Source organism: Periplaneta americana, chromosome 2 (genome assembly GCF_040183065.1).
Source record: "Periplaneta americana isolate PAMFEO1 chromosome 2, P.americana_PAMFEO1_priV1, whole genome shotgun sequence".
NCBI classification, from domain to species: domain Eukaryota; kingdom Metazoa; phylum Arthropoda; class Insecta; order Blattodea; family Blattidae; genus Periplaneta; species Periplaneta americana.
The window spans coordinates 35,373,034-35,438,268 of NC_091118.1; the positions used below are offsets into that span (position 1 = coordinate 35,373,034).

At 34.6% G+C, this 65,235-nt stretch overlaps 1 protein-coding gene across 1 annotated transcript; it reads right to left on the reverse strand.

Annotated features, from left to right (window-relative positions):
* Positions 1-5,142: 5,142 nt before the first annotated feature.
* On the reverse strand, positions 5,143-27,521 carry LOC138695358 (uncharacterized). The gene is made up of 6 exons (XM_069819779.1): positions 27,515-27,521; positions 24,823-24,938; positions 16,546-16,667; positions 11,308-11,414; positions 6,767-6,862; positions 5,143-5,323 (listed from the first exon to the last, which is right to left on the reverse strand). Exons 1-6 carry the CDS (start codon positions 27,519-27,521, stop codon positions 5,187-5,189), a joined length of 585 nt encoding a protein of 194 aa, XP_069675880.1. The 3' UTR covers positions 5,143-5,186.
* Positions 27,522-65,235: the final 37,714 nt, after the last annotated feature.

Below are 65,235 nucleotides of genomic sequence, written 5' to 3' on the forward strand. Positions count from 1 at the left end.
ATTGGGTTGAGGGAAAACCCCGGAAAAAACCTGAACCAGGTAACTTGCCCCGACCGGGATTCGAACCCGGGCCAGCTGGTTTCGCAGCCAGACGCGCTGACCGTTACTCCACAGGTGTGGACTTGATATCCAATACTGTCGCAGAAGGTTATGTTACTGTTAGCGTTAATTGTAAATAGTATTCAAATAAATTCAATTTGTCATCTCGTTTTTCAATGTCTAATTTAATTTCAATGTTATCTCTGTAGGTTCTTATGGCCTAGCAAGGTCAATGTGGATATCTGTTCCTCGGAAAAAATCAATACTTTCGCGTCTGCGCACATCTCACAACATACGGAACATTGCTGAAGGTCAGATACAATTAAAATTAATAATATCAAGTTAGAAATATGGTCGAGCATAAAAAGTCGTATGAAACTCGCCTATAATGACAATTAAGAAGCTCGTATGAAAATTATGAAACTCGCTTGCGCTCGTTTCATAAATATCCATACTCACTTCTTAATTACCTTCATTATAGGCTCGTTGCATAATGCACTACTCTAGATAACATTATAACAGCGACTGAAAGCATGGAATAGCTTATTCGGAAGATATCCTCCGGATAAAACACTATTCCGAGTTCGTACAACACATTTCTCGCGTAACCATGGAATTAATTTTAACAGGACTTTATTCCGTGTTCGTACAACTGGGCCTTAGTGAATAAATATTCACTTAGCATTTGATAAGTTATCTACATAATATTAATATTATACTGAACTAGATCCATTACAGTACACTTATTGTTACTTCGTTACCATTACAGTGAAGTTTTACGAAGGCTTTGGAATAATATTGCTCTAAATTTTAAATGCAAAATATATTGTATTTGCAATTTTAAATATATTATCCTGCAAAAAATATGTTGTACAATAATTACACGTTTGTAAAATTCATTACAGAACTCGGAAATTAAAAACTCGCTCTGCTCGTTTTTCAAACTTTTCCTCGATTTTGTAAAAAGCAATACCAACTTGTATCGTAATACTATTACATGTATAGACACGTACAGAAAAAATAACTTTGTAGAATTACGAAAGAGCGAGACATATCCGGCATTACATGCGAAATATGTAGGTTATGTTAGGTTGTGACGCAGGTTCTAGTTGCTTGAAATGCAGCATTATATCCTAAAGAAAGCCCGACTACTTTAGACAGTAATATCAATTACGTGAGAATGGATTTGTGTTGACTAAAGTCCTGCGTTTGGTTACCGATACCTAAAATCTCTAAGCGACCCGCAGTAGCATAAGTATGTGTGGAGTATAGATCGGCGGCACTCGACCCTACTACACAGTTCAGGTCTGCTGCTCAGTGAACATGCGTAAATAAAACAAATTTGGGCTCTCCGAGATCAGTGCCAGCACTTCATTAGGAAAAAAGAACGTGTATTTTATCAGAAATAAGGAGAAAATTTTCATCTGGAACACTTAAAATGTTTACATTCATTGATTGTAATGTGTAGAGACTCGTAAAGGATGCACTCATAATTTTTGTTTTGTTTTATTGTGCTTCCTCAAATTAGAGGCTGCCATTAGACAAAGCATACAAAACAATGTAAATGATGAAAGATAACAGAGTAAGAAAAAAAAGTAAACAAGTATACAAACAAACAATGACAATTTACAGAATAAAAAAAGTTACAAGTAAACAAGCAATAAAAGCTAATAAGAGAAAGAAAAAAGATAATGTTGCGTTAGTTTTTCAGTACACTGAATGAGAGTCCATATAGGTGGTTGCGTAAGAGTTTGACTGACTCTAATTATGAGGAGGGCCAGTTCATTCAGAAAAGATTTGTGCAATCCTAGGGTCTTACAGAATTGAGAAGAGAAGTTATCGTTCCTCTTGCTCCAAACATCAATCCCGTGACACTGATATCGCGAAGTTGGTATTTATCTTTATAATACGGGATGGTTGGTACGTAGATTGCTCGTTTCTTCTCGTGTACGTCTTCAGGCTATACGTTTCAAACCTGATGGTGGGATCGATTAGCATACCCTGAGACAGGGATTCGCTAATGGCGATTATGTCAGTTCGTCTGTTACTGCCATTGTCGGCAGTTCCGTGGACTTCTTCATAGACGGTGTATTTTAGTTTTCTAAGGGCATCAGCCAGTTTTTGAGTAATTTTCTTTTCTGTAATTCAGTATAGACTATTTTCCATAATGGCAATTCTTATGAACGCGCGTATATAATGTTTACTCCTTCAGTTCTCTTCACCTGACTGCACCGCAATACAGACATGTTCTTCTGTTAGCAATACAAGTGGCGCTCTTGGCTGCAGGCGATCCGAATTCATTGAAAAATCCATAGTGACACTTGTGGTGGACAAGGTCGCAGTTGGGATTTTTCTTGGGGCTCTTCCTTCCGTTTTCCCCCATATTAGTCATCTACATCATTCCGTCAATACTTTGAACACTACATACAAAATGTTTATACAGCCAGTGCTGACATACTGCGGAGAAATTTTAATTACTTCACCTTTCATAAACGACATAGAATATGTTCAAAACCAAGCTCTCAGACTCATTACTGGCGGAATCAAAACAACTCCAATAGATTCTATGAGATTCCTCACTAATATTAACAGCATCAAAATGACAATAGAAGAAAAAGCACTGATTCAATATGAAAAACTTATCAGATTACCAGGAAACAATTGGCATTCATACAGTCCTCTCTGTAGATTGAAAACTCAAAAAAGTTTCATATCCATTGTTCAAGAATTAAAACAGAAAATCAATATCCCGAACTTAAAAGAAAACTTACAAATTAAACCAAACCCTTTAACTCTATTAAATATAGAATATAATTTAAATTTAACAGAAAAAATACTGAAATCAGAAGTAAACACTGAAATAATGAAACAATTGTCTTTAGAGACAATTAATATTAGGTACCCTCCACAAAACTGGCTTCATTTATACACTGACGGATCCCTGATCTCCAGAGAACAAGGTGCCGGTGCAGGTGTTACGTGCTGTCTCTTCTCACTTTATAGATCTCTTGGCTATGGAACAACAAGTTTTGATGGTGAAATCATTGCAATAAGTGAATGTCTCAGGAATCTTCTATGCCACATCAATAAATTTAAGAATGCAGTTATATTGTCAGACTCCAAAGCAGCTATTCTATCAATCGTCTCTAAACACACACCTTCATCTCAAACAGCAGAAATAACTAAAATGCTCTCTGAATTAATAACACTCAATAAAAGAATTGTATTCCAATGGATACCATCCCATTGTGGAATCCTGGGAAACGAGAATGCGGATGCTTTAGCAAAGAAGGGCAGCACTGCTACTTACAGACCTGTTAGTAAATCTACGTATTACTCTGTGAAGAGATTTATTAAATCTACATACTTAGACTTCAACAAACAAAATTTGATATCTCAGTCCCAAGGGAAAAAATGGAACTCTCTGCATCAAAATCCACAGTTAATTCCCGATTTGCCACGAAAATCGTCTGTAGCTGCATTTAGATTGGCAACAGGCCATGATTGTTTGGCTAAACACCTGCATAGAATTGGAATACAGGGACATCACTTTATTTTTACTAACATTTTTAACATTAACCTGGCTATACTCGGAAACACTGTTACCCTCCCCTTCCATTACAGGAGTTTGGAGTTGCTAGTGCAATATGTAAACAAATCATTTTACTAGCTATAGGAGGAGAGAAAAGTAGTGTATCCATTTATGTTACAGGGAAATATAGTATTACGATTTTCAGTTTGGTCATTACTTTACAGTATTTTATCAAAAAATAGTAGAATAGTAACATTTTTTTTTTCACAAACTCAAGTGTTCAGGCGGTTATATACGTTATGTAATGTCCACTTTATTCAGCATATTACTAACCTAATTTATTCCTAAGAATTTTGTGAGCACTTCCGTAAGAAACCCCAATTCTACAGCTAACTTCTTGACCGACTTATTAGGACCTCGCTGCATCCTTTTTCTAGCAACTTCTACAGCATCTTCTGTCACTTTTGTTGGCTATCTTACACTTTTCTTCCTTTCTGTACACTCCGTTGCTCTAAATTTATCTACCAGATTAATGCCATTTCTACGAAAATATTCCGTAATGATATAATCAGGAAATTGTGAAAAAAAAAAAAAAACTGTTGTTCACATTCGGTTACATTGTAATTCCATTTGCCATCATCATCCTTCATACCTACAAACAGTAAAACAAAACTCTTGTTTAAATAATGCTGTTAATTACCGCACCATATTGTAGGATATCGTACTTTCGGTAACTCTAATCTTCACTTGTGCTCAGTCTACACAGATAAATTCAGTTATGCTACACACCATATTTGTGTGAAAATAAACTTCAATAATATAAGTTACAAGCTTTTTCTTCTATAGAAAACGCAACATATTTCTGAAACACACTGTACTTTGTACTGTTTATTTCACTGCTAGCAACAGTGCCGTGAGTTTTTGTGACTGACGTTAGCAAGTACATTCGTGAAAGGGGTGGGATTCAAGTACATTTAGAAACGCAGGTACAATAAAAATTGAAGTAAAAATAAAATGATGTCCCTGTATATCAGTCCCCTAACTGCCCATTGTGCAACTCAAACCAAGAAATGGATTCGGAACACCTCAAAATCTGTGCTTCAGTGGCTGGCCATGGCAATATCTTTGAGAAATATTGGAGTGCAAGAGGTCAAATGACTTTATTGTCAAACGCCTGGCATTAGAAAACAACAACAACATTTGTCCATTCCCCCATCATTCCGTAGCATTCCCCGATCGCCGGCTGGCGACACACGGAGGGGGCTAGCCTAGGAAGGATTGGGGTTTTCTGCTCTAAACCTGAATACGCAGCGAACCTTAGTGTAGTCAGGCGGTATGGGTTTGGGAATGCGCCTAGCTTGAGGGTCAGTGCAATAGATCGTAACAGGTCGCAGTGCTGGGCCGTAGTGCTCCCTCCCGTAAATTCCATTCCATACCTTCAGCTTTGGAAGCAGAGAGAACTGAACAGGAACGGTCGGAGCCTATTCAAGGATGTTTTAATTGAGATAGGATTAAACAACGAAAATTAAATTAAAACGATATTCCAGTCGTACACATTGTTTTATTTCAGAACGCGTCTTTATTATAAGTTATAACATCTCTTATTTCACCTATATTAAAAAGACGTACAGCCCGTGGAGTTGGTAGACTTGAATTTACTTTCGTCGAATCCCAGACTCTTGAGATCGGATCTAATTATTTCTTCAGTTACATCACTCAACCATCTCTCACGAGTCAGAACTCTAATAAAAGCTGAAAAGTTAACAAGAATATATAACATACAGAGTGACGCACGAAATGTCATATCATTTATTTTACACAAAACACAGTCCCTAGATACCAAAACAAAACATACAAGCACAAAGCGAATTTCTGAATTTAAAACTCTTAACAAAAAGTTTTAATTTAATTAATTACGGACTAGTTAATCACCAATTAGGAACAGGATTCTTTGTACATAAAAGAATAAAATCAGCAGTAAAAAAGGTCGAATTTATCAGTGACAGGTTATCGTATTTAGTACTTCAGCGTAGATGGTGCGATATCGTAGTTATAAATGTTCTAGAATATGCCATTAGGAAAGTTCAGGATAACACAGAGGTTTTGGAGTTGAATGGGTTACATCAGCTTCTTGTCTATGCGGATGACATGAATATGCTAGGACAAAATCCACAAACGATTAGGGAAAACGCAGAAATTCTAGTTGAAGCAAGTAAAGCGATAGGGTTGGAAGTAAATCCCGAAAAGACTAAGTATATGATCATGTCTCGTGACCAGAATATTGTACGAAATGGAACTATAAAAATTGGAGATTTATCTTTCCAATAGGTGGAAAAATTCAAATATCTTGGAGCAACAGTAACAAATATAAATGACACTCGGGAGGAAATTAAACGCAGAATAAATATGGGAATTGCGTGTTATTATTCGGTTGAGAAGCTTTTGTCATCTAGTCTTCTGTCAAAAAATCTGAAAGTTAGAATTTATAAAACAGTTATATTACCGGTTGTTCTATATGGTTGTGAAACTTGGACTCTCACTTTGAGAGAGGAACAGAGATTAAGGGTGTTTGAGAATAAGGTTCTTAGGAAAATATTTAGGGCTAAGAGGGATGAAGTTACAGGAGAATGGAGAAAGTTACACAACGCAGAGCTGCACGCATTGTATTCTTCACCTGACATAATTAGGAACTTAAAATCCAGACGTTTGAGATGGTCAGGGCATGTAGCACATATGGGCGAATCCAGAAATGCATATAGAGTGTTAGTTGGGAGGCCGGAGGGAAAAGGACCTTTGGGGAGGCCGAGACGTAGGTGGGAAGATAATATTAAAATGGATTTGAGGGAGGTGGGATATGATGGTAGAGACTGGATTAATCTTGCTCAGGATAGGGACCAATGGCGGGCTTATGTGAGGGCGGCAATGAACCTCCGGGTTCCCTAACAGCCAGTAAGTAAGTAAGTAAGTAACTACGGACTAGTGTGCCACAAAATAATGCATGAATCTTTGGCGAAATTTCAGGTTTAAATCTCGGCCACTTGCACCATCTGGCCAGAGGCCCTCGACGGCAATCCCCCGTAGCTCTCGCTATAAACATCTTCATTCCCCCCTTGATAAATAAAGTACTATTTATCTCATGTTATCCCTTAAAAGTTTATTCATGCACATTTTTTTAATTGTGTTTCATTTACTCACGTTTTTCGAAGCTTTCAAGGCAGGCACCCAGTACGAAATAGGATAAATAATCCGTTGCTAGTACAGTGTAGTTACCACTCAAGACTGTAAAAATTTCTGAAATCAAGATAAAATAGGCAAATTACTGTACTTATCATTCGTTGGGTGTATAGACCTAGTCATTAACCCCCAAACAGTTGACTACTTGCTTCCGTATTAATTCAACTACATACGAATTTAACAAAGTGATATAGCCTATAGGGAAAACGGATTTCTAGATGCTAACACAGAGATTTAGGACTTCATAAAATCCAATTTAAGAATTTTAGGAGTTTATATAAAATTAATAAATATTTCATTTTAAGTTTAATTTATGTACAAAGAACTGGTGCTGACAACGAGTGCTACTAACAGAAGACTCAAATTATATCAGTGAAAGAAACTGATTGCTGATTGGTCAATTTCATTTTGCATACCGGGAGTACATTGACGCGAAAACTAATTTGTAAACAATTGCCTAACTGAACAGCCTACCAGCCTTTTTTATGCTAGGATGGACTTTTTCAAACGAATTTCGTTCCAGGAAATAAGATAAATCTACTTGTCTTTGCTTTTAAGACCAATTAATTAAAAGAAAGACATTTTTATAGTATTTCTGGGCATTTTTTGCATTTACGTACCGGTATTTTTATTCTAAACATTAGGCAAAAACTTAGTCTTTAGGCATTTATAGGAGTTCGTGGTTCATTCGGACGTTTTAGGTCCTATAGAATTTTAACAGGGGGATCTTGTGTACATGAAACATAGAGATATCTGAATAACATAGTCTAGGACGTATCAAACAGAATAGATACGGAATCAGAAATCCATTCTCTAGTAATATAACAAATACATTTTACAATTATATCAGTTCCTTTCCCACTGCCTGCTTTCAATTAATCTAAAATATTTCAATCGTGTTATACAGAATGTCCAAAAATTCGCTTACAAAAACATTAGCTCCCAATTTCGAAAGAAAACTTTAACTGAAAATCATGTACTTTGGGAATATCGAAGGTCCAGGTATTCTTTTCACATTCCAAGATGGATTATATATAGTATTGATTTTTCAATTTTGACAATCTTAAGTTTAATTGAATTTAAAATTTAAAATATAAATCAGATAAGGTGCCTGAAGGTAATTTGAATTAATCTTTTCATGGCTGTGGTATTCCCTAAATAAAGAGTGTGTTTGCATGAACTTCGATTCTTTATGCATACATAAAAATAATCCAAGACTTTTCTTTAAATCAGAATGGTTTGTTTTTACATCGTGTAGGTAATATGCCTATATGAAGGTAATATGGCAACAAGAAAGAAAATTCATTATTTTGAAATGAAAAATATTTATTAGTGATTAATGAATTTTGGATTAAAAATAATGGTTCTTGGCTTCAAAAAAATATCCCCAAAAATAACTTGTGAATTGGTCTGTGAAACAATACAATTTAAAAAAAAAATTATGAGAAAGTTAACAAACACAAAAATAAAAGAAAAAAAATCAGTGGTTATATGAGTGACAAATAAATAAATCTTTTGTGAGTTCAACACATTCCTCATGCATGTACGTATACATAAAAAAATTGCACATAGTGTGGCCATATTACCTGCATTCAGCATCTCTCGAAAAATCTGATATTTTTCAGTTCAATATAAAAGCATTTTAAATAAGCATTGTATGTCTGTAACGAGCATTGAACAAGATATAAAATGTTATATAGAAACTATAATTACCAATTGCTTGGAAGGAAATACAAGACAAACTCACCAAGAGCAATATTATAACACCATATTAATCCGTTGCCAAAATCAAATAAAGAAGGCTGTGGAAGCAGTTTTGCTAATATCCACTAATCTCGCTGATTATATACACTTCCTAACACGTGGTTCAACATACTGGCACTAACGTATAGTTAGCATATCAGTTAGCTGTAGAACAGTAATGTGGCCATATTTGCATCACATACCTTATTAGGGCCTACTTACTTTAAAACAGATCTGGCATTATAAATCACTGGAGTGTAATATAAAATTTAGTCAAAGTTTCGATGATATTTATTGTAAGAATGAGGGGACAAATTTGTTAAAGAAAATTGTGGAAAATTGAGTTTACATTTTCTACTACATTTGCATACCATACATTTAAGAAACCTCATTCTTAACAAATCTAAAACTCAAATTCGATTATATCCTTCCTCATATCGACAGAGGACATATAAAAAAGCAAATGTAATATTAAACACTGCCCATAATTCGATTTTTAAGTCCAGAATGTCCATTTATTTGCACTACGTAGCACACTGCATTATTCAAATATATGTTGCTCTGTGATCTAGCTCAAACTATCCGTAGCTATCGCGCTTTAAAACTAAACATTCAGGGTTCAAATCACCTCCCTGTATTTTTTATATTTTCTATATGTATTTTTTTTAATTCTTTCTGTAACGTGCGGTTTATTTCTGTGTTGCATTTTACTTGTTCAAAAATTCATAATGTATTACTGTTTACAAATTTCTTGTCATTTAATTGGGTTTTAGTTAAAGTGAGAGACTTGGTAAACATTAAGGCCCACTTTAGAGTGGACTACTAAGAAGTTCATTGTTCAGTGTTGCTAAATTGTGCAATTGAAAATCGTTCGCTCGAAATTTTGTCGCCAATATTTTCATCTCCATTTTCATCCAGCGCGTCAACCACATCTGTCGTTTTCGTTCCATAATGTTACTGGTGACGAAAAATGGTGCGTTTACACTAACATCAAGAACTGAAAGGTGGGCCATAACCAAAAGATTTTCCGTGCAAAAGCCGGTGAGACAGTGTCCATCCACGTAAGATAATGTTGTGTATCTAGTGACAGAAAAGTCTTCGTCTATAATGAACTACTTCTGAGGAATTTAACCATCACTGCTGAGATTTATTGCTAAAACTCAGTCGCTTAGAGACCGCAATTCAAGAAAAATGACCGGGAAGACGCATCAAGTGATTTTTGCAGCATGATAATACCCGTCCGCGTGCTGCTAACATTACAAAAGCTCGGTTTGCAGCTTATTCTACATCCACTCTATTCTCCTGATCTTCCATCTTTTCCGATCTCTGTCCAACAATCTCCGAAAATTCTCCTTTAATGACGAAGAAGTTCTTTAAAATTGACTTGACGATTTCAACTCTCGGCAACTGGATTTCTTCAGGCGTGGAATCGAAGAACTATCAGAATATTAACAATGCAGAACAATATATTTTTGGGCGAGATCGTGCGTATTTGCTTGTTTTCCGCACAGAACCAATACGCGGTAAGTGTGAAATACCACATTCAGTATTCCCAACGTAACACATATAACAATTTCCCTCTTCTTACCGCTTAAGCGCGACATTCATTTTACTGCTTTAGGCTTTTAATATATTATTTTTAGAGACGTTTAACATAGTAATAATTATAAATTGGAAACTTACCACTGCAATTTCACCTAAATTGCAATGTTAATTATTGTTTTTAAATATTTGCAAAAATTAAGTAAAGTCTACTACTCCACGAAACTTATTGCATTCCTGATACAAGTAACATTAAGTAAGACGTGAAAAAATCAACGAGATTCCAGATGCCGATGTTATTACTGCAATATGTTATATAAATAATATTGTTAAAATATTAAAATGAAAAATAAATCATTACATAACCTTACCGTTTGTTTTAAGTTCGCATTTATAGACTGGGGGAAAAAAGACAGACGTATATCACGGCCTGCTGGAGTATAGTAAACACAGAAAACATTTTACAGCAACAATGTTGAAGAAAGATATTTTGGTGTTCCGAAGTTGGCGTCATTAAACAGAAACCAACATGGAGATTTCATTGCAACTAATTAGAAATTCGTCTTTCAGGTATGTAATAAACGATCTTCGCACAAAATAATGTACGATACACGAGCGGTATGTTTGTTTTCATGTTCTCGGAAATTAAAAAAGCTCAACTACGTTTCGCTTTTTCAATCTTTTCCTCGACCATGAAAACGTCAACATACCGCTCTTGTAACGTATAATACTATTGTCCACCGCTGTGGAGTGTAGGTTAGTATTCATTACGTGAAACGAGCGGGATCGGGTTCAAATCCTGGTTGGGACAAGTTACCTGATTGATGTTTTTCTGGGTGTTCTCGCTCAAGCCATTAAGAGAAAATGTTGGGTAACTTTCGGCGCTGGTGGACCCTGGACTCATTTCACCGGCATTATCTCTTTCATCTCATTCTGACGGTAGATGACATTAGCAGTTGTTAAAGTAACGTGAATTAACCAATTAAAAATGTATATTGTTAGTTCATTTATTCAGTTTATGTAAAATAATTAATAATTTCAGATGTAGCAGGAACGCTACGAATTTATACATCAACGTAAACGTAATACTTGTGCTTTATTTACTTCCTACTACTAATGATGATGATGATGATGATACACGATTCCGAATGGAAAACTGAGGAAGCTGAATTAACATTTTCTTTATACTTGGGTTCGTAATAATTTGACATACTTACTTGTAGCTTTCTGAGGCAAGTAATCCATACTGAGTTTACCATTCTTATAGTTTGTAACTCTGGGTGCCGTTCCCGCTGATTGACTCTGTTTTTCGCCGAAGCTATTCCTGAACAAACATAAAACCATTGAAACATTCAATCATACACTTCTGAGAAATACTTGTATTCATACAAAAAAGTCAAGAAAAACTCAAAATTTGTTTCTTTCAAGATAACTCGTATTTTAGTCAATAGTTTACATCACAGATAAGTGGACCTATACGTGATTTCCTCCCTTTCTACAACGCTGCGACGTAACCACTAAGTCAGTATTAGTAATTAATAATAATATTGAAATATTAATAATTACAGTTATTATTGTTGTTTTAGTTGATAAAGAAAATATTTCATTTGATGCCAGTCTTGTTACGTAAAGTATTCCTCATAGAAAAATTACATTAGATAGCATGTCTGAGTAATTTTATCTTTTCTGATCGGGCAGAAGTGAAGATTTAATTTACAGTACGTAAGGTACTTTTTTATAGAGAAGGTACAGAATTATTTCAACATGAGTTACTGATACGAAATACGAACCTGGTAATTGGAATTACGTAAAATAGTCTATAGTGCGATAATATGCACATTAGAACTGAAGCCTGTATCGAAATGAACGGCCACCATTTTCAAAAATATGTTTAAATATCCATATTATGATTATTTTTCAATTTAACTTCATTCTCTACATTGTACGCTAATGTGCTGTAGACAGTATAATATACACTGCATAATGAATACGTCCGCATGGAAAACTCAGTTCGTGAGTAAAAATACTCATTGTTAATACTGTACCGTATTTTGATTAAACAAAAACCTTATGAAAATCATCAAACTCAAAATCGCGATATTTCTCAGTTTACGTAAATGGATGGACTACTTTTCTTCCCTCCTATACCTAGTAAAGTTATTTGTTTGTACTTTACGTCAGTATCAACGAATTCCAGTCATGGAAGGGGGTATCAAACGTGTTTCCGGTTCTTAATCGATGATCCAAAGGTATAGCCAGGTTAATATTAGAAATGTTAGTAAAAATAAAATGATGTCCCTGTACAAAATATTAAATTATCACGTAGATTTAATAAGACACTAAATATTTATTTAAAGCTACTTATGGTCAACAGAAGATTGTTCTCACAATAAGTGAAACACGTCTAATTCTACACATACATACATACATACATACATACATACATACATACATACATACATACATACATACATACATACATACATACCGGTACATGGTGTTCTGCCAAAAGGCAGATTTTTCTATATACGGGTAATTCGAGGTGTCCTCCCCCGGTTTATGGAAGTGATTCCTGAGGTTATTTGGTACAAAAAATGTAAATAGATTATTGTGATAACACTGATAACATTCATAACTACTGAGTTACAACACATTTTCGAAACTCGTCTTAGTGAATGGATCGCTAGGGACGGAATCAACAATAAGCATAACTTGCGTGTGTGAGGTGACGATTATCCTATGCCACGTTAGAATGTAATTTTCGACGCCTATTCAGGATAGGCAGGACATATAGCACGTATGGGCGAATCCAGAAATGCATATAGAGTGTTAGTTGGGAGGCCGGAGGGAAAAAGACCTTTGGGGAGGCCGAGACGTAGGTGGGAAGATAATATTAAAATGGATTTGAGGGAGGTGGGATATGGTGGTAGAAACTGGATTAATCTTGCTCGGGATAGGGACCAATGGCGGGCTTATGTGAGGGCGGCAATGAACCTCCGGGTTCCTTAAAAGTCAGTAAGTAAGTATTCAGTCTCAATGTGTGGTGTGATATGCTGGATGACCAGCTGCTGAGGCCGTTCATTTTCCTTGGACACTTAAACTCGTTGAGATGCATCTTCACTTTTTATAAGAACATTTACCACACCCTCTTGAAGATGTTCCTCTGGCAAGAAGACGCTCAATGTACTTCCAGCATGAAGGATCACCTGCTCACTTCTACCGCGCAGTAACAGCTCATTGGGATCAGTAATTACCCACAAGCGATGGGTTGGTCGCGGAGGCCCTGTTACCTGCCTCCCAGATTCCCAGATTTAACACCCTTAGATTAAAGACATCAGGAGTTGCATGAAAGATAGTCCTGTATCGCAGTAGCGTCAGAGTTGTAAGCTCCAAAACCGGTTATGGTGCTAGATCGGAGCGTGAACTTGCTTATGTCTGTGGAAACACCGGAGCACGCAACCAGTCTAGTGGAGCGCTCCGCTCCGTTTAGTCTCTGTCTGACAACGCTGCTGTAACGGGTAAAGGTACAAACACGCGAATTACTTCAACGCATTCGAGATGCCACGGTGACAATAAGGAACAAACGTATGAAGCTGCGAAATGCTATACTTGCAGTTCATACCCGTGCGGACCGTTGCCTTGAGATTCAGGGAGGCATTTTAGAAAATGTGATTTAAATCCATTCTAAATGAAAGAGACTGATATATAAACATTCAGTTCTTTAGATTATAATCATTTTTTGCATTCTTGTTAATGAAATCCTGAAATTAAAGTTTTCTCTACCGTTTTCAAATTACAGTACGTAACTCCGTAATTATGAATGTGATTCCATTAATTTATTTACATTTTTCGTTCCAAATAACCTCAGGAATCACCTCAATAAACCGGGGGAGAACTTTGTGAATCACACTGTAGGTCTATTTTTATTTCACAATATATTTTTCATCAAAAAAGTAAAAACCAATACCCATTGTTTATCTCATATTTATAGAGTTTTGAACATTTAAATTGCACTTTTTAAAATAAATCATATTTTATTAAAGTGAAAATAACATGAAAAATTATTGAAAAGATGTACCTTCACAATTGATTATTCAAATTGAAAATGAGTTAATATTGAAATATATACAATATATTTCGGCCCTGATGTTTCAACTTTTGTTAATTTCGAAATGTTTATAGGTTTTCTTTGCCTCCATGTATTACCGTCTCTATTGCTAGATTGTAAAAAAATTATTATGAATACTTGTTTTACATGTTTAGGTTGTAACAGGACAGGGCCTATGTGTTTACATGTCTATAAATAACTATAGTCACGACGCTGTTATTCCCGGCGTGATCCTCCTCTTTGCTTACTCTTAGGAAGTCAAGGCTCTATAAAGTCTAGGTAGGTAGTATTGTTCGCCATTTTTGTTCTTTCTTTGCCGAGCTATCAGACAAGGGATATATTTTTCATACCGTTAAACATGATCATGTCGTAGCTCCTATGATAATAAATCAAACGCACTGTAATTCAGCAAATAATTGAGCGGCAAATAACGTCCTCGTGTGCTTTCTGCGAACGCCAACGAAAGAGCCAAAATGGCGGGCGATTATATTTTAAGTATTTATCCAGCCTTAAGAAATGCTTTACATCTTCATCAGCGAATCACAAGACGCACACGTTTAAATGTAGCCGACCTGCAACGTGATTGGCTGCCGGAAATTAGAGCGACGGGACTATAAGTACATAAATGAATGGTGAAAATTATAATAATAAAATAAATCACAGTAAAAAGAAAATTGTCCACATCTGTGGAGTAACGGTTAGCGCGTCTGGCTGCGAAACCAGGTGGCCCGGGTTCGGTTCCCGGTCGGGGCAAGTTACCGGTTCCCGGTCGGTGCAAGTTACCTGGTTGAGGTTTTCCCTCAACCCAATATGAGCAAATGCTGGGTAACTTTCGGATGTGGGCTGCGGATTCATTTCACCGGCATTATCACCCTCATCCCATTCAGACTCTAAATAACCTAAGATGTTGATACAGCGTCGTAAAATAACCTACTAAAACAAATAAATAAAAATTATTTACACCGACTACTTGCTTCACACATTACAACGAGAGACTGTAAACATTTTAAGTGTTTCAAATGAAAAATTCCTCCTCCTTTCTGATAAAATACATTTCTTCTTCTTTCCTAATGACGTACTCGCTACCAAACCCTTCTATTTCAGCAATGATCTTCAACCATCTAGCTTTGTTTTGTTTTAGCATGTTCGCTGAATAGCAGATCTGAAGTTTATACGCTGCACTACTCCATACATACGTACACTGTTGCGGATTACGTGGAGCTTCTAAGTAATCAAACGCAGGAATCTATACTAATAATAAATCTGCAACCGAAATTTTTCTGGTAATTTTCGATTTTCCAAAAATAATTGGTCCTAACATATATAATTAACCGCCCTGAAGCCGAAAATAGCTTTTTTGAAATTTTTGTTTCTATGTCTGTCTGTCTGTCTGTATGTTTGTTACCTTTTCACGTGATAATGGCTGAATCGATTTATATGAAAATTGGAATATAAATTAAGTTCGTTGTAACTTAGATTTTAGGCTATATGGCATTCAAAATACATTATTTAAAAGGGGGGTTATAAGGAGGTCTTATTTAAATAAATCGAAATATCTCGCTTATTATTGATTTTTGTGAAAAATTTTACATAACAAACATTTCTTTAAAAATCATTTCCGATCAGTTTTATTCTTTGAAAAATTTTGATAGGACTGATATTTAATGAGATAAATGAGTTTTAAAATTAGAATAACTGCCATCTTAGGCGGTGTAATGAAATAAACAAATGAATTCGTCTATAAGAGGCCTTGGTCAACAAAAATCGAAAGCTATGAATCATAGCCTACAGAGAATGTTTCTGTGTTTGTATGAAGTAATATCGGAAGCTAAATTAACCGATTTGTATAATTAATTATTATTTCACCATTGGAAAGTGCAGTTTCTCTATATGGACATAATGCTATAATGATATTACAGTAACTTCTGAGTAAATCGAGGACAGGTAAGATTAAAATAGCTTCTTATGCACAGAAAATTTGATAGGGTATTCTGTACAATCGTTTTATGTATTTCTTAAAATAATATTTATGTACACACTCATTTTAATCTCAGAGAAATAACACAGAGTGTATTGATTTAGTATGCAGTAATAGTACGTTAGCTTAGCAATCCATTATTTTATAATTCAAATTTTAACTATGCTCAATTGAATCGTGTTAAAATACATACGATTTATCCTTCTAACAAACACGGATGTTCTCTGGATCAAACGTCCTATTTTAATTATGTAATTACTTTATATTTATTTCTAACAGGTGCAGCGGAGCGCACGGGTACGGCTAGTCTAGTAATAAGAGTTGGATATGAAGTGATTTGTTCTGCTTATCACTGTATAATTGACTTACGGTCGTGAAACAGCATCATAAGTAGAATAAATGAAACTTTCACCCAGCAAGCAGATACTGTCGGTGAATATTTTCGAGTTTGTCAACGAAGTGTAGTAATACGAGTCTACGCCGACCTGCAACTGAAGAATAATGTAGATATTAATCACACAATGTTATACTACTTGAATGCAATCACAATATTAAAATTAAAAAGTTGTTGCAGTATTATGTACTAAATTACGCTGCATCATACGCACCGTAAATGTATTATGTTAAGTTCGTAACTCCACACTGTTTTCAAGATTAATTTATTTATCTTTGGTGCAGTTGATATTAGACCTACATTATGATATTGTCGCTTGAGGCAATGTTTCCAAATCCAAAAGAAAGGTGCTGGAATTACTACAGAGAGAATAATCAAAATATGTCTAAAATCTGTTGATTATCATACTAAATTTTTCTATTAGGAATTTAATGGTTTATGTTGGCACAGATATACTAAAAATTCAACATTAACGTTTTTCATGAAAACAAGAAAATTTCAACACTTTTAGAAATTTTTGTTTGTCTGTTTGGGTATTTGTTGCCTTTTCACGTGATAGTGGCTGAACCGATTTATATGAAAATTGGAATATAAATTAAGTTCGTTGTAACTTAGATTTTAGGCTATAATATATGGCATATTATGTCATTCAAAATAAGTTATTTAAAAAGGGGGTTATAAGGGGGCCTGAATTAAATAAATCGAAATATGTCACATTGATTTCCATGAAAAATGTTAAAAAATAAATATTTCTTTAAAAATGATTTCCGATAAGTTTTATTCAATGCAAAATATTGATGGGACTGATATTTAATGAGATAAATGAGTTTTAAAATAACAATGGTTTTTGTCATTGTCCCCTAGATTATACGAGCAATAAAGATAAAACAAATGATTGCATTTATTTAAAGCGGCCTTGGACAACAATCAGATTGAGACCACCTCTGTAGTGTAGGGGTCAGCATGCTGGTCTCTTACGCAGAGGGCCCGGGTTCGATTCCCGATCGGGTTGAATTTCCTGGTTGAGGTTTTTCAGGGTTTTTCCTCAACCGTAAGGCAAATATCAGGAAATTCGGCCAACAACATCCCTGAAAATCACCGGCCTCATTCATCATTACCGAAATCATATTCATAACAAATCAGTAACATATATACAGTCGTCGACCTGGTTGGCAAGTTGGTATAGCGCTGGCCTTCTATGCCCAAGGTTGCGGGTTCGATCCCGGGCCAGGTCGATGGCATTTAAGTGTGCTTAAATGCGACAGGCTCATGTCAGTAGATTTACTGGCATGTAAAAGAACTCCTGCGGGACAAAATTCCGGCACATCCGGCGACGCTGATATAACCTCTGTAGTTGCGAGCGTCGTTAAATAAAACATAACATTATATACAGTCGCCATCTAGTTCACAACAATAGAACCAGTCTCAACAATAGTACACAAACCTTCGGATTTTAACCAAAGATTAACTCGCGATATGACCAAAGATGTTAAAGCGAGTATAAATAACAGCGAAGAAAAAAAAACAATCAGATTAATATTCATTTATCATACTGATGATATTCATGAGTTTTTAATATACAAAATATTAATATAAAGAGAGAGTGTTTGTATGAGGCAATGTTAGGAAACTATTTAATCGATTTGGATAGTTCTTTCATCATTGGAAAGTGTATTTCCTTCAGATGGACATAGACTTTGTCACTACAGAAGCCCCAGAATGAATCGAGGACTAGGCACAAATGCTTAAAGGTATGATTAAAACTGATAACTTGATATACTGTCGAAACTAACTATGAATGAGTGATATGTAGTTAAATTTAATGCTATTAGAAGGTAATAACATTTTATGTCTGATTTGCGTTGCGTTTATTTATGAACCAATGATAGTCAGGGATGGAATAATTGGTTACAAATATATTGTACACGCGACACATAGGCTAAATATTAAGTATTAATTATTCAGTAAGATAACGGTACATATTTTTATTGCTTAATTGAATATTTGGGTGAGCTACGGTAATGTATATTTAAACTTTATTAGGTCCACGTAAAATATTACTTTTTAATACATTTTATTTTTTTTTGTCCAGTCGTATTTTTACGAATGGTGCCGTAAAAGGAAAGTAGACCTATTTCATCTAGATCAAAAATAAAAAAGAAATAGAGTAAAATTAGTATTTTACCTTGGAGCTCACTGGAGCTGTTAATTTTCTAGATTATCGGAGTCATTTTATAAACTACCATGAAATGGCGTTCTCTTCCTCATCATGTACCCACATTTATTTCCTGTGGTTCTTAAAATGATATGTATGTAGCATGTTAACTTTAATGTGTTTTTTATTTACGTAAAGAAAGATGTGCAATGAGACCAACAAAAATTACCTTCGTACACAATCCATGCTATAGTCATATTGGTTTGGAATGATTTATTAAGGAATGTATTCAAGACTAATTTAGAAAAATGTTAAACGATTTATTCTTGCACCAAAAACGGATGCTCCCTGGACCAAATAGTGGTATTTCAATTATGTAATTACTTCTTAGTTCCATCTGGTATTGTATGACGTTATGACTGAGATAGGCCTACCTATTGTTAATTATTTTTACTCATAAAATTAGGCCATAACAAACAGAATATATAAGATCTCGCGCGCAGAGGGTTGGACTTCGAGGTTTGAGGTGGCCTACACACTACAAATCGTGCAGAAGATGTTTTTTGTTATTATTATTCATTATGAAGTGTTGTGCACTATACAGAACTTTTATCTATTAAGTATATAACCTTCTCAGTGATCACATCGTGTCTGCAGAGTAGTGTGTTATAATACTGAGGTTATTTTCATTGATTTAAGTACGCCTTAGTGTGAGAGGATATCGAAGTTTCATCTTGTTTTGTTATGTAGGTTGGATATTAATAAATAATGTGTCCCATTTTGTAGATTCTATGTACTAGACAGCATTTGCCTACATAATGTAGATCGACCGGGCGACGCGCGAGCGGCACGAATGCCATGCAACACGCGGCAAACCGTCTCGCGTTCGCTCGCAGTTTTATTATTACTGAACTTACCTGCAATATAAGAGGTGTTGGAAATGATGACCTTCTGCTGTGACATATCTCTGATATCTTTTAAGGATTTAAGAATTTTAATGGCTTCATATGCTGTGATTTTACAGACACCAATCTTCTGCGCGAGATGACGCAGATATTCTTGTGAGGTGTGTCCCAATCTTTCTCATATTTCATCCAGTTTTTCCTCAGTAAGTACACAACGTGGTCTCTTGCTATTTTTATTCAATACTGAGCCAGTTTCTCTAAATGTTTAACAAGGTTGCGTATAGTGTTGACATGTGGAACAGTAACATTAGAAAATCTTTTTGCAAATCGTCTTTTTACCTTTCCTCAATCATTCTTTTCCGATAAGTCTCTGCCATGAAAATCCTTTGTTTTAACGTAAATTTTAAATTTCTGTGGTGCTTTGTGAACGAGCTAATCTAAACACTTCACTAACACCTTTCGTCTCGTTTCTCTTATCTATACTCTAACCACGACATAAATACCAGATCACTTATCTGTGGCACGCTAAGTATACCTCTTCATAGAACATCTTGTTATTCATCATCTTTTACAATATCCACCTCACGTCAAGGAATTCCTTGTCACAAAGTATTAGGGGCTGCAAGACAACAAACACCTTTAAGAACAGCTTAAAAGATAACCTTATTAGCATTTCACTCCAATCATACTGATTTAAACTATCACTGACTACATTGTTACTTTTTTCTTTAGACATCATCCTGATTGTGCTGTATTTTCAAAATTGTCTCATAATAATCTATTTCTGTTATCTAATATTATTTGAAATATATTAACATTCTATGTATTTTAGTTTAATTCTGCTACACAGTTTATTTCAGTGTTTAATTAATAGTTCATAGTATTTTGTTGTTTAATTCGTAAATAACTCTTGTATACATGTAACTCTTATCTAAATCAAATTGTTGAATTCTTTGTAAGTTCATGTATATGTATATACACTTTTTGCTGGTTGAGTGGAAGAGAAGGCCTTAACTCTGCCAGCTAAAATAAATCATTATTATTATTATTATTATTATTATTATTATTATTATTATTATTATTATTAATAACACACTCAGAAGAATAACACGCAATCTAATGTCAACACAGCCACTCTAACAGATTTACTGATATGGACTGTTGAGCGTTCGGAAGATGGTTTGCCGCGGGTTGCTAGGCCTTCGTGCCGGTCGACCTATATTATGTAAACGGACGCTTTGTGGATGACACCACGCGATTGTGTCTTGCTCTACCGAGAATCATAGTAGACAACACTCAGGCTCCACTGCCTGCTAGAGGAGCAGTAGTGCATTTGTTGTTTTGAATTCGATTTCTGTTTCGTTCATTTAATGGATAAGTATAAGTTGGACATTAATAATGTCGAGTAGTGTTCTGTGAGAAAAGATTTTATACGTTAACATTAGCAGGCAGGCCTGTGCTGTTTGAAAATGTCAAACAAATGTTTCAGTTATGTCGAAACATTTCTGCCTCAAGACAAAACAAAAATTTGGAGGAAGAACGGGAGTATCGTTTTTTAAATAACTATGCAAAAATTTCAGTGGTTCGCGCAAGAGAAACTAGCATCGAACGCTTTGATTGACATGCCAATAAGAGAGTTCGAACTTACCAGGGACGAAAAAGAGAAAACCGCGCTGAACGTTCTCAGAGAATTAACAAACAACGAGCGCGTATTGCTAGAACTGGACAGCGTAGTCGAGATTTAATACGCATGTTAATACATATGTTAGTATTCCATTACGATCTAAATATCAATTATGCTCATTTAATGATATTCAAAGAGGTAAAGCAGATAAAATGAAACGCATAATGGGGTAAAGGACCAAACGGATTATGTTGTGCTGCTGGAAGTGTTATTTCCGAGACTCAAGATCCCCCACAACCATTTAAAAACTTATAGTAGTACATCCGTTATCAACACGTTTTAAATAATATAAGACAGTGCAACACCTCATTCCAAGTGATGCCGTTTGGTGACTAAGCCTTCTTCCAGTTGAGAGAACAATCCTCTGTTCTTACAAATATATTCTGTTTCAGACGCTGTTAGGTCGTAATACCAAGCTTAAAACTTAAAAGTAGAATTAATTGAACAACTTCAGAGTGTATTGCATGGTAATAACAGTTTCATTCATACTTCTAAACATAACTTTGAAAATAATTCAGGAACAATCGATTTATAACTAATAATAAATTAATCTGTATGTACTGTATTTATTCACACTGCAAATGGGTATATGCACGGTGGCAGTGGCGACTATTTACACTCAATAATGACAATTAATAATAAGCAAAATTAATAAAAATGCAATTAATAATAAATTAATAATACTAATAATAATTAATAATAATAACAAGAGGGATTAGGCCTATTCATTAATAATAACAAAACTGTATTTGGAAATATAACAGATTTAAGTCAATGATATTTATGTGTGTGTATCTAATGCTCTGGATTTAACAATAAAGTCATCATCCTTCTTGCTTCCCAATATTTTGATGGAAGGTCCTAAGAGTTTCACAATTAGCCAGGTGCTCCATCTCCAGCAATGATATTTATTTATAACAAGATATACAGCGAAGCGCACGGGTGCAGCTAGTATGTAATATAAGCATTCATAATATGGTCGCTATGCTATGGTTTAGCACTCATAAATAATCACTTATAAGCTCTATATCGCCTGCACTGTTTGGTCAGGACGATTCTGTCTATATTATTATGAATACTATTACTACATAAGCGTAAAGCAGTTAAGAAATGATGGGCTATTAGACGTTTACGCGTAATATTTTTCATCAGGTTCACTTTATAAAAAAAGAAATGTTGGCAGATATAAGTGTATTCAAAGATTGCCAGCGTCTTATTTGCGAAATTACGTAAGTTAGGAGACTTGTCATTAGGTAATAATTCATACAATTTCTTGTCGGTTTTACTCAACGAGCTAGATACTATAGAGAGGCTAAAGACCTCTGAAAGTTGAAGACAATTGAACATTGGCCCGCCATATTTTGGTTAGTCAAAACAAAGAGGCGTGGCTCGGATGTTGTAGGAAATGACTGCGATGAAGTTAGTATTATTGTGAATGGAGTTACATATTAAGACTATGTTAATAAGTAAAAAGTAAAATACACACAAAACTTTACGTTTTATTACAGCTGTAAGCCTATGTTTTATTAATTTCACTAAATATAGCCCAGATATTAAATGACAAGCTATACTCAATGCAACCAAAGCAAAGCATCCAAAGACGGATGAATGTATTCGGCAGAAGAAAAATAAACCTAACTCGTTGGTTTTACCTGACATTTGAAAGACTGTGTTGTTCTTTACGACTCGATTATGTGTTTGAAATACGATAAATTGATCGGACTGCGTTTTCAACTGGTAGTGATTGTGGGTTGGCTTTTCCATTAATAAATTATTCTTGTATATTGAAAACTTTCTCACTATTTCAACTAGCACAACAAATTATATTAAAATAGCACATCGCTTTATCGCATGTAACAACTATTTTATTACTATAGGCTAAACCATTTTTAACAATCCTGTTCAAACTCTTCGTATAAGTTTATGTTCGCCAAAATCCTTCTTATGTTCAAGATCGAAGCGTCGTCGGATATGTTTTATATGTGTAGGCTATAAATCTCAACTGAACAGTAGAGTTACAGTAACTTTATTCACAATAAAAAAAATATATACAGGGAGTAGGCCTATTTCACTCCCACACCTTCTACTAGTAAACTTCCAACTGTTCTCCACACAGATCAAAGCCACATATGCAGTGAAAGTCGCCTTACGGTCATGGTACTGAGTTAGTAAGTATAGTACGTTCCTGAAATATGTTCGCGTTTTCCAGTGACGAAAGAGCTTTCAATATTGAATCATATTTTCGCACAGGTACTGTCGTCCGTTTGCCTACGACGCATCCCGATTTCCCACACCCGCTTATGCTCGCCCCTCTACTAGTGGCAGGGCTGTCTTTGCTCTTTTCTGAAAACATTAATTTCTGTTAATAATGGGACGTCTACGTAATATTATACAACTGTTTAAAATAACTTAAATAAAAAGACCTCGTTAAGTAATTAACTGTCGCGTAATTTCCCCCCTTTCTATGACTCTGCGACAAAACCACTTGAACGGACAGTAGACAGCATGTCTGAGTAATTTTATCTTTTCGGATCGGGCAGAAGTGAAGATTGAATTTACAGTATGTAAGGTACTCTTTTATAGAGTAGGTACAGAATTATTTCAACATGAGTTACTAGTACGAAGGACGAAACTGGTAATTGGAATTAGGTACAAGAGTCTATAGTGCCATAATATGCACAAAAGAACTGAAGCCTGTATCGAAATGAACGGCCACCATTTTCAAAAATATGTTTAAATATCCATATTATGATTATTTTTCAATTTAACTTCATTCTTTATATTGTACGCTAATGTGCTGTAGACAGTATAATATATACTGCATAGTGAATACGTCCGAATGGATAACTCAATTTCGTGAGTAAAAATACTTATTGTTAATACTGTACTGTATTTTGATCAAGTAAAAACCTAATGAAAATTATCAAACTCAAAATCGCAATATTTCCTAGTTTACGTAAATGGATGAACTACTTTTCTTCCCTCCCATACCCTTGTATTTTACGCTAGTATCATCGAACACCAGTCGTGAAAGGAGGTAGCAAACGGTGTTTCCGGTTCTCAACCGTTAATCTAAAGGTATAGCCAGGTTAATATTAGAAATATTAGTAAAAATAAATTGAAGTCCCTGTACTTGTTTCCATGTTTCTTGGAAATTATAACGAAACCTACAATTATTCGCCATTTTCCACCACTTTACACACCCTTGATTAGAACGCTATAGTACCGAGTTCAACCTCTGCTTACTGTATGTTAACGCAGACACGTAGAATATTTGTGGAGGGAGAAATGTAGGGATGATGTATATATTGCCCGCGCGGGGACATTGTGTCCATCCTTACTCTAATCCAATATGGAGTACGGCATATGCGTATGATATGGCGGCAATGGGAAGATGACGCAGTAAGAATAAAATGAAGACGAAGCAAAATTCATCAAGCTACCTGAGTTAAGGATACTTTTAAAACTGTTTGTTTCAAGTTCATTAAATGATATGTTAATTACATACAATTGAGAGAGAGAAGTCTTTCTTGGGAGGGGCTCCAATGTCACATTTCACATCTGTTGTTTCCAAATCTTGATAGAAACTGGACAAGGACAAAATCAGGAATGATACTCTCGCACCTGTAAAGAAATTTCAGTATAGTGTAAGTGTTCATACGGTGTATAACCTCGATGCATATCGATATGTAGTTAATGAATGTGAACAAATTCAACCCAGTAGTTCAGGAGACATCGCTGTCCACAGACAGAAGGCACAGTCAATGTCAATTTTTTCAGTATATCATCAATGAGAAAGTAAAAACATTCACTTTCTTAAAAACATTGACTATTTTGCCCAAGTACCATGTCACCAATGGCGTACAGGAAACCGTTGATTTTCAGCCAACCAGAGCCATTTTCGAGTTCAAATTACCAATTGTGTATTGTCGCTGGTGATTCGTAATTGCTCCCACAAATCATTGAGGAACATCAGCAATCATAAATTTAAAAAAAAAAATATGATAAACTTCAATTTTCTCAGGATAGAGTACGCCAAATAAATTCACTTCCTATGGAATGATAATTCCATAATAGTACATTTAACCACATTTCTAACTTTTAAAATGTTGTGTTTATAATAAAAATTAAATTTTCCATTACTTTGTTCTAGTTAGACTAGTTAACGATACATGTCTGTAGTCGCTTTTGTGAATAAATGTTTTAAATAATAATAATAATAATAATAATAATAATAATAATAATACTTTAAAATCTATTAATTTAAGTCTTGTAACACTGTATTTGGACTACATCTGTGGAGTAACGGTTAGCGCGTCTGGCCGCGAAACCAGGTGGCCCGGATTCTATTCCCGGTTGGGGTAAGTTATCTGATTGAGTTTTTTTTCCGGAGTTTTCCTCAACTCAATATGAGCAAATAATGGGTAACTATCGGTGTTGAACCCCGGACTCATTTCACCGGCATTACCAGCTTCATCTCATTCAGACGCTAAGTAACCTAAGATGTTGATAAAGCGTCCTAAAATAAACTACTAAAAAGCACCACTGTGTTAACTATTCCAGATGAAGAATGTACTCTACGTTTGTAACTAGTGCAGACGTGGTTTCCGCCATTATCAATTTATATATTTATTTATTTACTGGTTCATTTAGCCATTCATTCATTTATTTATACTGGCTGAGTTAAGTTCATAGGGACTTCTCTTAAACTCCACAAGATTACAAAATGCACAAGCAGTGCAGTTTAACAAAACGTGAAAAGAAAATAAGTTACTAACATATTAAAATAATAACAAAATTGATACAATACAAAATGAAAACAATAAAAGAAAGTGAAGTGCAGATCTATAGATTGGAATTCAACGGTTTAGGCGTTACCACCATTTTTGTTTAGCTTACATAACTGCTATGCTGAAACTGTGACCCCAACAGTTGATTACTTCAAAGCAAAATACCAGCTTGAAAACATTGAATTGATTGGTCTTCTTATTGGAGCTCGTGGTGTGATTCCCAAGTTCTTTGAAAGCTTCAGGACGACTTTTGAACTACCACAGACACTTACTACTGACATCATAACTTCAGTTTTGAAAAGCTCTTGTCAAATTCTGAGTCATCATATTCACTCTATTTACTTTCTTTTTCTTCACTTTATAATATGTTTATTTTAATTTTCTGTCAAGAAATTTATGTAAACATTTAATATTGTAAAATTCATGTAGGAGAGTATACTGAGTCCTTCTGGGATACCTCCAATGGGAGGCAGTTAACAATTTAAATTTAATTAACAGCTACAAACATGTATCGCACATACTTTAAAATGTCTACCGGAAGCAGTCACGTAGTATGGACTGTACGAGACTTTACAGAAAAAGAAAACGTTAAGAGGATGATAATTTCCAATCCAATAATAATGTACCCAGATGCAAGATGTTTTAACTTTTCTACGAGAAGAGGTTATGAGGACATGCCAGTCATATTTGCGGGTGACATTAACGTGAATGTGAAAGACATTGCGTAACTTGTTCAGATTATGAAAGGTACCTTTGAACTTACGTCCTTTCTTATCTCGCCTAAGGAACAACTAGATCTAATTCTTGCATAGACATGGTATTTGGACGCAATATGGACAACTTATTGTTTTGTTTCATTCCTCAACTACCATAGGTCAATTTATTGAGTTATTTTACGACGCTGTATCAACAGCTAGGTTATTTAGCGTCTGAATGATATGAAGGTGATAATGCCGGTGAAATGAATCCGGGGTCCAACACCGAAAGTTACCGAAAGTTCGTATTGGGTTGAGGGAAAAGCCCGGAAAAAAACCTCAACTAGGTAACTTGCCCCGACCGGGATTCGAACCCGGGCCACCTGGTTTCGCGGCCAGACGCACCATAGGTCAATGTTAAGTACAACATTTAGCATACTCCTCCTCAACTTACAGATGTAACTCATGGAAAACATAAATACTGTGGGCGATATAAATAAATAATATACATATAGGATTGTTTTGTTAAATGTAAAGTTTAATGCCAAGGTAAAGTTGTTTAAACAGTTAACATTATTTAACGTTAATACTGCAACCATGATCCTCTATTCATTTTTTTTTATCTTTGATGTTCTACATATCTTTACTGATTGCAAAAAGTTGTATAACTTATTAGGAATATTTGAATTCAGAAGCTGAAATCAATTTGTCTTACCAAACATGACGTATAGCAGTCTACTACTGAGCTATAGATCTTGTAGAGAACTTTTAGTTGACATGATCCACACGGTATTTTATACAAATCTGGGACTATGTTACAGTCAGGTTATTGCGTCATATAGCAGATAATGTGAGTAGGTCTTTGTCCTTACACTGGTTTATGTCTTTAAAAAAATTATAATAATTATCTCTGTCAGCTGTGTGAAAATTAATAAAGGAGGGTAATCAGAACATGATACTTTCATACATTACCATAATTATTCAAGATATCTGGGTACTTTAAAATGTGTCTTTTTTGAAAATGCACATTTGGGTGTGACGACCTCATTTAATTCTTAGCCACTAGATAGATAAACTCAACTTGCAAAATTCCACTTTCCATGTTGGTTTACCAGTCAGATATTATTTATTTATGTATATATTGATTTATTTACTTATTTATTGTTTATATTTATTTATTTACCCAAACCCTGCGCTACACTTGTTACAAATAAATATAATTTACTTAAATATATTTTATTTTCAAATTGAACTTTGTTGTTACTTAGCGAAAAATTATCGTATTATAATTTGTAATTAGTTTGCTCGTGAATTGTTTTCAAAACTGCATTTAAGACTATGAATGTAACTGTTAATATCATGCAGTACTTTCTGGAGTTCAATCAATTCTACTTTTAAGCTTGGTACTATATTGTAAGCCACTCTTTATGCGATCTGGCATTCTAACTGTGCCTTCTATGTATGTGTTGGCTTGCTTCCTGTATGTTAGGCATAATATTCCAAATTTTCCTGTAAATTTGAGCATACATAGTTATTCTACCCATAATTCAAACGTGTATATGAGTAAATGTAATTAGACTACAGTTCAACTGAAAACAGTTTCCAGTATATGTCCATTAAATTATTTAATAGTCTACCGAATGGCATTAAAAGTTTTCCGATTCCAACATTCAGGAGAGGATCAGGACTGTTAGATCACATGCCTCTCTTTATAAAATTAATGAATTTCATGACTTAATCTGGTAATGTGTACCATCTGACGATATCATACATATTATGATGTGTGAACGACATGAATAAGCTATGTCTGTCTGTCTGTCACCTAACAGACAGTTGGCCAACGTCTGAAACAAAATGTATTTGTAAGAACTGAGAGCTGGAAGAGGACTTCCAATTAAGTCATAAGTCTGTCCTTGAACTTTAAATATTGGCATAAAATTGCCTTTTGCACCAAACGATGCCATTTGGAATAAAGCGTTGGACTGTCTTAGTATGGCGGCCGCGTAGCTCAGTTATTAGAGCAGCTGGCTACGGACTGGAAGGTCCGGGGATCGATCCCAGGTGGTGGCAAGATTTTTTCTCGTTGCCAAACTTTCAGAACGGCCCCGAGGTTCACTCAGCCTCCTATAAAATTGAGTACCGGGTCTTTCCCGGGGGTAAAAGGCGGTCAGAGCGTGGTGCCGACCACACCACCTCATTCTAGTGCCGAGGTCATGGAAAGCATGGCGCTCTACCTCCATGCCCCCCAAGTGCCTTCATGGCATGTTACGGGGATACCTTTACCTTTTACCTTTTTACTGTCTTACTATATTATTTTAAATGTGTGTTGATAACGGATGTACTCCTATAAGTAAGTTTTTATTGGTTGTGATGGCTCTTGAATCTCAGGAAAAAATTTTCCAGCAGCGCAACATAATCCGTTCGGCTCATTAGTCCATTGTTTTTATTGCATTTATTGTATTATCCTTCTTGTCTGTTTGAATACCATTGGAATGAGCATAATCAATATTAACTGTATCGTAATGGAATGCTAATATTGGTATTATTACTGCGTACTCATTTTCGACTATGCTCTCTAGTTCTAGTAATACACTGTAGTTCGTTAATCCTCTGAGAAAATTAATCGCTGTTTTCTCTTTCTCGACCCAGGCAAGCTCGAACTCAGGTATCGGGAAGTCGCTCAAAGTGTCCGATGCTAGTTTCTCTTCACCGAGTCACTGAAATGTTTGCATTATTAATTCGTAAACGATTGTCCTTTACTTTCTCACTCTTATTAAGTCTCCGAGTTTTGTTTTGTTTTGAGGCAGAAATCTTTCGAGATAACTGAGAATTTTGTTTAATTGACATTTTGAAGTATGTGAAAAGTAATACTTAACTTTAACATAAAATTATTAATGTCGAACTTATACTTTTCCGCTAAAATGAACGAAACACAAATCAAATTCAAAGTCCCATACGTACTACCGCTCCTTGAGCAGGCAGCGGAGCCTGGATGCTGTCTGCTATGGTTCTCTGTAGAGCAAGGCACAAGCGCGCAGTGGCAACTGCATAATATATAGAACCTACAAGAATGGGACTTATTATTTATTACTCCCCAACAACATAAGGTGAAACTTGATATTCCTTCACAACAGAAAAGGGAAAAACGTACTTGAATAATTGAAAATAACCTGAAAATTATAACAAACCACACCAGAGACACGATATAATCAATGAGAAGTTTATATACTTAATAGGTAAGAATTCTATGTAGTGCACGTCACTCCATATTGAATAATTTGCAAAGCAAAATCTTACGCACGATTTGTAGCTTGTAGGCCATCATCCCAATGCCTGTTATTAGTCGGTTGAGAAGCTTTTGTCATCTAGTCTGCTGTCAATAAATCTGAAAGTTAGAATTTATAAAACAGCTATATTACCGGTTGTTCTATATGGTTGTGAAGCTTGGACTCTCACTTTGAGATAGGAACAGAGATTAAGGGTGTTTGAGAATAAGGTTCTTAGGAAAATATTTGGGGCTAAGAGGGATGAAGTTACAGGAGAATGGAGAAAGTTACACAACGCAGAGCTGCACGCAATGTATTCTTCACCTGACATAATTAGGAGCATTAAATCCAGACGCTTGAGATGGGCAGGGTATGTAGCACGTATGGGCGAATCCAGAAATGTATATAGAGAGTTAGTTGGAGAATGGAGGGAAAAAGACCTTTGGGGAGGCCGAGACATAGATGGGAAGATAATATTAAAATGGATTTGAGGGAGGTGGGATATGATGGTAGAGACTAGATTAATCTTGCTCAGGATGGGGATCAATGGCGGGCTTATGTGAGGGCGGCAATGAACCTCCGGGTTCCTTAAAAGCCAATAAGTAAGTAAGGCCATCATCCCAAACCCAACCTCTACCCTTATGAACGCGACTCCTTATTTATTCAGTCATTAATGGCCTAACGTTATAAATAAAAACATTTGACATTAGATAACTCAGTTGCAACAACCTCATACAATCCTATATGATACAATGGCATAATTACATAATTAAAATACAATTATTTTGTTCATGGAACATTCTTTTTTGGTATAAAGAAAAACTTTAACATATTTATTATTAGAAATTATATTTCAATAATTAAAATATAATCATTTTGGTCCAGGGAGCATACATTTGATGCAAGGATAATTCCTTTAACATCTTTCTTAATTGCTATTGTATCAACATAATTACTGAAATACTATAATTTGGTTCAGAGAACATCAGTTTTTGTGCAAGGATAATTCATTTAATAGATTTCTCAATTAGTCTTGAATACATCCTTTAATTAAAACACACCCCAAACCAATGTCAACATAGCATGGATTGCGTACAAATATTTTTGTGTTGGCCCCATTGTGCACCGTTGCTTACGTAAGTAAAATCAAATGAAAATATTATTTTAAGAAAAAAAGGGAACAAATATTGGGAAATAATAATCGCAGGAAATCTTTTTCGTTCACTTTGCACTTTGTAAAATGACTCGCATAACTTAGACAATGGAAATGAAAAACTCTCGTAAGCTTCACGGTAAAATACTAATTTTTAGTCCTTTTTTATTTTATTTTTGGTCCAGCAAAAATAGTCGTCTTTACGAAATCACTCTTAAAATACAGTTATGAAACTTTGATATCCTCCCACACCACACACGAGACTGATTTCTGATTTGCGTTGCTTTATTTCATGATAAAGTGAGAGATGAAATAATTTTACAAATATACAGCGGCACATATTAAATATTTCGTACAGTACACATTTTCATTACTTAATTACATTTTTGAGTGATCCACGGTAATTTGTTTGGTCCACATAGAATATTAATTTTATTGTCACTACATTTTAATTTTTGGTGAAACTTCTATATACTCCCAGACTAGACCTGCAGAACTGTAGCTCCTCAGAACGACTGCCTTACTACCCCTTCTACCCCACCTACCTTTTCTACCAGTGCGGTAATAGCGTTCTAGTTACGCTCAGCTGCATCAACATTCATTCTCGCGGCGGCAGGTATACATTACGCTATCAAGAATTACAAATAAACAGATAATAAAATCCTTAGGAACATACCTTTAGAAAGTAAGGGAAAAATGAATGAGGGAAATAATTAAGTTAAAAGACATGTAAAATAAATTTTAACATGTATGTGTGCATATAATGTAAGAAGGCCTATCGTCCTATTACTAGTAAAACCGATTAAGTCCACTTTTTGTGTAAAACAAGTTAAGTACAGTCTCCGACTTGTCTTTCCGTGCTCTGTATTCTACTAAAGTGGAATAAGTCCGTAATGTTGCATGCAGGCAACAAACCAATTACTTTATTTGAAGAATTTATTATGATTTTTCGTGCATTAATAAAGTTTTAATTCCTGTTTTTTTATAAAACTTGCATTACTGGTCTTAATTCGTTTTACTAGTTATAGGACGATAAATAAATTGTACGTTGCTAAGTGAGTGAGAGCTATATGACCGGATGTCAATGCTGTCATTCAACATTGCAACGCACTCCAGCCAAATAAATTAATATATAAATAAATAAATACACAATACCGCGTACTGTAGTTTAAAGAGAAATGGAATATGGCAAAATCCAAATCCGTGAAAAAATACTACTTCCAAAGGAAATGGGAGTATGATTATGTTGTTGTTGTTGACGAAAGAATTGCTTCTTTACTGTGTCCCATCCAATTTATTTCTACTCGTCATTTCAATATTAAACCAGACATTTGAACAAAGCCCATATTAAGAATTATCCAAACTTTCGGGTAAGTTCATTACTACGAACTGCATACTGATTATTTATTATAAACTGTTAAATTAAGGACGTCACTCGTTGTGTCAATTTTTAATTGAAATTAATAGTGACTTTCAAGGTTCATTACTTAAATGCTATAAATTTATGTTTCCGTAAGTAATGATAGGAGGAAAGTTTTCGAAAATCTGAGGCAGGCTAGGTGCAAAGAAATCTCAAAGAACCTACCGACAGGAAATCTAGCATAGGGTAAACTGGGGTCTGTTGGACAGTCGGGCATGTTGGACACTCTGTACTTTAACGTGTTACCTCGCCACTTGTGGGCACCACATTCTGCTAGAAGTCAATGACGGAAGTAGCCCCACTCGTGGTTACTTCCCTCATTGACTTCTAGCAGAATTTGGTGCCCACAAGTGGCGAGGTAACACGTTAAAGTACAGAGTGTCCAACATGCCCGACTGTCCAACAGACACTAGTTTACCCTAATTGTGAACCTTGAAACGAGATAACGCAGTATAAATACAATGAATTTATTACAGTCCTTTTTGAAAATTACAGTGCCGCCACTGATGGACCTTGCGTGGGAAAAGAATGTAAACAACTCCACGCGGAAGTCGATCCTCCCCAACAGAAATGGAATGAGGCTGACGTCATGTTTCCCCTACTTATGGGTTCTGCAGGCCTGTCCCAGACCAAGCACGGTAAGATGAAATTACGTAAATTACTGTAAAAATAGAATTAACCAGTCAAAATCAGTTCTTTACAATATAATATTGAATTACTGTAGATTATCTTCTGTATAATTATTTGCCTGTATATTATGCCATTTACCAAAAATAAGAGAATTCGGAATAACATAATTGAAAATATCCTTCTGAATTAATTTTAGAATTGATTAGAAAAATAATTGTAAGATATTAGTCTATTGAAAACATTAATCCTGTCCATAATTTCATAACAGCATACATATTAATATTGACAACCATTTATTAGCGTACTAGCCGTACCCGTGCGCTCCGCTGCACCCGTTAGAAATAAATATAAAGTAATTACATAATTAAAATAGGACATTTGATCCAGGGAACATTCATGTTTGATATAAGGATAAATCGTTTATTATGTTACTTAATTTAAATTGTATTTGCATAATTAAAATGCGATCATTTTGATCCAGAGACCACACATTTGGTCATAAAAATTATTTTAGGAAATACAGGAAACGAATGTACAGAATAGCCTATCATTTTTTCTGTGCATAAGAAGCTATTTTAATCTTACCTGTCCTCGATTCACTCAGAAGTTACTGTAATAACATTATAGCATTATGTCCATCTAGAGAAACTACACTTTCCAATGGTGAATTAATAATTAATTATACAGGTCGGTTAATTTAGCTTCCGATATTACTTCATACAAACACAGAAACATTCTCTGTAGGCTATCTTTCATAGCTTTCGATTGTTGCTGTCCAAGGCCCCTTATAGACGAAGTCATTTGTTTTTTAATTCATTACACGGCCTTAGATGGCAGTTATTTTAATTTTAAAACTCATTTATCTCATTAAATATCAGTCCTATCAACATTTTTCAAGGAATAAAACTTATCGCAAATTATTGTTAAATAAACTTTTGTTATGTAACATTTTTCACAAAAATCAATAATAAGCGAGATATTTCGATTTATTTAATTCAGGCCCCCTTATAAACCCCCTTTTTAAGTAATGTATTTTGAATGCCATATAGCCTAAAATCTAAGTTACAACGAACTTAATTTATATTCCAATTTTCATCGAAATCGGTTCAGCCATTATCGCGTGAAAAGGTAACAAACATCCAGACAGACAGACAGACATACAAACAAAAATTTCAAAAAAGCGATTTTCGGTTTCAGGGTGGTTAATTGTATATGTTAGGACCAATTATTTTTGGAAAATCGAAAATTACCAGAAAAATTTCGGCTACAGTTTTATTATTAGTATAGATAATAGATTACATACTTCTGATTGAGATTCTGGCTGATATGCAGTACATCTCACACGACGATATGTGTCAGAGGATTGTTTGTATGCATCTGAAGTCTGACTAGTGTAATATGGAACTAGTCGGCGATGTATGCAATGAAGGGGGAAAGGAACTGATCAATCTACCCCATTATCTCCTGGCATAGTTGCCTCATTAGTAGTGCCTTCATGGTATCTGTCTTCGGACAGCTGACTCAACAACAACAGATTACAAAGATATCCGTTTGTTGTGCAAGACCGCCTTAAATGAACGCAAAGTCATTTGTTTTCACTTTTGTATTAGTCTGATTGAGGCGGCACTGATATAAAAAGCATTGCTATTTTAAAACTGAAATATCTCGTTAAAATTAATTCTATTGAAGTTTTGTATAGAATAAAACTTCTCGGAAATATTTTTAAAAACAACTTTTGTAAAATAATACCTTTCTAAAAAAATCAATAATATGCGAGATATTTCGATTTATTGACTTCAGACACCCTTATAACTCTCCTTTTAAATAAAGTATTTTAAATGTGATATAGGCTAAATTCTAAGTTTACACAACTTAATTTATATAACAATTTCCATAGAAATCGGTTCAGCCATTTTCGCGTGAAAAGGTAACAAATATACAGACAGACAGACAGACACAAAAACAAAAATTTCAATAATGCTATTTTTGATCTAAGTATAGTTAATTACACAATATGTTAACACCAATTATTTTTTAAAAAGCAAAAATTATCAGAAAAAGTTTAGTTACAGTTTTATTATTAGTAGCTATAGATTGATTGATTGACTGATTGACATTTATTTATTTATTTATTTATTTATTTATTTATTTATTTATTTATTTATTTATTTTATTTATTTATCTACGTATCTACTTACCTACTTATTTCCTTATTTATTTACTTTTATTTTAATTTAATTTATTTTATTTTATTCATTTTATTTTATTTATTTATTTTATTTATTTATTTATTTACTTACTTATTTATTTATTTATTTTATTTATTTACTTACTATTTATTTGTTTATTTTTATTTATTTATTTATTTACTTGTTTATTTACTTGTTTGTTTATTTATTTATTTATTTACTTACTTACTTACTGTTTATTTATTTATTTATTTATTTACTTACTTACTTACTATTTATTTATTTATTTATTTATTTATTTATTTATTTATTTACTTATTTATTTAGTTACCTACCTACTTACTTACTTACTTACTTACTATTTATTTATTTATTTATTTATTTAGTTACTTACTTACTTACTATTTATTTATTTATTTAGTTAGTTACTTATTTAGTTACTTAGTTACTTACTTACTTACTATTTATTTATTTATTTATTTATTTATTTATTTATTTATTTATTTATTTATTTATTTACTTATTTACTTACTTACTTACTTACTTACTTACTTACTTACTATTTATTTATTTATTTATTTATTCTGCAACTTCAACTACTTTTTAATGTCAATAAGAAATTTTCCTCCACTTCGATCTGCCTACCACAGTAGGCTTATTGTAGTCTTCGAGACTTCTCACAAGGGCTGGCAACGATGGTAGTACTACTCGTCGCCTTCCCGCAATAGTCGTGTGGTCGGATCGTACGACTTGTAGGTGTGAGAGGTTCGCTTATGTCGGACTGTGCAAAACAGCAGCATTGATGATATGAGTCCGAATAGCAATACTTAATTGAATCTATTTCGATGGAAGAGATCTTTCCCATTTAATGTGTAGACTACTTGCTTCAGCACGGGTAGAAAGTTCACAAGAAGAAAACTTCCACGAAGAAAGGAGAGAGGATGTCCGATCTTTAATGAAGCCATGATCTTCAGTGTGCCGGCTCACATATTACAGCAGTCGATTTATTTATTTATTTATTTATTTATTTATTTATTTATTTATTTATTTATTTATTTATTTATTTATTTATGAAGCAGATAAGGAATTAATGGCGGCCGGGTAGCTCAGTTGGTAGAGCAGCTGGCTACGGACTGGAAGGTCCGGGGTTCGATCCCAGGTGGTGACAGGATTTTTTCTCGTTGCCAAACTTTCAGAACGGCCCCAAGGTTCACTCAGCCTTCCATAAAATTGAGTACCGGGTCTTTCCCGTGTGTAAAAGGCGGTCAGAGCGTGGTGCCGACCACACCACCTCATTCTAGTGCAGAGGTCATGGAAAGCATGGGGCTCTACCTCCATGCCCCCCAAGTGCCTTCATGGCATGTTACGGGGATACCTTAACCTTTACTTTAAGGAATTAATAGGTTTATAGTACATTATGCAACGAGCCTATAATGATAGTAATTAAGAAGCGAGTATGGATGTTTATGAAACGAGCGCAAGCGAGTTTCATAATTTTCATACGAGCTTCTTAATTACCATTATAGGCGAGTTTCATACGACTTTTTATGCTCGACCATATTTCTAACTTGTTCTAGGTCGTGAATTGTGAGATATACGCAGACGCGAAAGTATTGATTTTTTCCGAGGAACAATAATGTCATTGATCTTGCTGTAATCCCGTTAAACTTGATATAACCTTGATTATTAAATTCGACATTGAAAAACGAGATGACAAATTGAATTTATTTGAATATTATTTACAATTAACGCTAATTATTATAGTAACAGAACATAACCTTCTGCGACAGTATTGGATTTTCAGCTTCCGTGACTTTTCGCTAATTCTCTTTCGATTGCATATCCGAGAATAATCGATACTTGCGGTTTTATAACGGTACAAAGCTGACTTGTCATTGGCTGAACACCTGTAAGCTGAGTTGTCATTGGCTGAACACCTGTACTTTAATGAGTAGGTGTATTTTAATGACATGCATTAAAGGACTGCTACCAGGTGTATAATTACTACATTTCGGCATGATCGAGCATAAAATTAATTATATTGCATTATAAACATTCTGTACGTTTGCCCAAAATCATTCATAAAATGCCATATTATGGCACGCGTGCAATAAAACTGTGATAACAATTGAGCTGTTGACTATTTGGTATTTATAACAGTTCTACGTCATAATATCAATATTAATTAAAACAAGAATTTCGAAATGAAAATAAATGATATGTTATTAATCAATAACGTAATACTTCTGAATATTAAAATTAAACATAAAAATTAAATGTAAAGTTTAATCTACTGACTTGTTCTGATAGATATGATAATTGTTATTTACAATATGAGTATCGTAACGTTTCATGTTACAATACGAGTTTGGAAAGTTGTCAAACGAGGCAGCAGGTCGAGCTTGATAACCAGTCGAGTATTATAATATGAAGTTACGATAAGTATATCGTACAACGTTTTTTTCCACTTTGATAAAAATTAATTTGTAATAAAAGTATTTGCATAATGTTTGTTAGTTTTGAACATGTCTCTTGTGGAGAGGCGATTGTATTATTATCAATTTCTTCCTGCGAGAGGCTATTCGTTTATGTTTGTTTTATTAGTCATGAACACGATAGGGTTTCTATTGATAACAGAACACAGCAGTAGGCCTACTAAGAGAAATAAATTAAAATTGTTAAAATGAGTTGAAACGAGGTTTCAGATATTGGAAATGCAGTAACTTCTGCAATTGAATGTTTAGTACCTTCGAAATCCCGCGCAAGATATGAAGTGCAATGTAACAAATTTTAAGATTGGTGTTTAAAAAAAAATGTATAAAGTACCTTTACCTAACTAATTTGCGTAATGAATATGTTTACAACCTTTTTATTAGACATGTAAAGTCCACATAATCAAAGCGGATAAAATAAATTAGAGACCGAATGTAAAATTTAGTCAACTGATCTAGTTCATTAGTTACTCGTATGCCAGACCTACTGTTTCTGAAAGCGCTTTTTTGTTTTCTAGCTCTTCAGTTATTTAATCAATTTCTCCTGCTTTCTTTCATAACTCTCACGAGATTTTTTTAGAAGTACATCCAATTTTGCTCCACAAGTTTCTGAAATATCTGCTGGTAAACTGATTTCCGTATTTAGAAACGATATTAAAGTCAAGAAATCAAACAATGACGTAACGAGTATATTGCAGGCTTTTGTTTCAGAGAAACTGGTTAGAAATTTGATGTCTTATTTACTTATTACGTCTTCTTTAATTCCGTTGTAATGCTGGGTCCAGGTCGATGGCTCATGTCAGTGTATTTATTGGCATGTAAAAGAACTACTGCAGGACAAAATTTCAGCACACCAGCGACGCTAATATAATCTCTGCAGTTGCGAGCGTCGTTAAATAAACCAAAAGTAAATTTTATTTAAAAAAATAGCGTTGGAAACTTGTTTATAAGGTTATAAAGTTATCGTATTCGTAAAAATTAGGAAAGGAGTGGAGATTATTCACATGTCTTACACTGGAGTATTTCTGGGAGGACGGTTAGAATATTAAACCATTCACAACATGTACTTTTCTCTAAGAATTTGTCGACTGTTAGTGGGGGATTTCTCAATCTCACACTGGGGATGTTGAAAATTTTACTGTACCAGGAGTGAAGATTATTTTATAGCATATACTGTTATAAAATTCTTTTGTGTGAGATCGTGCGTATTTGCTTGTTTTCCTTACAGAACCAATACGCGGTAAGTGCGAAATACCACATTCAGTATTCCCAACGTAACACACATAACAATTTCCCTCTTCTTACCGCTTAAACGCGACATTCATTTTACGGCTTTAGGCTTTTAACATATTATTTTTAGGCTTTTAACATATTATTTTTAGAGACGTTTAACATAGTAATAATTATAAATTGGAAACTTACCACTGCAATTTCATCTAAATTGCATTGTTAATTATTGTTTTTAAATATTGGCAAAAATTAAGTAAAGTCTACTACTCCACGAAACTTAATGCATTCCTGATACAAGTAACATTAAGGAAGCCGTGAAAAAATCAATAAGATTCCAGATGCCGATGTTATTACTGCAATATGTTACATAAATAATATTGTTAAAATATTAAAATGAAAAATAAATCATTACATAACCTTACCGTTTGTTTTAAGTTCGCATTTATAGACTGGGGGGGGGGGGAAGACAGACGTATATCACGGCCTGCTGGAGTATAGTAAACGCAGAAAACATATTATAGCAACAATGTTGAAGAAAGATATTTTGGTTTTCCGAAGTTGCCGTCATTAAACAGAAACCAACATGGAGATTTCATTGCATCTAATTAGAAATTCGTCTTCCAGGTATGTAATAAACAATCTTCGCACAAAATAATGTACGATGCACGAGAGGTATGTTTGTTTTCATGTTCTCGGAAATTAAAAAAGCTCAACTACGTTTCGCTTTTTCAATCTTTTCCTCGACCATGAAAACGTCAACATACCGCTCTTGTAACGTATAGTACTATTGAGTGATGAAAAAACAACATATAATTGTGTAAAAGACGGATATACAGTACCACTCTTTGACATAGTGGAATTCTAATCCATCGCTGAAACGGAAAATTATAGAGAAACAAAGAAAGACAGACAGAAAGAAAATACGAAAGATGATAGATAGAAAGAAAGAAAGAAAGAAAGAAACGAAGAGGAGAACTTCCTAAAAACGTAATAGTATCGGGTCCATTTCTAAGAAATATCGATCGCTCTTTTTACTCCTAAGTATTGAGTGTTTCGAAGTATCAAAAATAGAACATCGAGGACAATAATGACTTTTGTTGGAAAAAGTAATCGATATTTTAGTTAAGTTTGTAGAATTTATATAAAACCCCACGCATTAATTGAAAGAAACGTCGATATTACTTTTTTTTTTAATTGGATAGGCCTAAGACTTTTCAGATTTCATACCACGTCATGAGAAGACACTGTGAAAGTAAACAGACAGATCCAATGATTACAATAAAACTAAACAACTGATATAACCTCCTTCTTTTAAAAAAAAGATGCCCAAATTCTGCGTAAATGAGAACCACTACATACTGTAGGCCTATATCATATTATGCATTGGCGTCACGGGTCGCACAAATTTTAGCCAATATTGACACATGTGTCCTGCAATAGTAAGGCTAGTTATTTCAGGACAGTAGATATTCCTATTTCATTTTCTCTTTGACAGTAAGACTTTACTACCGAGCTAATTAGCTTTGACAGTAACGTCTGAAACTCGCATTCGAGATATCCCGGGCTCAAACCCAGCGGCCGGCTAATCTGACTGGGGTTTTTCATGGTTTCCCTCAGTCACAAAGGCAAATGACAGATTGGAAATTTATATGTCATGATTCATCACAGTCTTAATACTAATATAAACATTCATCAAAATCTAATATCAGTTGAACGCGAGCCATCTATAACACACGGCAATAGAAACAGGCTCTCAACAGTACTAAACACGGGCCTACTGATATACTCAAACATCCTACACACTCGATATGATCACACATGTTAAAGCGTGTACAAATAAACTTAACAAAAAAAATATTACAATTTGGAATTTCTCGTTAGAGATCTTTCCTTCTCCACTCTGTCCTAGAATAGTGATCGGCAGAATTTTTGACATCACACTTCTCTGGCTGAAGAGGTGAATTGGAGCTGAAACAGAGAAAATGTAAAATTACAAATAGAGTTCACACTCTTTAAAAAAGTTTCTGTTTTCGCGGATCATTGCCAAAGGTTTAATCCTTTGACTGCATTTGGTATTATCCTTTGCAGTTTTTGGATTTTCCAAAGCCTTTTGGCTAGTGATATACAAAATGGGACGATATTCTTTTACCCAGTTTGCGAATCTTCGGTTTCGACCTATTCGATTCTCACCAGCACGACGAAGAAGACGTGGAACGGTAATCTTGTTAGAAATATTGCAAAAGCAAAGTCAAAAGGCTTAAGCCAAAAGACAAAGCAAAAACAATAAAACCTTTGGCAATGATCCGCGAAAACAATAGTAATATGCGTTACAAGAGCGGTATGTTGAAGTTTTCATGTTCGAGGGAAAGTTTGAAAAAGCGAAATGTAGTTGAGCTTTTTTAATTTCCGAGAATTGAAAGAAAACATACCGCTCGTGTATCGTACATTATTTTGTGCGAATATCGTTTATTACATACCTGAAAGAGTATGTAACATGACTACATTCGAAAACCCTCTTACTATTATTTTACAAGACTGTTCAATTTTCCGTCGCCTCTTCGTGGATTAAACAGACATCAATGAAGCAAGAAGCCTGTATTGTTCCACTTTGTTGTAATGTGCATAAACCCTTTTTCTTGGCTTTGTAAAACTATATACGGGGATCGAACAGCATTTGAAGCGCCCTTCCTTGTGACTACCGGGAGGTTCAAATTCCATGAGACCAAAATCCTTATCATTATAATATCTAGAATAAAATAATTGTGGAGTCGTATATCCATGACATTTTTACGAACTATTTAACTCAGGACTACATTATTTTCATTTAATTTACAGTGGAGTTTTAATATTAAATATTGTATCTGGCTTTATATTCTGTTTTTCACATTGTCTCTGTCATTAATTTCCTCTTTCTGGACCCTAGAGATCCTTGTAAGACAGACACACTTCCCTCCATGGCATCTACTACTAGAACACTCCTGCGAGACTGACTTATTTTCTACGAATACAATTTTATTCTCCTATTTAATTTATTAAAAATGTGTGATTTATACACCAACAATGATGCCAGTACAGTAACATTGATATGCCTCCAGCAGCAGATGCAGCTGCAACAATGAATTAATAAAATTATTAGTATTATGTGGCTGCAGAATAAAGGTACGATCACACGTCGCTACTTTTGCAGCGCTGCAGTACAAAAAACTGCGCAACTCTTGTACTGCGACGTGTGAACAACGTGCAACCCGAAAAGTAGTGGCTGCCGAACCTGCTGCCCGCTACTTTTCCATGCTGCGCGCAGCTTAAAAGTAGCGACGTGTGAACAGGGTTCTCAGGGTTGCAGCCGCAGCATTTTTGATATCGGTTTTGTTGAAACTTTTGCTGCGGTTGCAACCAGTGTTGCCACCCAAATGTGTCAATGATACTTTTATTGTTTGGATATATTTTAATGTTAAATGTGATGAAAATAAATTATTTGTAACAGTTATTAAATACACAACACAGTCTGAGCATAATTTGTGACGATATAATTCATTTTTTTTAATTTTCCGTAGCGTAGTTCCAAACAGGAGGGTTGCCAACATTGATTACGTGAATATACTGTGGGTTATCATTTAAGTATATAGGCGTTTTTAAAAGCTTTATAGTAAAAATAATGCCAATTTCTGAATATTAGATACGACAGAAAAGCAAATAATAGATAAGGAAGCTTTCGCATGAGTTTCTTAATAATGCGAACATAACCACAAAATGTATATTGAGAAGTCAACACGGAGATGAGAACCTGCAGCATGACTGCGGCTGCAAAAGTAGCGCCTTGTGTGTGAACAGACTCGCAACCTCCAGTTGCAACTTTTGCAGCACTCGGGTTGCGCAGCACGAAAAGTAGCGTGCAGCGCGCTACTTTTGGCTTACGTGTGAACACGACACGCAACTTTTGCAGCTGCAGTATAAAAGTAGCGCTGCAAAAGTAGCGACGTTTGACCGTACATCAGTTAGTGTAACCACCGGTTAAAATTGTCACCTAACCTCTGGTTAAGCATTTTTACAGTGGATCGACCTTGGTTACGACTTAAATAGGAGGTTAACCACAGTAATCTCTAAGCGGCCATATTCGAGCGGTTAAAAGAGATAACCAGTGATTAGTAGAGCAAGTAAAGCAAAATGGCGGCCAGAGCCACAGATGTTTATTTCGAAGACGATTATTATTATACAGTACTTGAATTACTTGGATAGAGCGTGAGCGTGAAGTTTCTATAGTGGAAAGAGAGAATTCTTACGAGGAATTAGGTGACAGAAAATTTCAGGAGGGATTTCGTTTATCAAAATCTACAAATGGATCACTTGAAATAACACAAAAAGTCATATTTCTCCTATGGTTCGGCTGCTTGTATTACGGTTCTATGTAACTGATATTTTCTGTATTTTAAGAGGGAATAACTTACTCGAATATCTCTTTCTCTATGTCACTGGCTGAACAAAGAGAGGTTATTTATGGATCTTAGGATAATGAACAGTTCCCTCGTGTAAATGAGGTGCTTGATCGTATACACATTCCTATTAATCTTCTGCATCCTTTTCCTTTATAGATATTCCATCTTTTTATATAATATATTTAAATTCTAGTAATTAAGTCTAGCGACACTTCAACCACACATTGGGATATAATCATTTTTGCATTCAATTTTCTATTTTGTACGATTTTAACCTAACAGCAGAGAAATGCAACTCGCAAATACAGTATAACAGCGCCCAAAGGCAAACAAATCCAAAGCGAAAATGTTGGACACGTTCATTTCGATGTAGAACGGAGTGAGCGCAGTCATTTTTAGACGTTGACTATTATCTTTACAGCGGTATGGATGTTTTCCTTTAGTCATTTTGTAGAAACAGTACACCAGCATAGACTTTACTCTGGTTAAATGAGGTGTCAGCTAGCCATGTTTAAGTAATCTGTGATTATGAATGGTGCACACAAGTTACATTTTAACCATGTTACTGTTTAACCGTCGTTTCATAATCTACGATTACTGCGATTTTAACCGATGTTGATACACTTCGCCATGAGTCTGTTGACTTATCGGGGTTTGTTCCGACTGGAGCGATGGACTGAAAGGATTATGAAACACTCGATTTCGACCGCAGTTTTAACAGGGATGCAACGGAGTTAGAACAGAATAGAGACTGTAGATCGATGCAGGACATTTCATAGAGCATGAATCCGTTTCAAACTCAATTTTGATCGGATGTGGACTTAACGGGTTTTGTTTCGGAGCTCCTCAATTACAACTTACCTATTAAATTTATAGAAAATAATAATAGTTCCACCTCTTTTCAATGTTTCCAGCGTCAATTTCCTCTTGTATAATTTCAAAAAGCAGGTCTTCGATTTCATCTAATGATATTCTGATCGTTGTTTTTCGAGTTCTTTACAAATTTTATAGAATAGAAACGAGAACGAAAATCTTTTAGAAACTCTCTTATGAGATGAATAATTTCTAGGGAAAAATTGTTCCGGAGCCGGGTATCGAACCCGGGACCTTATGAGATGTTAACACTTTTTTGTTAGTTTTTTATAATAGCACGTTTGATAGGTCGGGTATTCATACTGACAATTTTGACATAATAGCCAGAAAAAAACTGTAATTTAGTAATGGAATCGAAACTATTAATTCAGGAAACGGAAAATTTGTTTTTAATAATCGTTGCTAAGCTACGGTTTGGCTACGAAGATCTTCGACGAACCACTGCCTGCTGGATCGCATCTTATAATAATAATAATAATAATAATAATAATAATAATAATAATAATAATAATAATAATAATAATAATAATAATAAGGTTCACTCGATTGAGTATTTGTGTTTGGAATTCTTCATTCTTTGCAGTATTCAGATAGTGTTTTTTTCCTGTTCTTGCACTTCAGGAGATGATATCGGTCACATTTGTCTTTGCACAAGCTACACACACAGTTCTCCTCTGGGCTGTGGAATCTTGTCGTTGCACAGATCTTGTGGTGGAATCCATGGATCGCGTATCTTGTGATTGTATGCCTCTGCTGTTGGTTTTCTTTGGTCCAGTTTCTTTCTCTCATTGCGTCGACTCCATAGAATTCCAGGTCTATCTCGGCTCATTTCCTTTCTAGGTCCTCCAGCAGTGTTTGGCAAGTTTTGGTGTTTGGTAGTGTCATTTTCAAGTCTTCGATGTAGTAGTTCTCTCTCGCTAGGACGTATACCAGTCGACTTGGAGCTGTTGTTCCAACTTTTTTTTATATATTTTAGTCCGTAATTAAACAATTTATTGAAAATAATAATAATTTTGTTGTAAAAGACGGAAAATATTACTATTTCTTCTATTTCGTCGAATGTTATGGTTATACATTTTATTCCGTAATTAACCAATTTATTGAAAATAGTAATAATTTTGTTGTAAAAGACGGAAAATATTAACTATATAGCAAAAGATGAGACAGGATAAGTTCTACAAAATTAGTGCGGCGAGTACGAAGACAGCTCCGTGAAGAAAACATTTCAATTGATACAAGAGAAATTCAAGAAATTAGCGACTTGATGCTCTCTTTTACCTCTTCGCTATGAACATGTATATTTTTTCTCCGAAGTTTTCTCTTCACCAGATGAATTATACGCGAAAACGATATTTTGCTAGCAAGAAGTCTATAATATAGATAGGTAGACTTTCTTACATTATATGCACACATTTTAAAATTTATTTTACATGTCTTTTAAAGTATTTATTTCCCTTATTCGTTTTTCTCTCACTTTCCAAAAGTATGTTTCTAAGGATTTTATTATCTGTTCATTTGTAATTTTTGATAGCATATTGGGTACCTGCCGCCGCGAGAATAAATGTTGATATAGCCGACCGCAACTAGAATGCTTTGACCACATCTATATATCTCGTGCTAAATATGCTAGGTCGAACTCCGGTCTCGAAGGCTGGCTTGCTTGCTCGTTCACTGCTGCTTCACAAGACGGCTGGCTTGTTGTTCAAACTAAACTGAACTGGCTGTGCTGCTCCGTTCTTCTATTTGTTGCTAAATCACACATTCTCGACGTTTCTACAGCAATCGGTGTTCGGGAATAATCTGTTACTGGAAACGTCTCGAGTTTTTCCACTCCCCTCCAATCTGGCCGGCAACCGTCTTCTTTCCCCAGCGCGCCCTCCCTTCTGCCGAACGCGTACTCGACTCCCGAGGCAGCGAGAATTTTCCATCATGGTTGCCAAAATATTCAAAACATTCACTAATAGGAGGGGCCTCTGATATTAGCTCTGCAAAAAAATCTGATACTTATGATGCAGGTAAATAAGAAAGGACGAAATATTAAAATGTTTAACCACTCTCGAATTTCAGATGTTTTGTTTCGCAGCTGCTGGTTTGATATACTGTTTGTTTCCTTTCCAGAGCAAAATCTGTCCTAAGTGAAATTTACACTCTATAATCTTAACACTGGGAACATTTATTTTGGCAGCATTTTGTGATGCTATTTCATAATATAACGAGTGCTTTGCAATGATTAACTGCTAACTACTTACCTGGGTGAAAGTAGCGCTCAAGTGGTTCCTGTGATTTCTGAAGTGAAAACCATTCAAATTATAAGGGATTTTTTTGTGGACATGCAGTTGATTGTATATGCAAGGTGTAAATGCGTCTGAAGTAACCAATACCAGTACTGTGATGGAGGCCAGTAAAATATATTTCAAGGGAGAAAACAAGGGTGGGGTGTATGGCCAAGAAAAAAATTACCATGACAGCACTGACCAAACCTAACCTGTTACAGACTCTTGTATGCAAGGTGAATAAGTCGAGTATGAAGGGAACTACCTCAGCGCTAGTTTAATCCGTTTAGATGAATTATACAGGATGATTCAGAGCATCCGTAACAGTCATTTTTTTTCGGAAACTAGTGCATTAAAATTTTCGAGACAAAAATATTTATTACTAAAGCACATGTGAACTTTCACTTGAGCTTGATCCCATCAATCTGCCTTAACAGGAAGTAGGGTCAGTGGCGTATTACTTTAAAATTTCAAATGGGAGTGGGGGTCAAATATGATACTATTTGATAGAGCTCTTCAAAACAAACAGCTTTCATGGAAACGATTTTATTAATTCTTACTCTTTCAATGATAAAACGTACGAAAAGACAATGGGGGATTCAGATCACCCGTAAGTCATTTATTTCGGAAACTAGTGCATTAAAATTTTCGAGACAAAAATATTTGTAACTAAAGCACATGTAAACTTTCATTTGAAAGTTGTTTGTTTTGAAGAGCTCTATCAAAAGGTGCCATATTTGATCGCGATTCCCATTTTAAATTTTGAAGTAATACGCCACTGACCCTACTTCCTGTTAAGGCTGATTGATGAAATCAAGTTCGCATGTGCTTTAGTTTAAAATATTTTTGTCTTGAAAATTTTAATGCTCTAATTTCCGAAAAAAATGACTGTTAAGGGTGGTCTGAATCACCCTGTATATAGAACTTCAAGTGTCAGTATTGTCTCAAAGGTCTCTGTGTAACAAACTATTCATTCAGAAATGTCCATCTGCGATTATGTTAACTGCAGAAGAAGGAAGAAATATTGATGTAATATGAAGTTACTCAGGTTTCGAATTAAGGACAGCGAGAGGCTACAAACATTATTTTTTAATTCAGCCTTATAAATTGAACGATTTTCACTTCAGAAATCACCGTAACTACCTGAGCACTAGTTTAAGAAAGAAATTCGTAAAGAAGGCGGTCAGGAGGGATTGAGGTTGCCTCCTAGTAGTCATTACAAACAACTATTATAGGCTATTTCATTTGACTAACGATGATTTGTAGAGAACAAAATACCTACAGTAGTGTAAAGAATCTAAATGAATGCGTTTATGAGAACGGATATAAAAGTATCTAGGAAAATAACAGAATTGCCATATATTGCAATTAACTCTGCATCGGCAGAGAAACCGCACAGGTATCGTAAATCTGCTGAAAATTAGAAAATTGTGTAAAAAATATGCATTCAGAGCGAATTTTACAGCCTGATAATATCTCCCCCACGTTATGGACATAATTCAATACCGGTACCGTTAGTCTCATATGAAACGAATACCGGTACTAGAACAATTAGATAACCAAAGACGATGTTCAGTAGTTATTTAACATCATACAGAGAAAATAAAAACACAAACGCATATTGTAGCAATAGTTCAGATCAAAAGAAAATGATTAGTATGACCGCTTATTCGTTTAAAAAAAAATGAATAAAATAATGTGGACGAGAAACGCACAGTTATTATTAAACCGCAGGAGTGCGGGCCCTTTACCGTCAAGTTAAGTATGACTGGAGCGTTCCGTGGCGAGAGTAATGAACTCTCAGACGTACAGTTTTTAGCATGTGAATTGCATAACGTATGGCAAGTTTCCTTAATTGGTCTTTATGAATTTTAGATTTTCGTGCATATTTTCTGAAATCGAGGATTTTGCTGTTGTAATTGCAGCTGTATCTTCGCTATCTAATGCATGAATAACTAGTTTGACTATATTGTAATGCTCTGCAAAATATAAGGCAGCTTCAAGCCAGGTGCCCCATCTTGTAACTACGGGTTGAGGTGGCAGGAGATATCTGGTGCAATTTCTCGAAATTTTAATAATTCTTGAAGGGGCTTTGAGAATTTTTTTTTTTTTCACAGACGCTATAAAACAGTCTATATCGCTTTATAAAGCACGAATAGCTTCAGCAACTCTATGCAGTCCGTGCGTCAGGCAAGTTAAATGCACCATGTTGGTATACCGCTCTTTAAGTTTTTTGCTGCCTTAATAATATATATATATATATATATATATATATATATATATATATATATATAAATGTTATGTTTTATATAACGACGCTCGCAAGTTCAGAGGTAATATCAGCGTCGCCGGATGTGCCGGAATTTTGTCCCGCAGGAGTTCTTTTACATGCCAGTAAATCTACTGACATGAGCCTGTCGCATTTAAGCACACTTAAATGCCATCGACCTGGCCCGGGATCGAACCCGCAAACTTGGGCGTAGAAGGCCAGCGCTATACCAACTCGCCAACCAGGTCGACCAGGATTTGGGTCCAGGACCGCAGCCGCGGAAGTGTTCCCCTACTTCCGTCCGCCCCGTTGTCCAGACTGTTTTCTAGCCATCTCTAAAAATCTTTCCAAAGCTTCCTCAGTCGGGGTAGGTTTCCAAGTTCGATAGGATTCATCAAATCGCTGTTCCTCCGACATCATGCCTGAGTCAGAGTCGTCACTGTCCGTACTGGACTCATCCTGCCGACTTGACTGGGGAGGACTATCGTCTGTAATCTGTGGGGGGGGTAGTGTCTGTGCCTTGGCGGCCCGCTGTAGAGTGACGCCTTCTCTTCCACCTGAGGGTCCTCAGGAGGAAGGTCAAACGTGACCCTCGGGCGCGGACGGTCGGCCCCCTGTTCTTTCTCAGTACCCTTGAGAATACTACGGCAGGGAGGCGGGGGTAGTGGCGGTGGGTGTGTGCGGTGTGAGCGGCGTGATCGTCGTTTTACTTGTGGGCGTATTTCTGTGCAGGGGGGAGCGTAAAAGTATTTAAATCTTGTACAGTACCGGGGGTGTGATGTGGATGACTGAGAAGGCGATGAAGGCGGAGGAACAGGCTCAGGGGGCGTGGAGGCACCACTCCTCTCCCCTGGACTACCGCTACTCCACAGGTAGTAGCCCCCCAACCCTACCGCCCCAACGATCCCCACAATTTTCACCAAATCTGGCCTCCCGAACGAAAAACGGGATCCGCCTTCCGCAACCGCAGGTCCTTCCTTCCGCGGTCCAACCGCATACGCAGGTCTTCCCGACATCTGGAAGGCTCCCATACGAGAGCCTCCAGCAAATGCAGCTGCCCCCGTGAAGGCATACCCTCTCTTCTTCAGCAAAATCAACGCAGTTCGAATTCCAGACATACTATTCTTCCAAGAAAAGCAAACCACAGTGTTTCCATGGAAATGATCCGCCTTGTCGATTCTGTCGGCCATTGTTGATGACGTCGGCACGACAATACGCAACGAGTACGTTGAAATACCGATACAATAAAATATGTGAACGTTTTCACATCTTCTATCTTTAAGATATTATTATTCCCTACATTTATACAGGGACATCATTTTATTTTTACTAACATTTTTAATATTAACCTGTCTTACTGGCCGCCAGCAGCGTGTCATATCTAATAATCGTTTCTCATCCTGGCGTACTGTAGACACAGGAGTTCCTCAGGGATCAGTATTAGGCCCCTTGCTCTTCTCTATTTATATAAATGGAATTTCCAACTCATTTAAGCACTGCAGATATCAAATATATGCAGACGACGTTCAATTGTATATTTCAGCCCGTCCCGACGCACTAAACGATAGCATTAATAGTCTGAATGAAGATCTTGATTCCATCTCATCCTGGTCTCAACAATTTGGGCTTAACCTAAACGCATGTAAATCACAGGCTATTCTGTTCGCGAACCGTAGATTAATTCCTGAAGTCAACGACCTGAATATTTCACCTGTGAAACTGAATAAAACAATCATCCCGTTTAGCTCTACCGTAAAAAATCTCGGAGTACATTTCGAATCTAATCTAAATTGGGATACGCATATTAAATATACATGTAAGAAGGCATTCTCTATTCTCCATTCACTAAAAAGATTGTATCATTATCCATCTAAATTAAAACAGACGCTGGTACAGACACTCATTCTACCTCACTTCGATTATTGCGACGTTTTGTTCAGTGATCTCAGGATTGATTCCGCTCAGAAACTACAGCGTGTTCATAACGCGTGCGTCCGCTTCATTTGTAATGTTCGATACTATGATCATATCTCACCTTCTTTCAAGAAGTTATCATGGCTTAGGTTACATGAGAGGAGAAATCTGCACTCACTTTCTCTCTTATATCGAATTATGCACTCTTCATCCCCCTATTATTTATTCGCTCGATTTCATACTCTCTCTCGCTATCATAATATTAATACTCGAGCACAACGCGATAACACGCTAGAAATTCCACTTCACGCATCGTCTCTGTATTCCTCATCCCTCACTGTTGCTACCTCTCGTCACTGGAACTCTCTGCCGCCTGAAGTCAAGGGCTGCCGAACATTGAATTCTTTCAAATCCAAGTTAGAAAATTATCTTATGACGAGTTGCCAAACTAACTTACTATTATGACAAGTGTTGTATTGCATGTTTCCACGTATTCACATTTTTTTATGTTCTAATGATATTCAACTTATTTTATATTTTTGTTTTCATATTTTCCGATAATGTTATATCTCTAATGTGATAAGTTGAGCTATATATAATCTTAATTTTCCTTTTGTGTGTACTTAGAAATATTGTATTCACTGTATACTTTGTACTGCACTATTTTATTACTACTATTATTATTATTATTATTATTATTATTATTATTATTATCATTATTACTATTCTTCTTTATTATTATTATTATTATTATTATTATTATTATTATTATTATTATGAATAATTGTCTTTTTTTTGTATGCCTCATTTATTTTGACCTGCTGTTCACATATTATTATGCTTTTTTCTTTCTTTCTGTATGTTATATATTATGTCTGATTTCTTCTTATTTGTTGTTTATTTTTTATTATTATTATTATCTTATTCAGTTTTGTGTGTAAAATTGTAGTGTAATTTGTTAATTTGTAGTGTTTTTGTAACGCAGTCTTTACTCCTGGTTGAGTGTTAGAGAAGGCCGTATGGCCTTAACTCTGCCAGGTTAAATAAATCATTATTATTATTATTATTATTATTATTATTATTATTATTATTATTATTATTATTATTATTATTATACCTTTAGAGAACCGGAAACACCGCTCGCTCCCCCCTCCAAGACTGGAGTTCGATGATACTGGCGTAAGACACAAATCACTCTACTAGGTATAGGAAGGAAGAAAAGTAGTTCATCCATTTACGTAAACTAGGAAATATCGCGATTTTGAGTTTGATAATTTTCATTAGGTTGTTCTTTAATCAAAGTACAGTACTATATTAAGAATAAGTGTTTTTACTCACGAAGTGAGTTATTCATGCGAACGAATTCATTATGCAGTGTATATTATACTGTCTACAGCACATTAGCGTACAATATAGAGAAAGAAGTTAAATTGAAAAATAATCATAATATGAATATTTAAACACAATTTTGAAAATGGTGGCCGTTCATTTCGATACAGGCTTCAGTTCTTTTGTGCATATTATCGCACTATAGACTACTGCATCTAATTCCAATTGCCAGTTTCGTCCTTCGTACTAGTAACTCATGTTGAAATAATTCTGTACCTACTCTACGTACTGTAAATTCAATCTTCACTTCTGCCCGACCCGAAAATATAAAATTACTCAGACATGCTATCTACTGTCCGTCCAAGTGGTTATGCCGCAGGATTATAGAAAGGGAGGAAATCACGTGACAGTTAATTATTTAACGAGGCCCTTTTATTTAAGTTAAATTAAACAGCTGTATAATATTAGTCTACGTAAACTTCCAATTCCTAAGAGAAATTAATGTTTTCAGAAAAGAGCTAAGACAGCCCAGCTGTTACAGCGGGGCGAGCAGAAGCAGGTGGGGGAAATCGGGATGCGACGTAGGCAAACGGACAGTACCTGTGCGAAAATATGATTCATTATTGAAAGCTCTTTCGTCACTGGAAAACGCGAACATATTTCTGGAACGTACTATACTCAGTAACTCAGTACTGCTTACTATCTGCGGTCTTGGTTCTGTGTGGAGTTGGAACTTCCTTAGTAGAAGGGGTGGGAGTGAAGTACATTCAAAAACTCAGGTACAATAAAAATTGAAGTAAAAATAAAATGATGTCCCTGTATTAGAAAAGGAGATTAGGCCTATTATTTTATATCTAGACGAGTATTAAATACTGACAAATAGAAATTGAATAATATTTATTAGAATTCAGTTTGCTTACTAATACATAAATAGTATACCAAGATGTGTTGCTACTCTTTCTTTACTTCATACAGTGATACATTGCCGCCTTCACATAAGCCCGCCATTGGTTTCTATCCTAAGCAAGAACCCCTGATATAGAGAGTTCAATTACTTTTCAGTGTTTGCGTGTGTTTAATTTTCAATAAATGGTTCATTACGGCGTACGCTTGGATGTAGTGCGGACATCTGCAGTGCACACGCATATAATTATTTTTACTTGTTAGAAACATTACATTATTGATATAAATTTTTGCATGACAATAAGTTTTACTGACATGATTATTCGTATTAGTGGCAGTAATATTTTTTATATTGACAGTGATTTTGGTTTCAGAATATGAATGGACACAAATGTTAAAATTTCGGACCGTCTGGGTTGAATAGGGGTTATAAACAATAACAATAATAATAATAATAATAATAATAATAATAATAATAATAATAATAATGTTTTATTTTCGCTGGCAGAGTTAAGGCCATAAGGCCTTCTCTTCCACTCAACCAGCCTTAATCAATACAATACATAAATTTAAATTACAAATATTTACACTACACTTAAAAGGTTCTCCAGCAATATTCTTCACTACACATTTATTTAAATTTAGATAAATCTATAAGGTAAAGTAGTATCTTAATTTATGAGCTAATTTAATTCAATGAATTATAATTAATTTAATATTTGAGATAGCTAGTAAAATGATAAAAATTAATTTAATATAAGCTTACTAGGACTATGTTACAGGGAGAATATATATATTTATATTTCTATAATGAGAATATTAATGTAATTGCCATTAGAGGTTTTGTAAATCTATTTAGAGAAATTAATGATAATAATAATAAGAATGGACAGATGTTAGTTTCATTATAAATAACAAATATTAATCAGCAATTAATCTGTGAAATGCAGAAATCAGCAATTATGTGGAATTTGAAAGAAAAAAGAAACATTAAGATAAATGATAAGAAAACATAGGAAATCATCCTAAATGGTTGAATTCGAAAAGTCATTTTCTCTGGTTATTGCATAACAAACATAAATTTTGAAAAACATATGGACCCAGAAATAGTGAATAAAAATAGGAAAATAATAAGTGTCAATAAAAATAGTGATATTAATGTAAATAATAATAATAATAATAATAATAATACGACTTTTAAGGAACTCGGAGGTTCATTGCCGCCCTCATGTAACCCCGCCATTGGTCCCTATCCTGAGCAAGATTAATCCAATATGTACTATCAAATCCATTTTGATATTATCCTCCCATCTAAGTCTCGGCCTCCCCAAAGGTCTTTTCCCCTCCGGCCTCCAAACTAACACTCTATATGCATTTCTATAATATTAATAATAATAATAATAATAATGGTAATGGTAGTAGTAATAATATTAATAACTGTAATGGTAATAATAATAACTTTATTATTATTATTATTATTATTATTATTATTATTATTATTTCCACATCAATAATATTTAATATATTTGTAAATGCATACATTCAAATGTTTCTACTGCCGTGAGAAAGACTTTAACAAGTGTATTACTTTTATGAAGTTATTGTAATGTCAGAACAAACATCCTTGTTTTAAAAATCGTAATTTAGCGTCTTATAAATTGAACTTGTCCGCCCTTCGACAGTGATCCACGAGTTCGCTAGTCGCTACGTCTTTGTCCTTCGGAAATCCGTAGTATCTTATGTTAGTTCATTTCGTTTTCTTCGAGTGGCTGTTGTAGCCATACATATCACAGCCCGGCATTCTATTGCACATTTCTTTCGCATAGATTAAAAAAATTCGCGCAATCTTTGTCACCATAACTAAGTTTAAAGCGACTGCTGTGCTTGATTCCCAGCTCTGACCTCCCAGTGTGACGTCACATGCGCAGACCCGACGCATTTGTGTCAACGATCCGCCACACGAGTATTCTTCCACCATGGAGTTGGTATAATATAGAGAGCGCGTATAGCTGCGCAGAAGGCTACTGAGGAGTATCAACATCGAAACACGGACGAGTCACGTGACTTTGGGACGAACGTAGCCGATTTCTGTTGACTGACTGACTGACTGACTGACTGACTGACTGACTGACTGACTGACTGACTGACTGACATAGGCGCGTAAAGATTTTTCTTAGAAAAACTGTGATTTTTTTTTTCAATCTAGCACAATGAGTAGAAATATTACGTTGTTCCTATTATACTTAGGTATAATGTAGTTCACTGATTGTCTAAACTCCCACTATTCGTCCGAGAATATATTATTATTTATTAAACTTAAACACTAGGACTTGGTATAAGACCATTGGTCTACTTACTTTCCGATTTAATTTATCTACAGACTTGTATTCAAAACTTTCATGTAGTTGCATTATTAATAAACAAATTATTGTAATACTGCATTAGTCTTTGTGCAAAACACATGCCGGTGAAGAATTAATGAAAAAGAGAACGTGGCCTGATGTATCATTATAAGGAGAGTTATGCGTGTTTTATACAATAATAATGATAATAATAATAATAATAATAATAATAATAATAGGCCTAATAATAATAAATCGAATATATAAGTTGCTTAGACTCAAATCAAACTACACTTTATCCAAAAATATGATTTTTCAGGAAAGACGAAAAACTAGTGCAGCTAGACTCCAAATGGTGATTTTACTACTAAAGTTAAGGTATATAAATTGCAGTTTGACTCCAAACGAGCAGTGTATTACATTCCCTGTAAAATTCCGAACTAAAACGTGTCTTGAACCCATATTTCATAATTTGGAGAAAGTGGAATTTGATTGTACGCTACTCAAATACACTATAATGAAACTAGTTGATGGTAATCTTATCTTATAAGGTGCAGATTGAGCGTGACCTCAAATTCTTGCTTTTTTAATGGCATAAATATATTTAATAAGTCACCATTGGAGGCGAGGAAGATACCAATAAATAGGTTTAAGTCCTGCATACATGGATGATTGCTGAACAGATCTTTCTATTCGGTGAATGAATTCATGGCGTGTGATGTAAATATTGCATTTTAGAAATGTGACCATTTCTTTATATTTTAAGTTTTCTCTTTGTATTTTAATTATTCCTTTTGTCCTTATGTAAATGTGTTAACATACATCATACTCTGTTTATTTCTCAGTGTTTATTTTGTTTATCTCTCAATGTTTGTTTTGTTTATTTCTCAGTGTTTGTTTATTTGCTTATAATTATTTGTTTTTTTGTCTATATTTATTTGTGCTAAGTTTATGTGTTTGTACATGTGTGAGTGTATGTGTGTGTATATTTAAAACCTGACGATGTCATATCCAGGCCTTGTACACTTGTTTCTGACAAATAATAATAATAATAATAATAATTATTATTATTATTATTATTATTATTATTATTATTATTATTATTATTATTATTATTAACGTCTTCATAGGCCTACTCTTAATACATTGTTAAATGAAATAGTAATATGCGTTACAAGAGCGGTATGTTGAAGTTTTCATGTTCGAGGAAAAGTTTGAAAAAGCGAAACGTAGTTGAGCTTTTTTAATTTCCGAGAATTGAAAGAAAACATACCGCTCGTGTATCGTACATTATTTTGTGCGAAGATCGTTTATTACATACCTGAAAGAGGAATTTCTAATTAGTTGCAATGAAATCTCCATCTTGGTTTCTGTTCAATGACGGCAATTTTGGAAAACAAAAATATCTATCTTCAACATTGTTGCTTTAAAATGTTTTCTGTGTTTACTATACTCCAGCAGGCCGTGATATACGTCTGTCTTTCCCCCCCCCCCCAGTCTATAAATGCGAACTTAAAACAAACGGCTTCCGTAATGTTACATGCATCACGAAATGCAGTAACTTTAGTGGAGTTGTAGAGTTAACTTAATTTTTGCAAATATTTAAAACCAATAATTAACAGTGCAATTTAGGTGAAATTGCATTGGTAAGTTTCCAATTTATAATTATTACTATATTGAACGTCTCTAAAAATAATATGTTAAAAGCCTAAAGCAGTAAAATCAATATGTCACTTAAGCGGTAAGACGAGGGAAATTGTTATGTGTGTTCGGTTGGGAATACTGAATGTGGAATTTTAGACTTACCGGGGGTTGGTTTTATCCGGAAACCAAGCAAATACGCACGATCTCGCACAAAATATTTTTCATTACCCTACTTACTGATTACTGTAATACGACGAGACTTCTACACAATTATGTAATATTTTATTTGTAACCTACAGCAATGCAAAGTTTATAACTTCATTGGTCCGGTTTCTTCAATCTTTGTTGAATTATAACAGTGTGTTATTCCATTTTGAAGCATTTCTTCAACTATCAGTACTAACCGGTTGTTAAAACCTATGTTAATTTAACTGCCAAATTTCATGCAGTTAAATCATTTAACTCTCTGTTAGCATAGAAGTATCCAATATGGCTGGTGCGTTAGTTACTGCACTTTTATATCTGGATTATTTAGAAAATTATATCCATGAATACATAAACAGAGCGGATGATTTCTGTGATTTGACAGACCAGAAGTTCATACAAAGGTACCGGTATAGGCTATTTTCTGCCAAGCCTCACTTTTCTCTTTCAACTTAAGTAGATCCGTTTGTTTGTTTATTCTCATTAATTAGTTTATACTGCGAAATAATTTCCAGCAGAAGGTTTCTTTCGAACGAAGCGAAATTAGTCCCACGATTTCTTTTTATTCCAGTGTTTTCCATTTCATAACAGCAATACCAATACGCCGCTCCATGTTACTGTGATACAGACGAGGAAAGAAGCAGAAATCAAACCTGAGAGAATAGAAAGACTTCTATCCTATCTGAATCAAACAACGGAAACAAGCGAGAATCGCAATTGTCAGAGTTCAGAAAACAGAAGTGAGCCTATACTTGATTATAGGTTATGGTTAAACTCTAGAACCTCTGGTCCTAACAGAGAGTTAGCAAACAGAATGTTAAAATGTGAAATGTAAAGTTGAAGAAACGCAATATTTTTAACAGCAATTCATACTTTTACTTACAGTTAATTAACGCTATGTTAGGTGCATTTTAACAAAGGTTGAACAAACCGGACCCATCAAACCCTAACTATGTACAGAAATTAACCCAATGTTTTAAAACTATTTTCACTTACAGTTCCGCATTATTTCTTATATGCTATTCTGTTGTTTAGTTTCAGAATTCTTTTTTTTTTTTATAAACAATAAACGATTTTCTTAAATTGTGAGTGTCCTTTACATTTATTTTTATACTAGCCGTACCCGTGCGCTCCGCTGCACCCGTTAGAAATAAATATAAAGTAATTACATAATTAAAATAGGACATTTGATCCAGGGAACATTCTTGTTTGATAGAAGGATAAATCGTTTAATATGTTACTTAATTTAAATTGTATTTAAAATATTAAAATGCGATCATTTTGATCCAGAGACCACTCATTTGGTGCAATGACAATTCCTTTAACATGTTTCTTAATTGTTATTACCAATTATTTTTGGGAAAGCGAAAATTAACAGAAAAATTTTGGCTACAGATTTATTATTATGTTTATATTATATTATATTATATTATATTATATTATATTATATTATATTATATTATATTATATTATGTAAAAAGTGTGTTGATAACGGATGTACACGAACTAGAAAGTTTTTTAATTTGTTGTGGGAGCTCTTGAATCTCAGGAGGAACAGCTTTTACAACAGCGCAACATAATCTACTTGGCTCATTACCAGGGAAAGGATTTATATGTAAATACATATTTACTTATAAAGCTAATATAATTTATATTTTGCATTATCTTTATGTTTCACAATGTGTAGGGTTGAAAAATCCTACTTTTATTTTCCATATTTTTCCATATTTTAGAGTTTAGTACATATTTTCGTTAATTTCCATATATTTTCCATATTTCATATAAAACAGTCCATATTATATTAGGTTTAACAATAAAACAAAACAAAATTCCATTAACTTTTAAAAATACATTTCAACAATAGAGATTTAAACACATGTTCAGTAATCCCTTTAACATCAGAGTTATTTGAAAATTAGCAGTCCTATCAACAATGGGAAAGTAAGTTACAAAACTGTATTAATTTAATTTAAAATTTTTAACAGACTTCAGTTGTGCAGCTCAACAGTTAAATGCCAGTCAGAGTACACATAGGTTCAGTTTTGTAAATCATACTATAAAGACGGTAAATATGCCAAAAGTACGTCATTCAGTCAATTTAAAATCAAAACTAACAAGTTACATTTCAGAATTTAAAGAAGATGGTTTATCAACTGACAATAAAATATTATTTTGTAATTTGTGTCAGTGTGCAGTATCATCTACACAAAAGTTCCTGGTGCAACAACACATTACAACTAGTAAACATCAGGCCAACAAACAACTAAATTCCAAGCAGAGACAATTGTTTTTAACACAACCAACAACATCGAATGTAAGATCTGAGTTTAACATCGACCTGTGCCGTTCTCTCATCTCTGCTGATATTCCTCTCTACAAACTAAAGAATAAGGTCTTCAGGGAATTCTTTGAAAAATATACTCAACATACAATCCCGGATGAGTCAACACTTAGGAAGACGTATGCTCCATCCATCTACGATGAGACAATACAGAAGATAAGAGATGAAATTAAAGATAGTTCAATTTGGGTTTCCATTGATGAGACTCCCGACAAAGAAGGTAGACTTGTTGGTAATGTAGTTATCGGTTTGTTAAGTGAACAATATTCTGAACGAATTCTTTTACATTGTGATGTTCTAGAAAAGTGCAATAACAAAACTATAGTTAAACTGTTCAACGAAGCTATGGGTATCCTGTGGCCAAAGGGTATTATGTACGATAATGTGTTATTCTTTATTAGCGATGCTGCCCCTTATATGGTCAAAGCTGGACAAGCATTATCTGTTGTATATCCTAAATTGACTCATTTTACTTGTGTGGCGCATGCATTTCATCGTGTGGCAGAAGTGGTCAGAGACAATTTCCCTAAAGTAGATTTGTTGATTTCATCAGTGAAAAAAGTATTTCTCAAAGCTCCCAGTAGAGTTAACGTGTTGAAAGAAATGTACCCTGAAATTCCATTGCCACCAAAGCCAATTTTAACTAGATGGGGTACATGGCTAGAAGCAGTTGAATATTATGCCGAACATATAGACTCTATTAACAATGTTCTCCTTGCATTGGACTCTGAAGATGCAGTCTCAATTGATACTGCGAAAACAGTTACCTGTGACATAAGTGTGAAGAATGACTTAGCTCACATTCAGCATACATTTTCATGCATCATAAAAACGCTCAAAAGTCTCCAAAATAGGCACCTTTCACTATCTGAAAGTTTTGAAATTATAAATAGTACTGTGGAACAACTGAATCGTGGTAGAGGTAAAGTTGCAGATGCAGTAAGAGCTAAGGTGGACACTGTACTTTCAAAAAACCCTGGATATGAAGAACTACAAAAGGTTGTTGCTGTGATGAGTGGTGAATCAACAGTGAAGATTAACTTGGACTTATCCCCAGCAGACATTGTGAAATTGAATTATGTACCAGTTACTTCTTGTGACGTCGAACGCTCTTTTAGTCAGTATAAATCTATCCTCAGAGACAATAGAAGAAGATTCACTTTTCAGCACTTGAAAGAAATGTTTGTAACCTATTGTTATGGTAACAGACAATAAAAATTGTGTTTTGTTGAAACTACATTGGAAGATAAGGTACGTCCATTATATTTTTTGTTTAGTTTGATTAAAATGTACCAATATTTAACGTACATAGTCATTTTTTTTATAATTTTAAGTCCATATTTAATTCCATATTTTGGTAAAAATCCATATTTAATTCCATATTTTGGTAAAAATAACTACATATATATTTACATATTTCATATATTTTTAGTCCATATAAATCCGTTCCCTGCTCATTACCCAATTTTTTTGCATTGCATTTATTGCATATATATTGTATGTATTTTAACACGATTCAATTGAGCATAGTTAAAATTTGAATTATAAAATAATGGATTGCTAAGCTAACTTACTATTACTGCATACTAAATCAATACACTCTCGTTTTTCGTTAATTCTCTGAGATAAAAATGAATATGTTCATAAACATTATTTTCAGAAATACAGGAAATGAATATACAGAATAACCTATCAAGTTTTCTGTGCATAAGAAGCTATTTTAATCTTACCTGTCCTCAATTCACTCACAAGTTACTGTAATAACATTATAGCATTACGTCCATCCAGCGAAACTACACTTTCCAATGATGAAATAATAATTAATTATACAAATCGGTTAATTTAGCCTCCGATATTACTTCATAAAACACAGAAACATTGTCTGTAGGCTATCTTTCATAGCTTTCGATTGTTGTATCCAAGGCCCCTTATAGACGAAGTCATTTGTTTTTTATTTCAATACACTGCCTTAGATGGCAGTATTTTAATTTTAAAACTCATTTATCTCATTAAATATCAGTTCTATCAAAATTTTTCAAAGAATAAAACTTATCAGAAATCATTTTAAAGAAACTCTTGTTATGTAACATTTTTCACAAAAATCAATAATAAGCGAGATATTTCGATTTATTTAATTCAGGCCCCCTTATAACCCCCCTTTTAAATAATGTATTTTGAATGCCATATAGCCTAAAATCTAAGTTACAACGAACTTAATTTATATTCCAGTTTTCATCGAAATCGGTTCAGCCATTATCGCGTGAAAAGGTAACATACAGACAGACAGATATACAAACAAAAATTTCAAAAAAGCTATTTTCGGTTTCAGGGTGGTTAATTATATATGTTAGGACCAATTATTTTTGGAAAATCGAAAATTACCAGAAAATTTTCGGCTACAGATTTATTATTAGTATAGATTGGTATGAACTTGTACAAACTGTAAAATTTGAGAATGTGTGTCATGTTATTAAGTCGGTACTGATAATATTGTCGTGAGCATAATAAAAAAAGAGGATTTATCGACATCTTGAAAAAATCATGAACAAAATATTGGACTTACTAGTCCATTTTTGTTTCAACTGGAAAGAAACCTGAACCATATCATTAATATATGAAAAAAAAATGGCTAATATTGAACACTGATGATTATGATTTTGATGAATTTATTGAGTTCTATAATTAAAATAAAAATTAAAATGTGTTTCGGCAAAATAAAAATATATCAGTGATATGGAAAACCCTTTAGAGTTGTACAATGACCAACAATTTAACAGGCGACATCGTTTCGACGGCTTAAGAAAGCGTTGACGTCTAGCCATATTGCCATATTTATTTCGATGTCAAGGGAATGCTCAGTGCATGTGGAAGAGTAGCGCCTCTGCAATACGATCTAAAATAAATGCTAAGGAAACGCCCATTACTTAAGTGTTTCCTCATTTTATAAGCGACGACTGTGAATTAGAAACTAAGGGCCGTATTCATAGACATTTTCAAGTCTGCTCCAAAGATGTTAAAAACACGTTAAAGGCCTTTGGTGCTCACATGCTTGTGGCTAACTGTCCCTTATTCCACTGTACGAGCACTGTATTCTAAATCTGAGAAACAAAAATACCTGAAAGGAGGAAACATCGTTCCATTCTTAAGTACCGCACACACTTAACTTCACTTGTAAATATTAAATTATTTTCCAACTGCTGAGCCATTTATACCCGAACCCACGCTTTCAGAAGTCGAAATTGCGATAGAAAATCTGAAAAAGTACAAGTCTCCAGGTATCGATCAAATATTATTATTATTATTATTATTATTATTATTATTATTATTATTATTATTATTATTATTATTATTATTATTATTATTATTATTACACGTGAGAACACTGAAAACTCTATTATATGCTTAATACATGGTTTGTCAACAATGGGTTGTTATAACGTATAATTTTAATTCAAAGAGTTGAGTGATTCAGACAGAAATTATTTATTAAAAGCACATAAAAGTGAATTAGAAAGATACAGCTCCACGCCTTAGATCGAAAAATTGCATTAGGTGTCAGTAAGATTGTTGAAAGGTCTAGTATCACACTTACTTCACTGGTTGATAAATATAAGACAAAAGTAAACCAAGAATCAGTATTAAATGAATGAAGTCTTTTACTGAATTACTTTTCTTCTGAAAAGAACACTGCTTATCTAAATTTGCCTGCACTAGAATTTTGGAAGCCAATAGAAGAATGCCACAATTTCAATTCTAATTTTTGTAAAAAAAATTTAGGAAAACTAGCCAAAATTTGCCTTTCTTTGCCCTATTCTAATGCAGTTGTAGAGCGCATATTTTCAATGGTTAGTGATATAAAAACGAAGAAAAGAAATTAACTATCAGCAAAAACAGTGTCGTCTCTAGTGCGGGTGAAACTTGACATGAGCAACATGAACAAAAATTGTTATAATTGTCCAATCACCGACGAAATGTTGAAACTGTTCAATGAAAATATGTAGCCTACAACAAGGATTCAAGAGACAACAAAATAGCTGGGCTGCTGGTTGCGGAAAAAGAAGAACGTGAACAGGATCAATAATATGCCGATCTGAGGGTGAGTACTCTGATGCACTGTGTTATTTATTAGGAACATTGTCTTGTTCTAATTTATTATTTTAATTCGTTTTTAAAATGTGTATTTTTGAGTTTAGACCTTACCACCACAGTCTACTATATACAGTCACGAAGCTTGAGTTTTGAGGGTGCTGGAAACAATAGACTGTGACGGTACTATTTTGCATTGCCTGTAATGAGGCGATATTAGCGATCCTAGTGGTAAGCAACTATCTAATGTTTGCATATTTACTACATATTGAGCTTCGCGACTGTATATACTAGACTGTGATACCACCCCATCCTAAGCTGCAACTACATTCAAATATCAGACGAAATTACACTATCTAACAAAATAGTACAGACAAATGGGGTACTATAAGGAGATCCTATCAGCCCGGTCCTCTTCAATATCATGACCACAGACATAACAAAAATCACAGAGGACACCATAGCATCGTTGATTATGTACGCAGACGACTTGGCGATAGGCTCGTCCAACATAGAAGATCTACAACAGGTCCTAAATAAACTCGTGAGATGGGCCGACGAAAACAGCCTCAGATAAACCACTAGAAAACAAAAGAAATGAACTTTAGAAACGGCGGCAAACAAAGAAAAAAAGACACTCTGACACTGCAGAACGAGCCACTTGAGGTAGTGCAAAACTTTAAATATTTAGGAGTAACACTTCAAACGACATTAAAATCATACAGAATCCACATTCAAGAAAGAGCAGCTGCTGCAATAAAAGTTATGGTCAATATAAGAATCTGCAACAACTAGAAACAAAAAGGCAATGACCTTATTTAGGTCAGCTATAGCACCAATAGCAACCTACGGACTAAATATCATATGGGAAAACTTAACAGTCAGCGACATGGGAAAAATTGAACGAGTCAAATCATCCTTTATGAAAAGAGTACTAGGAATAGGAAGAACAACACTTTCGAGACTAACATACGAACTAATGAAGGAAAGCTTCTTCATCGAAGATATTAGAACGTAATTCTGCATGCTGAACACCCCAGCATACGAGAAAGCCCTTGAAGTACTCAGAGGTAAGAAGAACGCCATCTGGAGCGAGTTCTACATAACAGACGCCATGACAACCAGAGACTGGGCAAACACAAACTACGAACTGAGACACATAGTGACCCGTTACGCAGTACATGGTTTTCACCATAAGATATGTGCCACCAAGAGATACCACGAACTCAACGACGAATGTGTGTGAACTGTGTCAGAAACCGTGTGGACGATATCACCACAGTCTACTACGAGTATATACAGTCACGAAGCTTGAGTTTTGAGGGTGCTACAAACAATAGACTGTGACTGTTCTAATTTGCATTGACTGTAATGAGGCGATATTAGCGATCCTAGTGGTGAGCAACTATCTAATGTTTGCATATTTACTACGTATTGAGCTTCGT

Coding starts and splice junctions, on each gene's coding strand:
- LOC138695358 (XM_069819779.1), bottom strand. Junction 6,863..11,307: donor CTTGCCTCAGAAAGCTACAA/GTAAGTATGTCA, acceptor TCTTGATTTCAG/AAATTTTTACAGTCTTGAGT. Junction 5,324..6,766: donor CCTTGAAAGCTTCGAAAAAC/GTGAGTAAATGA, acceptor TTAACTTTTCAG/CTTTTATTAGAGTTCTGACT.